This window comes from Alligator mississippiensis, chromosome 15, assembly GCF_030867095.1.
Source record: "Alligator mississippiensis isolate rAllMis1 chromosome 15, rAllMis1, whole genome shotgun sequence".
Taxonomy (NCBI): domain Eukaryota; kingdom Metazoa; phylum Chordata; order Crocodylia; family Alligatoridae; genus Alligator; species Alligator mississippiensis.
The window spans coordinates 15337806-15399764 of NC_081838.1; the positions used below are offsets into that span (position 1 = coordinate 15337806).

The following is a 61959-nucleotide window of genomic DNA, read 5'->3' on the forward strand; positions in this document are numbered from 1 at the left end:
GAAACGCCCACACACATAAAGGATGTCTCAGTGGCTCCAGGAAGTCCAAGGAAACATATAAAAGCACTTGCAGCTCAGAGCTCTTCTAATCACTCTCCGGCATTTCTCTTCCTGGCTGAACCAAGTAAGTCTTGTTTAAATCTCTATTACTCAACTTTGCAAAATGTTGCTGTAGAAGCTTCAAAACTGAGCTTTGCATTGATACTTTGAGACTTGTTCTGTTGTTGAACACAGACTGTTTTCATAGGAGATCATTTTAGCCATTTTCACCCCCAGGCATTGATGGGAGCAGGTTGTAGAAGTTAAGGGTTGGATTTCCAGATCTACCTGTGGGTTTAGGATTGTTAGGTCCTATTAAAATGAACTGGACATAGAGAATGCAAAATATTGAAAGCTTCCACATATGAACCAAAGCCTTCTCCTAAAAAAAACAACCTTATCTCAAATACAATTGGATATCATAAAGGAAAGCTATAGAGCTCATTTCTGAGCTGACTTGAGGAAAGCATCTTCATCTCCACGGGATGGGGAGGGCTTCAATTATTTCACATATAGAGATAAGGTGCATCAAAACTGACTTCTGCTTTTGGCTTATTAAAGGTGAGTTCACAGAGTGCCTATTCTCCACATTGCTTTTCAGCAACACTGAAACTCCTGGGACTTCCTCAGTTTTGGTTCGGGCTCTTTCTCGAAGTCCCCAAGTGACCCTGAACCAGTCACTGCCTGTCTGTGTCTTAGCAACTCCATTCTCTAGAAGCACATGCACCAGTACTTGTTCTCAGGAGAGGGGCTGCATGGGGCAGCAGAGTGGAAGCAGGTTCATCAGTATTAGGTGGCCTTGATACCCATTTTTTAAACGATCAAAGAAAGAGTGAGGTGAGGTTCAAAAGAAATGCCTGCAATGCCAAACTCTCTCTCTTCCACTCCATCTAGACTTCCATGCAGGACCCTTGCAGGCTCCTACTGCACTCTCTCTTGAGTATTGCATTTATCCTGTCTTTTCCAGGTGTAGCTGAATTGCAGAAAGATGTCCTTCAACCGCCAGCTGCTCAGCTCCCGCTGCTTCAACCCCTGTGAGGTGACCTGCCCTCAGCCATACGCCAATGCCTGGAACGAGCCCTGCGTCACATCCTGCGGCGACTCCAGAGCCGTGGTCTACCCACCCCCAGTGGTAGTCACCTTCCCAGGACCCATCCTCAGCTCCTGCCCCCAGGAGAGCTACGTGGGAACCTCGGAGCCGCTCCAGATCGGCAGCTCCTTTCTCTCCAGGGGCTCTGTTGGGTCCAGGAGCTCCTTAGGATGCCTGTACCCTTACTATTCCCAGCAATACAACTGTGGGTCCTGTTAAACCCCGCAGGAAAAATCACGGCACAGGGAACAGCACGGGAGTGGAAACCAAGACCACCATGAATGCATCGAGGGGCATGGCTTTCAGAAGATCTCAACACCAATGTTCCCACTGAAATCAGGGAGCTCTGAGCTCTCTGCACCTTGGAGAGTTTGGGGGCAGATATTGGCTAAAGTCCTTCCCAAAATGTTCTCTGCATGATTATGTCCTGTTACGGCCACTTCTTATTCCCATTAAAGGTTGTGCTGCATGGCAAACTCAGTCTCTTGGCCTTTCTCTTTCCTTTGGTGCTTGAAATACAAATCTGTCGTGAAATAACTGCCCTGGGAGAGGCTAGGTGCCAGGTCTGTGCACCACAAAAGGTATGAGGAGATTCTAAGCCCTTACGTAGTCAATAGTGTTGGCTCCAGATTTACGACCCAGATGCCTTGTTCTGGGGGCGGGGAGGACACATCCCACCCTCAGACCGACCACGGATGGGACCCACCCTGAGACCGGCCACCCACTGTCAGACTGATCACAACCTTTCCATTTGATAGTAGGTAAATGTATTGATACACAGTGATAACAAAAAAAACCCCAATACAAACAATCAAACACAATTCTATATATGTACCAAATGCTAGGGCTGTCATCAAAGTCAAAGTATAGTCAAAGGACAGGGAGGAAGAACCCGGGGGAAGCCCTTAGTTATTCTCAAGTGTCTGCTTTTGCATTCTCCTTCCCTCCTGATGACTTCTGATGACTCTTCATCTGTGGCTATCACTGGTTGGTCTCTGTGTTGTTGTCATATATCCATGTCATTTATCACATGCACACATATTGATTTGGTCTTTCCAGGCCTTCTCCTGATTTGGTCTGTTCTTCCAAAACCAGGACTCAGGCCCCCTGGTTCTGGGGCCTTGTTAGCTGGTGCCACCCTTATCTCATGTTTTGGAACGGCGTGGTACATGTCTCCTTCTTTCCCAGGCTATGTGTCCTTGTTGTGTTAGACATCCTGTCCGAACCTGTGTGACTGTGTGACCCAGACTCTTGGAAATCAATTAGCCCCTGCTGCCCATCCTGAACAATTCTTGTGTGTGTGTGTGTGTGCGCGCGCGCGTGCATGTGCGTGCGTGTGCTTGCGTATACAAAAACCTTTAAATACCATTTTATAAGACAACAAGTAGCAGCCTGAAGGCCTAGCACAACATTGTATTTTACTTAAGTGACCCATATTGCTATGATATGGTATAACAAATGACGCCCAAAATTTTAGCTGAAACATCTATTAAACTTATAGGGTGATAAGATTCTGGTTTATCTTTTAAACCTTTCTTGAAAATAGGTACACTGGTACTCCCTTTCCAAGAATCTGGGATTTGACGCAGCTCAGTTATACCATTTTTCCAAGACCAGAGTCTGCCATTTGATGTTGTCAATGTAAGCTTCCACTTGTATTCTATCTGGGCCTAGGGCTTTATTTTTTCTGTTGTACTTTGAGGAGATGTACTATTTGATCATTTGGTACCCAATACTTCATTGTATCAATAAGGGGTATATTACCCCCTAGATTACTATTTATTTGTTCCAAAGAAGAAGTAAACTGATTAGAATAATATTCTACCCAGCTGTCTGCAGTAATGTTATTTTCACTGTTATAACTATAATTGGCTGTTCCCTTTGATACAAGTAGCCCAAAGGTTTTACTATCTTTAGCAATAATTGCCTACCTCAATTTATCCCACTCCTGTTTGTATTCTTTTTTTCTTATTCTGGAGGAGCAGTTTATATGCTTTCCATAGCTTTCAGAAATCACTCCAAAAAGTTGTTCCAGTGTATCCAAGTTTCCTAAATTGCCTGGCTTTCCTATTTAATGATTTTTTTTTTTTTGTTCTACTCATTTTTTATCAAACCAGGAAGCACCTTGTTGTTTAAATGTCTGTATGGGATGGGAGGTTACAGGTACTGAGAGGAGTAAGTACAGATGGTCTTTAATTTGCTGACAATGCTGTAAAATTTCCTCTGGTATTTGGACTACTATTACCAAATTTCTTAAAATACTTAGATCTTCTGCATTAAGTTTATTGGTCACCTTTTCAGCTGGGTGGGTGTCCCATTTCAATTTGTTATTAACTAATGTAGGTGTTCTTCAATTGCTATTAAGGACTAGAGGGGTATCAAGCTCTTTCTTAAGGTTGAGGACTAAAGGGAGATGAAGAGAAATGTTATCTCAAAATCAGCTATATCCTCCCACATGGAGGGTTCAGTCAACATATCTTCAGTGGTGCTTGATCCTTTAACAGAGGTATAGGTTGAATTCTTTGACGTAATACTAGGGTAATGATCCATTAATTGATCCCTACATCGTTGAATGATGGAACATCAATCCCCCAAATCTCATTAATTAGCAAATAATCCTCATATTCCCATTTAAGCCCTCCTATTCTAGCATTAAAATCTCCAACTAATATCAATTTGTTCATAGGATATTCTAATTGTATAGATTCTGAATGCTCAATGAGCAAATCCCATTTATCACTAGCTTGTTCTCTTCCCAATGTTGGGAGCATAGAAATATTTGCATAATCCAAGAACCTGTCCAGGGAATAGTAAATCTAATCAACAGACAAATATCAAGGCAAGTGCCTAATTGTTTTCCAGTCCATCCTAGATTGTTTGCCAGCATTGTCAAAAGACCCAAACTGGGGCATCCTTTTTGCCTGCTTTGCCAGGGTGACTAAATCACGAATAGCCCTTTAGAAAAAAGGGTTCCTTACATGAAGTTTCTTGCAATGTTATAACATCGTGACTGGTTAAAAAGGCTTCAAAGTCACTATCACCTAATTTACTTAATAATCCTGCCACGTTCCCAGAAATAATTGAAAGGTTTTTTGTGGCTCTTTTGGTGGAGCTTTGCTTTCTGAGTCAGGATGATTTTACATCCACTGCTTCTGACTCAAGTGGGGCAAAAAACCCAGCACTGTCGTGGTCTAATGGAAGTGACCTGTCTGTAACATCTTGTTTGCTATTTACTGTTGGTATAGAAATTGCCAAGGGGAGGGCTTTCTGACCGCCCTCGTTATTTATAATGCATGGATTGGTTATTGTCTAAAGGGTTCATCGAATAGATTTCTCTACTAGTCTGTGTAATGCTTAAACTATCCTTGGCCTTTTGTTCTTATCCATCTCTCTATCTTTGCTATGGACTAGAGGTGTCTTTTTTGTAGGCTGAGCTAGATTACTATCTCCCATTTCACGTGGGTCCAGATACCTATACTCCTGCCAGTAATTGCTCCTATCCTTGTACTCAGTTTTCCAGGAGGGGTTGAGGTCTATGAATGCTGAACTCTGGGACCCATCTATAGTTATAAATTTTCCCTGATGTTTTGTATCCTGCTTTATTATAATCACTTCTAATTCCAACGGAAATGTCACATCCTCTTCTCTCCCTCTCAAATTCAAGTGAAGTAAATCTGGACAGGGCAAAGGGATATCTTGAGTTATCCAAAGTGACTTGCCGGAGGAGGATAAAGCTCTCAAGCCCTCATTTTCAGCAAGTCCCTTACCCAGACCTCCTAGTTCCGTTCCTAGGGACACGTCTAATTCCTCCAAACTGCAGGTAGGTTTTCTGTCGCCAGGTAGTGGGGAAACATTATCTCTTCTATTAAGCTCTTGGAAATGAATCGGGCCATCAACTCTTCAGAGCAAAACTTGTGTCACGTGTAAGTGGGAAGGCACAGAGAAAGCTTAGTTCAAACAATGCTTTTTATGCTGTTTTTCCATCCCTCCCCCAGAGCAGTGGGATTGGAAGGGACCTCAGGGAAAGATCACAGTCACTGGCCAGCTACACAGTCAATATGAGAGCAGTCCTTCCCCCCTCTTCCCCCTCCCTCTCCTTAGTTTCTCTTTAGCTACAAGCAAGCCCAGCTTCAAAACTCGAAACTTTTTTGAAACTTTTGACTGCCCTCATTTTGTTTCAAGGCTGTTTCAAAACTTTCTGTTTCAATATTGCTGTTTTGAGCTTGAAATGTGTCAAAACAGCCGGCAAAATTTCGCACAGCCCTAGTAATTACAAGGGGTCTCTTAATAACTAGTTCTTCAGGGTGGGTAAGAGGGGCCTGTACCACAAAGTGATCTGTTTTCCCTTCGCCTCCTTCCTGTCTTGCGAATCTAAATGTAGTTTGCTGGTCTGGGGATTGCTCTGGCCTTTCTAATTAATTTTAATTAAATCTTCCTGGAGAACTCTCAATTGAGCCAAGATGTTATTTTTTTCTTTAGGTGGCAAGCTTTCAAAGGAAGCCAGGAGATTTAATTCCTCATCTAAGTAGGAATGTTGATATCCTTCCCTTTCCTCCATTAGAAATCCACAAATGTGATTGAATTGGGTTCAGCTGATGGGCTGGAGGTTGACCTGTCTAATTGTATTACTATCTAATTGGGTCAACCCTCTAACTTTGGGAACCCACTTACTTTTCCTTATCTTTTCCAGTATGGTTGAACTGGGCTGCTGGTCTCTCTGATGACTCTGCCTGAAATAGGAGATTTTTTTTACGAAGAGGTAAGATTTCAGCAAAAACCCTTGTTGGGTGAACTGCCCAATTCTTTAGGGCCCTCTTTCTCCTCATTACCAGGGACACTTGTAAGAGGGAATGTAGTTTTATCATATATTTCTTAACTGGTGTATTACTATATAATTGCATACAAAAAACTAGAACTCTTGGTTCCAAAATGATACCTTGTATTAGACCAACTGGAAAATGGCAAGAACATTGTCCTTTTCTGCAAGCTTTTGGGATCAAAGCCCCTTCATCAGGTTCTGGGAAAAGTGTAGATGGTACAAGATGGTAGAAAGTCCCCATAGGTAGGAAATAAACTTTATTTTTGCACAGAGGGAGCTGAAGATGGAAGTCTGTCCCTCTGGGTCCATGAGAGTGTCTTTGTGAGCTGTGTTGTGTAGCATTGTGATGTGTTCATCAGGTAGAATTCCTCCCTGGAGGTGTCAGACGGCCGGCAGGGAGGCAAAAAAAAAACTTCCTTGTTGCTCTGCAATGAAGTTTAAAATCCAAAATCGACTAAAATTCATCATCTTCCATGTTTCAGGGGTGTACTTGGTAGCCATGTTGGTCTGAGACAAAAAGACATACAAAAAACTAGAACTCTTGCTTCCAAAATGATACCTTTATTATTATTATTACTTTTTGTATGTCTTTTTGTCCCAGACCAACACAGCTACCAAGTACACCTCTGAAACATGGAAGATGCCATATATAATTGTGTTACTTTTTTAATATCCTCCTTCCTATGTTTGTGGACAGTAATGTTCGCAAATGTTGGATGACCCTCCCAGGGGTATGCCAAAGGGGAATATAACCATTGGGTAGGGAAAATACTATTATAGCCATAGTATCTTTTATTAAAATGGCATTTCCTGTCCCACCTTGATAAATGGGGGTAGTCCGATCAGTATCTTTTGAGCCATCTCTATTCTCTCTAACCTCTGGCTGGTCTAGGTTTCTATTATCCCTAGCACTATGTTGCCCTCTAATAAAATTCCTTTTCTGAACAAAGAGTCGTTGTTCACTCAAGTTGTCTTTAGCCCCTCGTAACATTACTTCTACACCTCCTACTTTGGAATATAGCAATTCCATTTGAGAGAAGATCTGTCAAAATGTTTTAGCTGTCAAGAGGGCATAGTCTGCAAGTATAGAAAGGAAGACTGGTGTTTTCAGTTGTCTGTGAGTTAGAGTTGTTATCTATCCTGGATATGCCTTCCTGTAAAGGCTTATAGTTATGTAATAAGGAATCAAAATCAAGGACCATCTTGGCACCCGAATCTGAATGAGTAAAGGAGTTTGATGTTGATATATATGCTTGTGGACTATTCATATCTAAGGTCTGATTTTTTTTTATCAAATAAGGGCCACGTTGACTTGGTTTTATAGGTGGTGTTGCAGTAACTGGAGATGCACAGGGTCTTTTTGTTCTAGGAGCCATTTGAAAGGAAAAAAAAACAAAAACAAAAACAAACTATCCAAGTAATAACACTAAAATCCAATTAACAATAATAACAATAAGATATTTCAACTGACAATAATGAAATAATAAGAATAAGTAATAATAATATTAATAATATTAGTAATAATAACTATTAAAAATAAAATGTCATAAAAAATTAATAAGAAAGAAAAAAAGGGTAAATAAAGGAGAACTAGAAAATGTTACTAGAGGAGCAAGACATCAGTCCTTTCCATCAGTTGCCCACTCCACTCAAGCGGGTCACTCTTAGATAAAGTACATCAGTTACTCTAAGTAAACCTGACAGGGCCTCATGAACCAATCAGGGCAATCAGTCTATCCCGAGAAATTCTCGCGGAGGGTATTGGGTTGGCTTCAGCTCCTCCAGCTTAACTCCAGCTGGTCCTTTAAGGCTTGTTCCTTTGCCAACTTGCCTCAGCTGACTCCAGCTACTTTCTCTCCCCTTCTTTCAGGGCTACAGCCCTGTTTCCTGGGAGGATCATCAAATAACAAAAAAGAAAGAAAGCAAATGTAACCTTAACTGCCAGATTGTCGCAGTGCCAGCTTCTCCAGGTCACAACTCCCCTCAATGCATCTCCTGACCAGCTTTGCTTGAAATCGCCACATCTGCAGCAATTGTCCTGCAGAGCTTCAAGAGCAGAGCCCCTCCGAACTCTTGAGGACCCCCTCTGCCAGCTTCTCAGGGTCAGAGGCTCCCCTTTGGGCATCCTGGTGTTCCTGGCTCTCCCCAGCTGTCCAACGTTCACCTCTCCTCCTTTAGACTGTGAGTGTGGAGGACTTGCCAGCACTGGAAATCTTAAAAAAAGGGCTCATCATCCTTCTGAAAAGGTAAGTCCTAGCTCAGCTTGCAGCTGTTGGGCATGCACAAGGATTCCTGAGCGCAGTTGCACAAGATGAACCTACTGGCCTGTTCTGGTCCTCAAATTGCAAATGAAATGCTCACTCTTCAGAGGCAGCCAACAGTCCTCATGGTGCTGTAGCTTGGTTGTGCAGCCCTCTGGGGAGGAAGGGTGGCCGACCCATATTGCAGTAATGATACTCTTGCGTGGCAATGTGCAGCATTCATTAGCGCAGATCAGAGGGGTGGCTAGCCTGGGTTTCACTGGCATGACATTGCATTACAATATGAAGAATCAGGGGCTAAAGACTTCATGCTATCCTGCAAGCTGGGCAGGACCCCAGGACCCATCCTCACCCCATGTAGGCTCCCATGACTGGGACCTTGCTGGAGCCCCTGTACAGCGCTCAGCCTGCAGTGGAGTGGCTGGGCTGGGGGGGAGTGGGGGGGCGCTGCCAGTGTAGCTGTGGATATCTGGTGCTGGGATGGAGAGGTCAGGTGGCAATTTCCTTACAGATCTTTCTTCTCCACCACCCTAGTGCAATGTCAGCTGGCAGAGGTGACAGCGACAATGGGGCTGTACATCCCTATGCAAAGAATCATTCCCAAACTGTGAGACACATGTAAAAATCACTCCTGTAGTGAAGAACCTGCAGGCTGTTATAGGCCAAATAAGAGGCCAGATTCATGTCCTTAATGGTCCTGAGTAGGGCATTAGTTGTACAACATTCTGGTCCCTCTCAAAAGGGGATAATTTAATTTGGAGTGATTTTGAATTCAGAAGGGGAGGAGAAAGTGAAACAAGAAGTCTGGATTAGGATGCAGCACAATCTTTATTGGGAACAAGAAATGGAGCTCAGAGCACATACAGAAAATAAAGAATTTGCTTCCAAAGTTTGGAGAAGGGCCAAAATCACTTGCCCACCCCAAAATGGGCAGAATTTCACCATAGGGGTTCTTGTCCTAGTTGCAGCTGCAGACTTTGATGAGCAAATCCTGTTTTTAGCCCTTCATGAGATTATTTCAGATTTTTCCAGAGACTATGAAATTGGAGAAGAACAGTCTACAGAGAGGGACAAAGCAATGTTTCCAATACATTTCTGATGTGGTCGTTTTCAACAACTAGAAACCTACATTTCTTTCTGGAAAGACTGCACATAGGGCAGAATGACTGCACAGTGTCATACATCTAATGCAAATATGGAAACTATGCTGGGTCTCTTTGTTCAAAGGTGTTGAGCACTTACAGCTCTCCCTGGTTTCAGCTGGAACACTGATGCTTAGATCTTCTGAAAGTCATGCTCCTTGATGCATTCATGGTGGTCTTGGTTTCCACTCCCGTGCTGTTCCCTGTGCCGTGGGTTTTCCTGCTGGATTTAACAGGACCCGCAGTTGCCATAGCGGTACTTATTGTACCGCTGGGAATAGTAAGGGGACAGGCATCCTAAGGAGCTCCCGGACCCAACAGAGCCCCTGGAGACAAAGGAGCTGCCGATCTGGAGTGGCTCCGAGGTGCCCACATAGCTCTCCTGGGGGCAGGAGCTGAGGATGGGTCCTGGGAAGGTGACGACCACTGGGGGTGGGTAGACCACGGCTCTGGAGTCACCACAGGATGTGACGCAGGGCTCGTTCCAGGCATTGGCGTATGGCTGAGGGCAGGTCACCTCACAGGGGTTGAAGCAGTGGGAGCTGAGCAGCTGGCGGTTGAAGGACATCTTCCTGCAATGGAGTTGCACCTGAAATACCCAAGGTCAAGTGGCATTAATATAAGGATCAAAGAGACAGCAGAAAAGTACATCTGAAGCAGATATAGGATGATGTTTGAAATCTAGGATGTCTCAAGTCTAACAATGGGTCCCTGTGTCTAACGAGGGGTGTCTCAAGTCTAACAAGGGGAGCCTGTGTCTAAAAAGGTTTAGATCCACTCTTCTAAAGCCTGTCTTCACCAATGCTCACAACCAAACCCTGGCTTCCTGGCAACAGTACAGGGACTCACAAAGTATCTGAGAGTTTTAGCTCAATGAGAGAGATACTTTAGCAGATAAAAAATAACAGAGAAAAGTAAGACTTACTCAGTTCACGAAGGAGGAGAAGTCCAGAGAAGTGCACGGAGCAGTGCTGATGGTGAGCACTTTTATACAGTTCATTAGCCTGTTTGGATCACAGGGCATGTGGCCATTATTGGTTGCAAAATAATATTTCCCAGCCATGTCATACCTCCAGAGGTGCTTTGCATACTGGTTCCAGTTATCAGGCAATGTCTCAGTTCGGAATGGCATGACACACAGGGAGCAGCTTACAGGTGTCCTTGAAGCCTAAAGATCTGGACCAAATTAATCCCTGGTATCATTCCTCTGACTTCACTGGTGTTCAAAAAGAAATAGATATATAAATAAAGTAATGTGCATGTGTGTGTGTGTGTGTGTGTGTACATGCACATTAAAAAGGAACTAAAAAAGAGGGTGTGGATTTCCATTTTGACATACGAGGGCATGTCCAAGATAGATCACCTACTCAAAATAGTCAGGTTGATACTTGCACACCATTATCCTACAGCTGATGGATGGGGACATTCACTCATTCCTCTATGTTTTATTCAGGGCAATTCTAGGCAGCTGTGGTATGGAAAATGGGCAAGAAAATAGCAGAAAAGAGTAAAGAACATATTAGACATCACAGTTCAGCACAAGGAGCTCAGCTCCAGACAGCTTCTTGGAGACAACAGCTAGTTGGGTGGCTAAAGCATGGGACTGGACACAGGAAGCTCCTGTTCACTTTTGGCCCCTACCACAGCTTATCCTGGGACATCTCATGGGGGCAGCTTCTTACAAGAGCTCAGTACTGAATGGATCCTAGTTTATTGATAGATTTTGAAACCCCCTGCATCAGCCTCTCTTGTGTACAACACAGATAACAATTCTTTCTCCCACTGCTGGATACACCTTCATGTTTAGTTCAGGTTGGGCCCATAGGATAGAGTTGGTTTGTTGTTCTGCATCTCTACAGTGCCCAGACCACCAAGCACAGATGTAAGTCACACTATCAAGGTACTACAGGTACTCTAATGATTAATAATGCCACCAACAAAACAGTGCTCATGTTCCTTAGTCAATTCTTCCCTTGAATCAGCGAGTGATGTTACAGAAACACCTCAGCCCATGTCTCAATTATCCTTTTATAAGTCAGACTTAATCACTACCCATAATGATTACCTAGTTCACACGCATTTCGTAAAAAGTAATGGCAATGAAAACGGAAGCTACTTTTTACCTCTTAGAAGGAGAAGTTATAATCTTTACTGGGCTATAAAACTCAATAGCAAGATCCACGATCCTGAATGAGCTGACAAGCATTGGCTTGTAGAAGCGCTGAGTGCTGCCAAGTGGGGCTGTAGTCACTGGGAGCTGGGATTGTATTTGGCAAAGAGAGAACCAGGCCCTATAGGTCTTCCCCATGTTTTACTTCATTTCAGGTTGTCGATTCTGACTTCTGAAGGTTTCACAGCCCTGGGCACACGAGTCTGTCAAGCAATGCTTGGTTGGAACAGGAGCTGAATCATTGGCACCAGGGAGGCACCAAACTGGACCAGCAGCTCTGGCACCAGCAAAGCTGGGGTGAATCCCCATGAATCACTGACAACACATCACAGCAGCCTCAGAAATGCAAATGTTCTGCCCCAGCTAATTTTGCTGGGCAGGTCCAGAGGGGCCAAAGGGGAACACCCAACTGCACGAATACAGCAGTAACACTTGTCCAAGCTGTCATCTCGGGATGTTTCATTCTTCCAGGAAACACTTATAATTTCTGGCTTTAAGAAAAATATTTCATCAGGTGCGTGTGTGGCACCCTGTGAATGCCAGGAGAGATGTGGTGTAGGGGGATCCAGAGGAATTTGGAAAGAATTGCTAGGATACAATGAAGTGCACGTATAGACTTTTACCTGCAGGTATCTCCTCTGGGATATCCGCCTCTGGGGAAGGCAGTGATGGCACCGCTCCCCCCTGCAAGTCTTTCCTAGATCAGTAAGGCTGCGTAGCTTGATGGGTGAGCTGGAGGTGTGCTGAGGACACTGTTTTGGTCTGTGGACACTGCCTATTGCCATATATCTAGTGGCACCACTCAAGCTGGGATGCAGTGGGATACAGGAGATCATACCTCCAATCCCCATCAATTGATTTATTGCTTCTGACAGGCACTAATGGCAGCACCTAGGTGCCTACTTGGCAGATAACTGAGCTACAGATTTGAGTCACCACTAAATCTATAAATTGTGCAATAAATCAAGAAAAGAATTATCTATCTATCTATCTATCTATCTATCTATCTATCTATCTATCTATCTATCTATCTATCAGCCTTAATCTGCATGTTTGTCTGTCCATAACGCTTTATTCACGCTCTGACTGCTTGTCTTGGCAGCTAATCAGAGTACTCCAAGATCATTTGGACAGGAGGCAGTGGCAGCAGCGCGGCACCATGACAGCAGGACAAAGGGGACGGACCAGGGGGTGGCGGCAGCGATACAGGGTGCTGGCCAAGGGGGATGGAGGGGACAGCAGGGCAAGCTTTCCTCCAATCCCCCCGCTATTGGGATGCAGTGGTTGTGGTGCAGGGTGCTGGGTGGCAGTGCTCTGTCCCCGCCCATCATTTCAAAGAGGTGTGGGGCAAGTGGGCCCGGCCCCGGTCCCAAAGCGGTGGGTGGGGAGGGGGGTGCAGCATGTCCAGCCCCAAAGCAGTAGGGTTGGGAGGGGTGACCTGGACATGGGCCTCTATCCCTGCCTGCCCTCTATCCCCCGCTTCATTCTTGACAGGCAATTTGCTAGTATTTCAATATCTCTTTAGGAAAAAATAATAAAACTTCCCTGGTGACATTTTCTCCAACTGCAAGCTCTCGTGTCAACATGGGGAAAAAGGGAACATGATGGAAAGAACCACAGGAAGCATCAAGGGGCTCAGAAACTAATGCTTAGCAGCTGTCGCGCTCAGGAAACCTATGAAGCAGGAATAGGGACCCTAACTCTTTCTTCCTGAGAGATTTGGCAGCAAGTTTGTTCTTACCTGCAATAACGTGGGGTATAATACAGCAAGGATTTATAGTGGCACTGAACTCAAATGAGGTGAGGAAACTCACGTAACCACAAAGTGCAACACACCTGCGTACAACAAAGGGACACAAGTCTTTGGAGGAAGAGAGGCCTAGACTTCTCCTTAATGATGCAACTATTCTGTGTTGAATCAGTTTTTAAAATAATTAACCAATAATTCGACTCCTTGCTACTGTAACACTGATGAAGGCAGGGGAATGATACTGGGGATGAACTGGCCAGAACAGGTTTTGGTTGAAAGCCTCCCACTGACTTTGTCATATTCATGCCATATCTTTTGTGCCTGCAAATTGCCCAATAATCAAAACAGCATGCAAAACTCACCCCAGCTTGGGGAGTGACACATGCAGGACATTTTTTCTCATCTGATGAAACGCCCACACACATAAAGGATGTCTCAGTGGCTCCAGGAAGTCCAAGGAAACATATAAAAGCACTTGCAGCTCAGAGCTCTTCTAATCACTCTCCGGCATTTCTCTTCCTGGCTGAACCAAGTAAGTCTTGTTTAAATCTCTATTACTCAACTTTGCAAAATGTTGCTGTAGAAGCTTCAAAACTGAGCTTTGCATTGATACTTTGAGACTTGTTCTGTTGTTGAACACAGACTGTTTTCATAGGAGATCATTTTAGCCATTTTCACCCCCAGGCATTGATGGGAGCAGGTTGTAGAAGTTAAGGGTTGGATTTCCAGATCTACCTGTGGGTTTAGGATTGTTAGGTCCTATTAAAATGAACTGGACATAGAGAATGCAAAATATTGAAAGCTTCCACATATGAACCAAAGCCTTCTCCTAAAAAAAACAACCTTATCTCAAATACAATTGGATATCATAAAGGAAAGCTATAGAGCTCATTTCTGAGCTGACTTGAGGAAAGCATCTTCATCTCCACGGGATGGGGAGGGCTTCAATTATTTCACATATAGAGATAAGGTGCATCAAAACTGACTTCTGCTTTTGGCTTATTAAAGGTGAGTTCACAGAGTGCCTATTCTCCACATTGCTTTTCAGCAACACTGAAACTCCTGGGACTTCCTCAGTTTTGGTTCGGGCTCTTTCTCGAAGTCCCCAAGTGACCCTGAACCAGTCACTGCCTGTCTGTGTCTTAGCAACTCCATTCTCTAGAAGCACATGCACCAGTACTTGTTCTCAGGAGAGGGGCTGCATGGGGCAGCAGAGTGGAAGCAGGTTCATCAGTATTAGGTGGCCTTGATACCCATTTTTTAAACGATCAAAGAAAGAGTGAGGTGAGGTTCAAAAGAAATGCCTGCAATGCCAAACTCTCTCTCTTCCACTCCATCTAGACTTCCATGCAGGACCCTTGCAGGCTCCTACTGCACTCTCTCTTGAGTATTGCATTTATCCTGTCTTTTCCAGGTGTAGCTGAATTGCAGAAAGATGTCCTTCAACCGCCAGCTGCTCAGCTCCCGCTGCTTCAACCCCTGTGAGGTGACCTGCCCTCAGCCATACGCCAATGCCTGGAACGAGCCCTGCGTCACATCCTGCGGCGACTCCAGAGCCGTGGTCTACCCACCCCCAGTGGTAGTCACCTTCCCAGGACCCATCCTCAGCTCCTGCCCCCAGGAGAGCTACGTGGGAACCTCGGAGCCGCTCCAGATCGGCAGCTCCTTTCTCTCCAGGGGCTCTGTTGGGTCCAGGAGCTCCTTAGGATGCCTGTACCCTTACTATTCCCAGCAATACAACTGTGGGTCCTGTTAAACCCCGCAGGAAAAATCACGGCACAGGGAACAGCACGGGAGTGGAAACCAAGACCACCATGAATGCATCGAGGGGCATGGCTTTCAGAAGATCTCAACACCAATGTTCCCACTGAAATCAGGGAGCTCTGAGCTCTCTGCACCTTGGAGAGTTTGGGGGCAGATATTGGCTAAAGTCCTTCCCAAAATGTTCTCTGCATGATTATGTCCTGTTACGGCCACTTCTTATTCCCATTAAAGGTTGTGCTGCATGGCAAACTCAGTCTCTTGGCCTTTCTCTTTCCTTTGGTGCTTGAAATACAAATCTGTCGTGAAATAACTGCCCTGGGAGAGGCTAGGTGCCAGGTCTGTGCACCACAAAAGGTATGAGGAGATTCTAAGCCCTTACGTAGTCAATAGTGTTGGCTCCAGATTTACGACCCAGATGCCTTGTTCTGGGGGCGGGGAGGACACATCCCACCCTCAGACCGACCACGGATGGGACCCACCCTGAGACCGGCCACCCACTGTCAGACTGATCACAACCTTTCCATTTGATAGTAGGTAAATGTATTGATACACAGTGATAACAAAAAAAACCCCAATACAAACAATCAAACACAATTCTATATATGTACCAAATGCTAGGGCTGTCATCAAAGTCAAAGTATAGTCAAAGGACAGGGAGGAAGAACCCGGGGGAAGCCCTTAGTTATTCTCAAGTGTCTGCTTTTGCATTCTCCTTCCCTCCTGATGACTTCTGATGACTCTTCATCTGTGGCTATCACTGGTTGGTCTCTGTGTTGTTGTCATATATCCATGTCATTTATCACATGCACACATATTGATTTGGTCTTTCCAGGCCTTCTCCTGATTTGGTCTGTTCTTCCAAAACCAGGACTCAGGCCCCCTGGTTCTGGGGCCTTGTTAGCTGGTGCCACCCTTATCTCATGTTTTGGAACAGCGTGGTACATGTCTCCTTCTTTCCCAGGCTATGTGTCCTTGTTGTGTTAGACATCCTGTCCGAACCTGTGTGACTGTGTGACCCAGACTCTTGGAAATCAATTAGCCCCTGCTGCCCATCCTGAACAATTCTTGTGTGTGTGTGTGTGTGCGCGCGCGCGTGCATGTGCGTGCGTGTGCTTGCGTATACAAAAACCTTTAAATACCATTTTATAAGACAACAAGTAGCAGCCTGAAGGCCTAGCACAACATTGTATTTTACTTAAGTGACCCATATTGCTATGATATGGTATAACAAATGACGCCCAAAATTTTAGCTGAAACATCTATTAAACTTATAGGGTGATAAGATTCTGGTTTATCTTTTAAACCTTTCTTGAAAATAGGTACACTGGTACTCCCTTTCCAAGAATCTGGGATTTGACGCAGCTCAGTTATACCATTTTTCCAAGACCAGAGTCTGCCATTTGATGTTGTCAATGTAAGCTTCCACTTGTATTCTATCTGGGCCTAGGGCTTTATTTTTTCTGTTGTACTTTGAGGAGATGTACTATTTGATCATTTGGTACCCAATACTTCATTGTATCAATAAGGGGTATATTACCCCCTAGATTACTATTTATTTGTTCCAAAGAAGAAGTAAACTGATTAGAATAATATTCTACCCAGCTGTCTGCAGTAATGTTATTTTCACTGTTATAACTATAATTGGCTGTTCCCTTTGATACAAGTAGCCCAAAGGTTTTACTATCTTTAGCAATAATTGCCTACCTCAATTTATCCCACTCCTGTTTATATTCTTTTTTTCTTATTCTGGAGGAGCAGTTTATATGCTTTCCATAGCTTTCAGAAATCACTCCAAAAAGTTGTTCCAGTGTATCCAAGTTTCCTAAATTGCCTGGCTTTCCTATTTAATGATTTTTTTTTTTTTGTTCTACTCATTCTTTATCAAACCAGGAAGCACCTTGTTGTTTAAATGTCTGTATGGGATGGGAGGTTACAGGTACTGAGAGGAGTAAGTACAGATGGTCTTTAATTTGCTGACAATGCTGTAAAATTCCCTCTGGTATTTGGACTACTATTACCAAATTTCTTAAAATACTTAGATCTTCTGCATTAAGTTTATTGGTCACCTTTTCAGCTGGGTGGGTGTCCCATTTCAATTTGTTATTAACTAATGTAGGTGTTCTTCAATTGCTATTAAGGACTAGAGGGGTATCAAGCTCTTTCTTAAGGTTGAGGACTAAAGGGAGATGAAGAGAAATGTTATCTCAAAATCAGCTATATCCTCCCACATGGAGGGTTCAGTCAACATATCTTCAGTGGTGCTTGATCCTTTAACAGAGGTATAGGTTGAATTCTTTGACGTAATACTAGGGTAATGATCCATTAATTGATCCCTACATCGTTGAATGATGGAACATCAATCCCCCAAATCTCATTAATTAGCAAATAATCCTCATATTCCCATTTAAGCCCTCCTATTCTAGCATTAAAATCTCCAACTAATATCAATTTGTTCATAGGATATTCTAATTGTATAGATTCTGAATGCTCAATGAGCAAATCCCATTTATCACTAGCTTGTTCTCTTCCCAATGTTGGGAGCATAGAAATATTTGCATAATCCAAGAACCTGTCCAGGGAATAGTAAATCTAATCAACAGACAAATATCAAGGCAAGTGCCTAATTGTTTTCCAGTCCATCCTAGATTGTTTGCCAGCATTGTCAAAAGACCCAAACTGGGGCATCCTTTTTGCCTGCTTTGCCAGGGTGACTAAATCACGAATAGGCCTTTAGAAAAAAGGGTTCCTTACATGAAGTTTCTTGCAATGTTATAACATCGTGACTGGTTAAAAAGGCTTCAAAGTCACTATCACCTAATTTACTTAATAATCCTGCCACGTTCCCAGAAATAATTGAAAGGTTTTTTGTGGCTCTTTTGGTGGAGCTTTGCTTTCTGAGTCAGGATGATTTTACATCCACTGCTTCTGACTCAAGTGGGGCAAAAAACCCAGCACTGTCGTGGTCTAATGGAAGTGACCTGTCTGTAACATCTTGTTTGCTATTTACTGTTGGTATAGAAATTGCCAAGGGGAGGGCTTTCTGACCGCCCTCGTTATTTATAATACATGGATTGGTTATTGTCTAAAGGGTTCATCGAATAGATTTCTCTACTAGTCTGTGTAATGCTTAAACTATCCTTGGCCTTTTGTTCTTATCCATCTCTCTATCTTTGCTATGGACTAGAGGTGTCTTTTTTGTAGGCTGAGCTAGATTACTATCTCCCATTTCACGTGGGTCCAGATACCTATACTCCTGCCAGTAATTGCTCCTATCCTTGTACTCAGTTTTCCAGGAGGGGTTGAGGTCTATGAATGCTGAACTCTGGGACCCATCTATAGTTATAAATTGTCCCCGATGTTTTGTATCCTGCTTTATTATAATCACTTCTAATTCCAACGGAAATGTCACATCCTCTTCTCTCCCTCTCAAATTCAAGTGAAGTAAATCTGGACAGGGCAAAGGGATATCTTGAGTTATCCAAAGTGACTTGCCGGAGGAGGATAAAGCTCTCAAGCCCTCATTTTCAGCAAGTCCCTTACCCAGACCTCCTAGTTCCGTTCCTAGGGACACGTCTAATTCCTCCAAACTGCAGGTAGGTTTTCTGTCGCCAGGTAGTGGGGAAACATTATCTCTTCTATTAAGCTCTTGGAAATGAATCGGGCCATCAACTCTTCAGAGCAAAACTTGTGTCACTTGTAAGTGGGAAGGCACAGAGAAAGCTTAGTTCAAACAATGCTTTTTATGCTGTTTTTCCATCCCTCCCCCAGAGCAGTGGGATTGGAAGGGACCTCAGGGAAAGATCACAGTCACTGGCCAGCTACACAGTCAATATGAGAGCAGTCCTTCCCCCCTCTTCCCCCTCCCTCTCCTTAGTTTCTCTTTAGCTACAAGCAAGCCCAGCTTCAAAACTCGAAACTTTTTTGAAACTTTTGACTGCCCTCATTTTGTTTCAAGGCTGTTTCAAAACTTTCTGTTTCAATATTGCTGTTTTGAGCTTGAAATGAGTCAAAACAGCCGGCAAAATTTCGCACAGCCCTAGTAATTACAAGGGGTCTCTTAATAACTAGTTCTTCAGGGTGCATAAGAGGGGCCTGTACCACAAAGTGATCTGTTTTCCCTTCGCCTCCTTCCTGTCTTGTGAATCTAAATGTAGTTTGCTGGTCTGGGGATTGCTCTGGCCTTTCTAATTAATTTTAATTAAATCTTCCTGGAGAACTCTCAATTGAGCCAAGATGTTATTTTTTTCTTTAGGTGGCAAGCTTTCAAAGGAAGCCAGGAGATTTAATTCCTCATCTAAGTAGGAATGTTGATATCCTTCCCTTTCCTCCGTTAGAAATCCACAAATGTGATTGAATTGGGTTCAGCTGATGGGCTGGAGGTTGACCTGTCTAATTGTATTACTATCTAATTGGGTCAACCCTCTAACTTTGGGAACCCACTTACTTTTCCTTATCTTTTCCAGTATGGTTGAACTGGGCTGCTGGTCTCTCTGATGACTCTGCCTGAAATAGGAGATTTTTTTTACGAAGAGGTAAGATTTCAGCAAAAACCCTTGTTGGGTGAACTGCCCAATTCTTTAGGGCCCTCTTTCTCCTCATTACCAGGGACACTTGTAAGAGGGAATGTAGTTTTATCATATATTTCTTAACTGGTGTATTACTATATAATTGCATACAAAAAACTAGAACTCTTGGTTCCAAAATGATACCTTGTATTAGACCAACTGGAAAATGGCAAGAACATTGTCCTTTTCTGCAAGCTTTTGGGATGAAAGTCCCTTCATCAGGTTCTGGGAAAAGTGTAGATGGTACAAGATGGTAGAAAGTCCCCATAGGTAGGAAATAAACTTTATTTTTGCACAGAGGGAGCTGAAGATGGAAGTCTGTCCCTCTGGGTCCATGAGAGTGTCTTTGTGAGCTGTGTTGTGTAGCATTGTGATGTGTTCATCAGGTAGAATTCCTCCCTGGAGGTGTCAGATGGCCGGCAGGGAGGCAAAAAACAAAAACTTCCTTGTTGCTCTGCAATGAAGTTTAAAATCCAAAATCGGCTAAAATTCATCATCTTCCATGTTTCAGGGGTGTACTTGGTAGCCATGTTGGTCTGAGACAAAAAGACATCATGAACCAATCAGGGCAATCAGTCTATCCCGAGAAATTCTCGCGGAGGGTATTGGGTTGGCTTCAGCTCCTCCAGCTTAACTCCAGCTGGTCCTTTAAGGCTTGTTCCTTTGCCAACTTGCCTCAGCTGACTCCAGCTACTTTCTCTCCCCTTCTTTCAGGGCTACAGCCCTGTTTCCTGGGAGGATCATCAAATAACAAAAAAGAAAGAAAGCAAATGTAACCTTAACTGCCAGATTGTTGCAGTGCCAGCTTCTCCAGGTCACAACTCCCCTCAATGCATCTCCTGACCAGCTTTGCTTGAAATCGCCACATCTGCAGCAATTGTCCTGCAGAGCTTCAAGAGCAGAGCCCCTCCGAACTCTTGAGGACCCCCTCTGCCAGCTTCTCAGGGTCAGAGGCTCCCCTTTGGGCATCCTGGTGTTCCTGGCTCTCCTCGGCTGTCCAACGTTCACCTCTCCTCCTTTAGACTGTGAGTGTGGAGGACTTGCCAGCACTGGAAATCTTAAAAAAAGGGCTCATCATCCTTCTGAAAAGGTAAGTCCTAGCTCAGCTTGCAGCTGTTGGGCATGCACAAGGATTCCTGAGCGCAGTTGCACAAGATTAACCTACTGGCCTGTTCTGGTCCTCAAATTGCAAATGAAATGCTCACTCTTCAGAGGCAGCCAACAGTCCTCATGGTGCTGTAGCTTGGTTGTGCAGCCCTCTGGGGAGGAAGGGTGGCCGACCCATATTGCAGTAATGATACTCTTGCGTGGCAATGTGCAGCATTCATTAGCGCAGATCAGAGGGGTGGCTAGCCTGGGTTTCACTGGCATGACATTGCATTACAATATGAAGAATCAGGGGCTAAAGACTTCATGCTATCCTGCAAGCTGGGCAGGACCCCAGGACCCATCCTCACCCCATGTAGGCTCCCATGACTGGGACCTTGCTGGAGCCCCTGTACAGCGCTCAGCCTGCAGTGGAGTGGGTGGGCTGGGGGGGAGTGGGGGGGCGCTGCCAGTGTAGCTGTGGATATCTGGTGCTGGGATGGAGAGGTCAGGTGGCAATTTCCTTACAGATCTTTCTTCTCCACCACCCTAGTGCAATGTCAGCTGGCAGAGGTGACAGCGACAATGGGGCTGTACATCCCTATGCAAAGAATCATTCCCAAACCGTGAGACACATGTAAAAATCACTCCTGTAGTGAAGAACCTGCAGGCTGTTATAGGCCAAATAAGAGGCCAGATTCATGTCCTTAATGGTCCTGAGTAGGGCATTAGTTGCACAACATTCTGGTCCCTCTCAAAAGGGGATAATTTAATTTGGAGTGATTTTGAATTCAGAAGTGGAGGAGAAAGTGAAACAAGAAGTCTGGATTAGGATGCAGCACAATCTTTATTGGGAACAAGAAATGGAGCTCAGAGCACATACAGAAAATAAAGAATTTAATTCCAAAGTTTGGAGAAGGGCCAAAATCACTTGCCCACCCCAAAATGGGCAGAATTTCACCATAGGGGTTCTTGTCCTAGTTGCAGCTGCAGACTTTGATGAGCAAATCCTGTTTTTAACCCTTTATGAGATTATTTCAGATTTTTCCACTATGAAATTGGAGAAGAACAGTCTACAGAGAGGGACAAAGCAATGTTTCCAATACATTTCTGATGTGGTCGTTTTCAACAACTAGAAACCTACATTTCTTTCTGGAAAGACTGCACATAGGGCAGAATGACTGCACAGTGTCATACATCTAATGCAAATATGGAAACTATGCTGGGTCTCTTTGTTCAAAGGTGTTGAGCACTTACAGCTCTCCCTGGTTTCAGCTGGAACACTGATGCTTAGATCTTCTGAAAGTCATGCTCCTTGATGCATTCATGGTGGTCTTGGTTTCCACTCCCGTGCTGTTCCCTGTGCCGTGATTTTTCCTGCGGGGTTTAACAGGACCCACAGTTGTACCGCTGGGAATAGTAAGGGGACAGGCATCCTAAGGAGCTCCTGGACCCAACAGAGCCCCTGGAGACAAAGGAGCTGCCAATCTGGAGCGGCTCCGAGGTTCCCACGTAGCTCTCCTGGGGGCAGGAGCTGAGGATGGGTCCTGGGAAGGTGACGACCACTGGGGGTGGGTAGACCACGGCTCTGGAGTCGCCGCAGGACGTGACGCAGGGCTCGTTCCAGGCATTGGCGTATGGCTGAGGGCAGGTCACCTCACAGGGGTTGAAGCAGTGGGAGCTGAGCAGCTGGCGGTTGAAGGACATCTTCCTGCAATGGAGTTGCACCTGAAATACCCAAGGTCAAGTGGCATTAATATAAGGATCAAAGAGACAGCAGAAAAGTACATCTGAAGCAGATATAGGATGATGTTTGAAATCTAGGATGTCTCAAGTCTAACAATGGGTCCCTGTGTCTAACGAGGGGTGTCTCAAGTCTAACAAGGGGAGCCTGTGTCTAAAAAGGTTTAGATCCACTCTTCTAAAGCCTGTCTTCACCAATGCTCACAACCAAACCCTGGCTTCCTGGCAACAGTACAGGGACTCACAAAGTATCTGAGAGTTTTAGCTCAATGAGAGAGATACTTTAGCAGATAAAAAATAACGGAGAAAAGTAAGACTTACTCAGTTCACAAAGGAGGAGAAGTCCAGAGAAGTGCACGGAGCAGTGCTGATGGTGAGCACTTTTATACAGTTCATTAGCCTGTTTGGATCACAGGGCATGTGGCCCTTATTGGTTGCAAAATAATATTTCCCAGCCATGTCATACCTCCACAGGTGCTTTGCATACTGGTTCCAGTTATCAGGCAATGTCTCAGTTCGGAATGGCATGACACACAGGGAGCAGCTTACAGGTGTCCTTGAAGCCTAAAGATCTGGACCAAATTAATCCCTGGTATCATTCCTCTGACTTCACTGGTGTTCAAAAAGAAATAGATATATAAATAAAGTAATGTGCATGTGTGTGTGTGTGTGTGTGTGTGTGTGTGCACGCACATTAAAAAGGAACTAAAAAAGAGGGTGTGGATTTCCATTTTGACATACGAGGGCATGTCCAAGATAGATCACCTACTCAAAATAGTCAGGTTGATACTTGCACACCATTATCCTACAGCTGATGGATGGGGACATTCACTCATTCCTCTATGTTTTATCAGGGCAATTCTAGGCAGCTGTGGTATGGAAAATGGGCAAGAAAATAGCAGAAAAGAGTAAAGAACATATTAGACATCACAGTTCAGCACAAGGCGCTCAGCTCCAGACAGCTTCTTGGAGACAACAGCTAGTTGGGTGGCTAAAGCATGGGACTGGACACAGGAAGCTCCTGTTCACTTTTGGCCCCTACCACAGCTTATCCTGGGACATCTCATGGGGGCAGCTTCTTACAAGAGCTCAGTACTGAATGGATCCTAGTTTATTGATAGATTTTGAAACCCCCTGCATCAGCCTCTCTTGTGTACAACACAGATAACAATTCTTTCTCCCACTGCTGGATACACCTTCATGTTTAGTTCAGGTTGGGCCCATAGGATAGAGTTGGTTTGTTGTTCTGCATCTCTACAGTGCCCAGACCACCAAGCACAGATGTAAGTCACACTATCAAGGTACTACAGGTACTCTAATGATTAATAATGCCACCAACAAAACAGTGCTCATGTTCCTTAGTCAATTCTTCCCTTGAATCAGCGAGTGATGTTACAGAAACACCTCAGCCCATGTCTCAATTATCCTTTTATAAGTCAGACTTAATCACTACCCATAATGATTACCTAGTTCACACGCATTTCGTAAAAAGTAATGGCAATGAAAACGGAAGCTACTTTTTACCTCTTAGAAGGAGAAGTTATAATCTTTACTGGGCTATAAAACTCAATAGCAAGATCCACGATCCTGAATGAGCTGACAAGCATTGGCTTGTAGAAGCGCTGAGTGCTGCCAAGTGGGGCTGTAGTCACTGGGAGCTGGGATTGTATTTGGCAAAGAGAGAACCAGGCCCTATAGGTCTTCCCCATGTTTTACTTCATTTCAGGTTGTCGATTCTGACTTCTGAAGGTTTCACAGCCCTGGGCACACGAGTCTGTCAAGCAATGCTTGGTTGGAACAGGAGCTGAATCATTGGCACCAGGGAGGCACCAAACTGGACCAGCAGCTCTGGCACCAGCAAAGCTGGGGTGAATCCCCATGAATCACTGACAACACATCACAGCAGCCTCAGAAATGCAAATGTTCTGCCCCAGCTAATTTTGCTGGGCAGGTCCAGAGGGGCCAAAGGGGAACACCCAACTGCACGAATACAGCAGTAACACTTGTCCAAGCTGTCATCTCGGGATGTTTCATTCTTCCAGGAAACACTTATAATTTCTGGCTTTATGAAAAATATTTCATCAGGTGCGTGTGTGGCACCCTGTGAATGCCAGGAGAGATGTGGTGTAGGGGGATCCAGAGGAATTTGGAAAGAATTGCTAGGATACAATGAAGTGCACGTATAGACTTTTACCTCTGGGATATCCGCCTCTGGGGAAGGCAGTGATGGCACCGCTCCCCCCTGCAAGTCTTTCCTAGATCAGTAAGGCTGCGTAGCTTGATGGGTGAGCTGGAGGTGTGCTGAGGACACTGTTTTGGTCTGTGGACACTGCCTATTGCCATATATCTAGTGGCACCACTCAAGCTGGGATGCAGTGGGATACAGGAGATCATACCTCCAATCCCCATCAATTGATTTATTGCTTCTGACAGGCACTAATGGCAGCACCTAGGTGCCTACTTGGCAGATAACTGAGCTACAGATTTGAGTCACCACTAAATCTATAAATTGTGCAATAAATCAAGAAAAGAATTATCTATCTATCTATCTATCTATCTATCTATCTATCTATCTATCTATCTATCTATCAGCCTTAATCTGCATGTTTGTCTGTCCATAACGCTTTATTCACGCTCTGACTGCTTGTCTTGGCAGCTAATCAGAGTACTCCAAGATCATTTGGACAGGAGGCAGTGGCAGCAGCGCGGCACCATGACAGCAGGACAAAGGGGACGGACCAGGGGGTGGCGGCAGCGATACAGGGTGCTGGCCAAGGGGGATGGAGGGGACAGCAGGGCAAGCTTTCCTCCAATCCCCCCGCTATTGGGATGCAGTGGTTGTGGTGCAGGGTGCTGGGTGGCAGTGCTCTGTCCCCGCCCATCATTTCAAAGAGGTGTGGGGCAAGTGGGCCCGGCCCCGGTCCCAAAGCGGTGGGTGGGGAGGGGGGTGCAGCATGTCCAGCCCCAAAGCAGTAGGGTTGGGAGGGGTGACCTGGACATGGGCCTCTATCCCTGCCTGCCCTCTATCCCCCGCTTCATTCTTGACAGGCAATTTGCTAGTATTTCAATATCTCTTTAGGAAAAAATAATAAAACTTCCCTGGTGACATTTTCTCCAACTGCAAGCTCTCGTGTCAACATGGGGAAAAAGGGAACATGATGGAAAGAACCACAGGAAGCATCAAGGGGCTCAGAAACTAATGCTTAGCAGCTGTCGCGCTCAGGAAACCTATGAAGCAGGAATAGGGACCCTAACTCTTTCTTCCTGAGAGATTTGGCAGCAAGTTTGTTCTTACCTGCAATAACGTGGGGTATAATACAGCAAGGATTTATAGTGGCACTGAACTCAAATGAGGTGAGGAAACTCACGTAACCACAAAGTGCAACACACCTGCGTACAACAAAGGGACACAAGTCTTTGGAGGAAGAGAGGCCTAGACTTCTCCTTAATGATGCAACTATTCTGTGTTGAATCAGTTTTTAAAATAATTAACCAATAATTCGACTCCTTGCTACTGTAACACTGATGAAGGCAGGGGAATGATACTGGGGATGAACTGGCCAGAACAGGTTTTGGTTGAAAGCCTCCCACTGACTTTGTCATATTCATGCCATATCTTTTGTGCCTGCAAATTGCCCAATAATCAAAACAGCATGCAAAACTCACCCCAGCTTGGGGAGTGACACATGCAGGACATTTTTTCTCATCTGATGAAACGCCCACACACATAAAGGATGTCTCAGTGGCTCCAGGAAGTCCAAGGAAACATATAAAAGCACTTGTAGCTCAGAGCTCTTCTAATCACTCTCTGGCATTTCTCTTCCTGGCTGAACCAAGTAAGTCTTGTTTAAATCTCTATTACTCAACTTTGCAAAATGTTGCTGTAGAAGCTTCAAAACTGAGCTTTGCATTGATACTTTGAGACTTGTTCTGTTGTTGAACACAGACTGTTTTCATAGGAGATCATTTTAGCCATTTTCACCCCCAGGCATTGATGGCAGCAGGTTGTAGAAGTTAAGGGTTGGATTTCCAGATCTACCTGTGGGTTTAGGATTGTTAGGTCCTATTAAAATGAACTGGACATAGAGAATGCAAAATATTGAAAGCTTCCACATATGAACCAAAGCCTTCTCCTAAAAAAAACAACCTTATCTCAAATACAATTGGATATCATAAAGGAAAGCTATAGAGCTCATTTCTGAGCTGACTTGAGGAAAGCATCTTCATCTCCACGGGATGGGGAGGGCTTCAATTATTTCACATATAGAGATAAGGTGCATCAAAACTGACTTCTGCTTTTGGCTTATTAAAGGTGAGTTCACAGAGTGCCTATTCTCCACATTGCTTTTCAGCAACACTGAAACTCCTGGGACTTCCTCAGTTTTGGTTCGGGCTCTTTCTCGAAGTCCCCAAGTGACCCTGAACCAGTCACTGCCTGTCTGTGTCTTAGCAACTCCATTCTCTAGAAGCACATGCACCAGTACTTGTTCTCAGGAGAGGGGCTGCATGGGGCAGCAGAGTGGGAAGCAGGTTCATCACTATTAGGTGGCCTTGACATCCTTTTTTAAAGCGATCAAAGAAAGAGTGAGTGGAATTTGAAAAGAAATGCCTGCGATGGAAAACTGTCTCTTCCTGTCCATCTAGACTTCCATGCAGGACCCTTTGAGGCTCTCACTGCACCCTCTCTTGAGCATTACACTTACCTTGTCTTTTCTAGGTGCAGCTCCATTTCAGAAAGATGTCTTTCAACCGCCAGCTGCTCAGCTCCCGCTGCTACAACCCCTGTGAGGTGACCTGCCCTCAGCCATATGCCAATGCCTGGAACGAGCCCTGCGTCACGTCCTGCGGTGACTCCAGAGCCGTGGTCTACCCACCCCCAGTGGTCGTCACCTTCCCAGGACCCATCCTCAGCTCCTGCCCCCAGGAGAGCTACGTGGGCACCTCGGAGCCGCTCCAGATCGGCAGCTCCTTTGTCTCCAGGGGCTCTGTTGGGTCCGGGAGCTCCTTAGGATGCCTGTCCCCTTACTATTCCCAGCGGTACAATAAGTACCGCTATGGCAACTGCGGGTCCTGTTAAACCTAGCAGGAGAACCCATGGCGCAGGGAACTACACGGAGTGGAAATCAAGACCACCATGAATGCATCGAGGGGCACGGCTTTTGGAAGATCTGAGCATCAATGTTCCCGCTGAAATCAGGGCGCTCTGAGCTGTCTGCACCTCGGAGAGTTTTGGGGCAGATGTTGGCTAAAGCCCTTCCCAATACCTTCTCTGCATGATTATGTCCTGTTACGGCCACTTCTTATTCCCATTAAAGATTGTGCTGCATGGCAAACTCAGTCTCTTGGCCTTCTTTTCCCTTTGGTACTTGAAACCCTCATACTGCCTTGTCCCCTCTTTTGTCCGTGCACTATGAGTTCTCTCTATCAAGTAATCAGGAGCTCTTCTGTCCTAGCGCATTTCCAAGGGGTTTGGTGCTGGGAGCAGGTAGGGCTCAGGTTGTGGCTAGCATACTGTGGCAGAAAATGGCTCCAGTCTTGATTTCCTGTGTTGTAGCAGTCCATGCAATACCACCCGCAGTGTCCTGGGAGACTACAGTATCGTCCAAGTGGTGGACAAGTATAGGAAGCATGGCTGGTTATGTAAGACCACCTATCTCACCCTCAGCCACCTGAGGACCAGGATAGATGGTGCAGAGAAGGGAAGTTCTTGTAACAACTGGAAGCAGGAGCAGGGGGAGGAGAAATTAAATCCCCCAAGCTCCCCTCTCCATATTGCAGGCATCAGCCCCTGTTTGCAGATGCACCATTTAACGTACAGGGCAGCTGTAGGTTACTACACAGCTGGGGCATCTTTCTGAGATGGTGGTAAACCTCTGTGCTCAGACCAGGAATAAAATGAGGGCAGGGTCACATTAGGATGAAGGAAAAGATCCAGATATTCTGCTAATGAGAGCTGCTGAGGAGATTGGAGAGCTCAGTGGGTACCTGGGTATCAGTGCAAAAGGGAATTTGGATTTTGGCCCTTATGTCTCTGCTTCCATGTCCTCCTGGTTTCATTTCTCCATTCACCCCAAATCCCCCTCTAACTCTAATGTTCTTTATTCAGACCCCACCCGATCGCCCCATTTCTCTGGGTCCTCCCCTTGACACTCACTTCATCAACAAAGTTTTCATGGATGCCTTTCCTGCAGGTCACTGCTGTAGTTCGTGACTGTGCTGCCCCCAGCCCTTCCACTCTCCCTCCCTCCTGCTGTTGTTTGAGGTTAGCCTTTTTCCCTAGGGTTTCGTAAATCAGAAAAAAATATTTTTATCTACTAGCCAATGAAACCCCTAACTTCCTTCATTTTACTGTTCTGTTACACCTACATGAATTGGGCAACTTTTCCTGATTTGTAGAAGGAATAATGGCTACACAGATGATGACTCATTTCCCAAACAGCCTTGGGTATTTTAGTGAAACAGCTGGAAGGAGATCCCGGGCACGCCTAGTTCTCATTAGGGTTATTATCTGCAATTACTATTCCATAATTGCTTATCTTCCACAACGGAGACTGGCTTTCCGTTTTGCCAGACGCCGTGCAAACCTGAAATCAGACTGTCTGTGCCCTGAAGAACTGTGACACCAAATAAACAGGTCTGACCGATAGTGGGAGGAAGAGAAGCTTATAGGATTACGGGTACGCTACTGATACCCCAGCGCATAGCTGGTATCAACATCGCCTGCCTGAGCTTGGCAAGGCTTTGGGGACCAGCTTTGCAGATGACCTTTAGGACTCAGGAAGTATTTGTACACTTCCAATTCAATCCTTTAACCACAAAACTGCTCATTTTCTCCACATTCCTCTTCCTAGCTCATTTCTCTCTGCTGAATCAAATTTTTTTTTTTTGTATGCTTGTTTTTTTCCTCCATTTTCTTTTCCATACTCGAGTTTCTCAGAACTGTTCCTATAAAACCCATGGAAAGATGAAGATTCAGGAACAGGGATGGGTCACATGCACTGGCTCCAGTAAATAAATAGCGAGCATTTTGTTACGGACCTCTGGCGCTTCATGCTGGTTTAGAAAATTATAACACAGAGCAGGGCAGGGACAAGGTTGTTAACACATGTTTTCCTCGTTCAGAATTAATCAGAGCATGTCAGCTGCTTCTGTACATTGATGGTATCTGTTGATACATTAATCCTTTGGGAACTTTCAATTGCCTCCCTTGGGGCGGTACACTCACTCATTGCCTTTGATCCACAATAACATATGTGAACTGGGGCTGTGGATACCTGTTAATCAGCTGTATACTTATAAAGTAGGAGTTAGAATCGTAGAATCATGGAAGATTAGGGTTGGAAGGGACCTCGAGAGGTCATTTAGTCCAACCCCCTGCTCAAAGCAGGACTATCCCCAACTACATCATCCCAGACACAGCTTTATCTAGCCAAGTTTTGAAACCCCCCAAGGATGGGGCTTAATTAATTAATTAATTCATTAATGCATTGCATCAGAGCAATGATCATTTCTGCCCTGTGTCACTTTGATAGCATCCAGTTCCAGGTATTTCATGGGGAAAGTTTGGGCACACTAATGTGGTACATTTTTTAAATAAACTACCCTGAATTTCCTCCTCACCCCCCTGACTTAGACCTCAGGAAGGAGGATTTATATCTGACCTTTCCAAACTGGGGCTTTCATTTCTCTATATGAATTATATCGGAAATGACACTAGAGTTGCATTTAGGGACTTGCATCCAGATGCTGATTTCTCTCCTTTTAAATGATTAGTAGGTTCAGATTATCAACTAGTGTAAATTGCTGTGGCTTTGATAAATTCATTACCTTCCCTTGTTGCCTACACATCACATCCTGGGGCTCACTGCAACAGCAGGACTGGTTTGAAAGTCAGTGAGCATCCACCACCATGTGATGACAATCCAGAACTATATGACCCACCGTATGAGCATGAAGATATCCAAAATCACATTGCCTATTGCTTTCTCCAAAGAGGCAGAATTAAAGTTGGATGGCAGAATGGTGCAGGGGATGATAAATGTTAGATATTCCCTGATTTAACCTTTCTGCCAGGTGCTCAAGGCAATACCAAGGGCTAGACTCTGTGTCTCTTGCTGTCTTACTAGACAAATAACCCAATCTCCAGGTTGTGTCCCCACCTAGACCTGTGCACTTGCTTTTGCTCTGGGTAATATAATAAAAATCCCTCAATCACTTTTGGCAGATGGCAGCTTTTCTTTTCCAGCACTCAAATCCTTTGGGAACCAAGAATCCAGGAGTCTTTATTTGGGGCCAGAGAGAACATGCTTGGAAATAATGCAAAAGAGACTGGAATCGGCTCTTCCCAATCTCAGGCTACGTAGCAATGGCCCCAGCATTGCAGGGTATGGTATTAGCTGTCAGTGTTGGGTCAGCATGATTCTCTAATGATACAAGCATAGCCAAACCACTGCAATTTTCACCCTGTTTCATTCAGGGTCACCGACCAATTTAGGGTTGTACAGATGTGACAGATCACAACAGGTGATGTTCACTCCCGGGAGCCAGCTCCCTCTTTCCCTTTTCAAGTGGTTCAAAGTGCTTTGTCCATGCACTTATCACTCCCTCTTGCCCTGGAAATTGCATCCCCTGGTCCAGTCAACCTCAGTATGAGCAAGCTCATCCATGCACAGCAATATAGACTTAGTCTATGTTGTGCAACTCTATCGTGCTTCCTGCCTGATCTCAGATGAACACGGCTCACCACCGCTCTCTGCTCAAATTCTGACAAACAGCTCCACCAGGTGCTACTTCGTTGAGCAGCTCCTAGTTGCAAATCAGTGATTCAGCTTGGCTTTGGCAGATGAGTCAAGCTCATGCATGGTTAATGCACTGCTCTGCTGTTACTGCTGCTTATCTTCAGATTTTCCTCCCATGCCTTTCCCCCTACATAGGGCACAGGATATTCAGCCGGGGAAACTCAGAGCAAACAGAATCCTGTTTGTTGGAACAGAGCTCCTGATCCTAGGAAAGCGAGTCTTCTTCTCCAGACATGAGCCTCACACTAGCTATTTAGAGTTAATGTTTCCCACCCTCTACATTTGGAAGGGTCTAATAACAAGTCTGGGAAACTTAAACTGCATAATCAGGAAGGGTTTGGCAGCAGGTGTCTTTTACTGGTGCAAATCTGGTTCTTATATAATTTAAATCGTATAATTTAAATAGTAAATCCCAACTATGGGGATTGAGTAGGAAGATTAGTGCTGGCTGCCTGCCCACAAGGGAGTTTTGTCCAGAGTTTGTTAAAAAGTAAGGAAAGTGTATGGACTTCCCACTGAGGGAAAGAGCTAAGATGTAACCCATGCTAACCACATACATGTCCCAGACTGAACAGTCATCTTCCTACTCAATAGCATCACCACTGAAAAGTAGCTAACACAGGCCTCTTAGAGGGCCTCCATAGTGCTATCAACCCATAGAAGGCACCAGAGTCCCCTTTCATTAAAGGGCTTGAGTAGCACTTGGGTAAGGCACAACCCACATGCTTGGCCTTGGCCAAGGGAATTATTTCCCACAGAGAGGCTTGTCATTTAGCTGTTGCATAGAAGAGAAAACCAGAAGACTGATATTACATTGCAGCAGAATTTTTAATGCGAACAAGAAGTGGAGTCTACAGTTTTAGAGCACGGTAATACAAAAATAAAGAATATTTCCAGAGCTTCAAGGACTAAAGGCAACACATTTCTCACAAGATGTTCTGCTTTCTTTGTTGCAGTTCTTTGCAGAGTTTGACCATCGCATCCCTTCCCCGCCCCTTAACAAAGTACTTATTTAATCCCAGATGGTTTTTCAATAGGCCAAATCATAGCAGAGAAAGCAAGTACTAAGCAGCTTCTCCATTATACATGTTCTTCAGCAATGCTGGAAGCCACAAGCTAGTGGTACATATTCCTAGAAACACTGGAACAAAAGTGGACTTAGTCTCATAAACAGTAAAGCCCCGTTAAACTACACTGGCAACGCAGAGGGCAATGATTAGCATAGTTGAAATTCTGACCCATTGAATTTATAGCGGGAAAAGTATATAGCTGGAAAAAATAAGCAGAAGTTGTCATGGATCTAAACTGTGACATGCGAAATATATTTAAAGGTAGAGCTGGGCAAAATTTAGCTGAAAATTAATTTTGCTAAAATATACAGGGAATGCAAAACTGTTGCTTTGGGTTGAATTCAGCGAATCATTTTGGCTGTAAAACAAATGCTGAAGGGCTTTGATGTTTTTAAAGGAAGAATTTCATTTCAGAACCACCAAAACATTAGAGTGTTCATTATTTCTCTAATGAAGTTGCTTGACTTTTTGCTTTGATTTTGTTGGTTTTTTGTGTGTTTCTGGTGCTCCTATTTAAAAAGTGACCAAAATTAAAAGACTGAAAACACTTAAGCAAAATTTAGCAACCCTAAACTATCCAATATTTGCCCAGCTGTATGTTAGGGCCTGGTTTTTTTTCAGAGGTGCTTGGCATTTACTGCTCCTCTGACTTCAGTAGGAACAGGGGATGCTCAGCACTTCTAAAAGCCAGGCCCCACTGCTTGTTCATGAATCTGTGCCTTGTTTTCCGTTTCCTGATTATTCTCTGTGCCATGGATGTTCTTGCTGGGTTTAACATGGTCCACAGCTTCCATAGCGGTACTTACTGTACCGGCGGGAATAGTAAGGCGATGAATATCCACCACCATATGATGACAATCCAGAACCGTATGACCCACCGTATGAGCCATAACCACAGATAGGGCCCCCAAAACCACAGAAAGGGCCTTCATAACCCAGAGACCCTCCAGAACCAAGATAGCTTCCATAACCCAGAGATCCCCCTCCATAACCCAGAGATCCCCCTCCATAACCCAGAAACCCCCCTCCATAACCCAGAGACCCCCCTCCATAACCCAGAGATCCCCCTCCATAACCCAGAGACCCCCCTCCATAACCCAGATAGCCTCTAGAGCCCAGATTGCCTCTGTAACCAAATCCAGCACCAAAGGAGCTCCCAGAACCAAATGAGCCGCCATTAACTTCTGGTAAAGAGGTTCCCACGTAGCTCTCTTGAGGGCAGGAGGCAAGGATGGGTCCTGGAAAGGTGACAACAACTGGGGGTGGGTGGACCACGGCTCTGGAGTCACCGCAGGATTTCACACAGGGCTCGTTCCAGGCATCAGCATATGGCCGCGGGCACACCACATCACATGGGGGACGGGGCTGGTAACAGCACAGGGCCCCGGTTAAAGTCATCGTGCTGCAATGGAGATACAGCTAAAAAGAAACCAAAGGAAGAAGAGGAACCGTGAGAGCAGAGAAGTGCTGGAACATCCTCCAGTAGAAACAGCAGGGCAAAAACTGAACCCAGTTAAGGGTGAAACTCAGTCATTTTTTGTGAGCATTTAGTCCTATGTGCCTACATAATGCATAACTGGGAAGCTCAAAGCTAAGCATGACAGTAGGGCAATGTTCTCAGGGACGTTGATGGAGATATTGCTCTCTTCGGACAAACAGAAAGAACAATAATAGACTGCCCATTAAACACACCCCACCTTATTCCTCCTTTTCGTGTCTTGAAACATAGATAAAATTCTCCAGAGCACTTACATGGAAACTTAGCATTGTAGAAGTCTCTGCACTAACAAATATAGTGTAAAAATAGACAACTGTTGTCCTTGGTTCATACAAAGGGCAGCTGAAGCAGAGAAAGGCAGGCCCATACTCAGTCACTTCAGGAGCCAGTGGAAGAGCTTGGAATGAACCTTTCACTCGTGTTAGGTTTACTGGCTATACACTGAATTGCTGTATCACTAAGAACCCCTGAATAAGAACAGGTCCCCATTGCATTGGTTATATGACAAACCCAAATTGGGGCTTTGATCTAGACTCTGCCAAAAGTTTACAGCCTGGTTTAGTGGTGGTGCAATGTTAGCAATACCAATCCCTTCCTTAGAGTTTCTCCTGGTCAAAGAAATGCCTAGATTCCCTGCGGTTGGAATGGTTTCCAGTGACAGCTGCCAGGCTACACTGACTGAAACCAGCTGAAGATATGGGTCTAACAGTGGTATCATACGAATAAAGAACAGAAAAGCAGTGGTTTGTATGAAAGCCAATTTCCATCATTGCATGCATGAAATCTCCCAGCTGGTGCAAAGCAGCATTGAAGTCTTCTCTGTCCAAATCAGTTGAGGATTTGGACACTCTACATATTCTGAAAATAGCTTCAAAAAATAGTCTCCTGCATCAAAGCACTTTTAAGGTGAGACTCTTCAAAGCTAGCCAAGGAATTTGAACATCCTATGCCCAGTTAAGAATAACTCTTACATGACTTTGAAAGTCCAGATCTTAACTTTGAAAGCCTCCTACTGCAACGAACTCATTGCAGAAGGATTCTTAATAACGAGAACAGTATTTGTATAGGATGCGGAAAAAAACTCCCCCTAGAGTGACAGTTCAGCAGTTTTAAAGAGGAGTCAAATGGATCTTACCCAGTTCTCTAGAGAGGCGAAGTCAAAAGAAGAGAAGTAGTTGAAGAGCATTCAGTTGCTCGCTCTTTTATACAGTTCCCCAAACTGCCTGAGGGATTCAAGGCATCTTTGTAAATGATTATTTTATTTTGTTACAAAACAGACTTTGCTGCAAGTGCTATTCCTTCCATTGGTGTAATCCTTTTTTGCTCATTGTGATTGCTAGATAATTCTGAGCCCTGCAGACAACATATGCACGTATAACCCTGCACTTTCCTTTCATCTCAAGTCCATAGTAATAATTTGCATTGTTTGGGTGACTTTGGAGGAGTTGCAATGGGAATGAAACCACCTTCATCATCAGTTCTTTGAATAATTTGATTGAACAAAAGCTCATAGTCAGGTTTCATAGCACTAATTTTATTTTAGCGCTTTAAATGCAGACCTGTATCTAATGGGGGAAATGTGAAATCTACCCTGGTAACATCTATGCTGGTAGGAGGCTTTTTCATACTTCATATCCTCAGCCTGAACTATGCAGGGTGGGCTGGTGGAAACTTAGAAGTATCTTTCCAGTGATCTGAATTGGTTTCAGATCAGTGCAGCCTTCACTCCTGGCTAAGGACCAGGGATTTATGCACCACTTATATCTTTGAAGTGGAATGGAAGGGGTGCCCAGGCTGGCTCCTGCAGGATGGATGTCACCATATGATCATCACATATTGAGTTCTGAAGGGACCGTCAGTCCCATAAATCAAAGCTTTTGACCCAAAAACCATGGGCAACCACAGAACAGGAAATCTGCAGGCCAGATACTGTCAGTCTGCTTCTGGGCTATGGTTAAAGGTAGAAGTGGGCAAAATAGTGCAGTGTTTTATGAAGACTTAAAATCCTGAAGGCAGTGCCCTGTTGATAACCCACCAAAGATGGCTTTCTTGGGAAGTAGGACTAACTGAAGTCTCTATAAAGTAGAGTCTCCATGCCTTCTTGGATCTGTTCATCAGGTCCTGTATCCTTTCTCCACGATGGTCAGTACCCAATGCATCAGAGATATCAAGGTGGTAGATACTTAGCTACTATTATATTAGTGAAGCTCTAAGGGAAAAAAATACAAATGAATAGCTTGATACCCTCCAAGAGTTAGCATTTAATACCCCATGTAATAAATGAGTAGACTGAAGAAGAGAGAGGTTACTGATGTGCAAAAGATGTCTCCAGGCATGCATCAAAGCACAAGGTCACTCACATTTTCAAGCTTCCAGCCTTTTTTAGTGCCCAGCTTTGAGACACTGTAAAAGGTTTGCTGTAAGTCCTCCGTCTCCGCACTTTGAAGTGCATGTGACCAACGATCTGGAGCTAGGACTTCTGAGCCCAAAAATTCTCAAGTGGGACTGCTAGACTCTTTAGGTTTTTTTGAGTACCTTTACTTCAGTTCTCTAGGCGTCTTAGTGAAAGACATAGAAATCTCAAACTGGAGGCTTCAATATATCAGCAGTCATGTCTAAAGAGCAAGTTCAGTAGAAAGAAAAAGGCAGTAGAAAGAAAAGATTATCATCAACAGGTGCTGAAAAATATATTTTGTGAAATACAAGGTTAAATCAGCTGCTGGCTTAATTAGAGCAGGGCAATGGAGCCACATGGACTTACACAATTTCGTGATATGTCCCATAACTTTTAAAAATCCATTTTTTGAAAAAAATGCATATTGACTTTTTAAAGAAAATAAAAGAATCCTGAACCCCCAGGGGGTAAATGGTGAGCTTAGGAAAATGTCACATCCAACTTTATCATACATGCTCTTAAATTGTAACCATTACTCACTAATAGTTGTTTTGCTCCCACAAAGTATTATTAATATTATTATAGTATAGCACTTTGCATGTGTAACATAGTAATCATGATAGAAACCTTTGAAGGCCTTTGTTCTGAGGAAGCCTCATAACATCCCAGATGAGTGATATTGCCCAAGGCAGCCTTCCAAATATACAGCATAATTTAAGAATCACTTATGCCATTAAGATTTAAATCTAAATTAAATTAGCAGAAAATAAGTATGCAAACAAATAAAGAGAGGAATGCATGGAGTCATTGCAGCAAATAATTCTGAGTCTGCTCAGCTCAGCATAAGGTATCATCTGTCATGACAGGCAGATCCCAATGCCCGGATGCAGAGAGAAACATGCCATCCAGCCAGGCCAGGTCTGCACAGGCAGCTTGCAACTATCATCAAAACTGACTCTGGGCAGCCTGTTCCAGTGATCAGAGCCCCAGTGAGTTCCTGAGAAGGAGGAAAGGACAATATAGGCCCTGACTATATGGAGGGATTAGAGAAGAATAACAAGTGTGAAGCCTTCTCTTGGAGACAATCCAGCGGAGGGCAACAAAAATGGTTATGGGGCTGGGTACATGACTTCTGAGGAGAGGTTGGGGGAACTGGGATTTGATAGCAGCCTTCAACTACCTGAAGGGGGACTCCAAAGAGGATGGAACTGAGCTGTTTTTAGTGGTGGCAGATGACAGAACAAGGTGCAATGGTCTCAAGTTGCAGCAAGGGAAGTTGTGGTTACATATTAGAAAAGACTTCCTCACTAGGAGGGTAATAAAGCACTGGGACAGGTTACCCAGAGAGGTTCTGGAGTGTCCATGCTTGGATGTTTTTAAGATCCAGGTAGAGAAAGCCTTGGCTGGGATTTTGGGGTTTCATAGATTCATAGATTCATAGATGTTAGGGTCGGAAGGGACCTCAATAGATCATCAAGTCCGACCCCCTGCATAAGCAGGAAAGAGTGCTGGGTCTAGATGACCCCAGCTAGATACTCGTCTAACCTCCTCTTGAAGACCCCCAGGGTAGGGGAGAGCACCACCTCCCTTGGGAGCCCGTTCCAGACCTTGGCCACTCGAACTGTGAAGAAGTTCTTCCTAATGTCCAGTCTAAATCTGCTCTCTGCTAGCTTGTGGCCATTGTTTCTTGTAACCCCCGGGGGCACCTTGGTGAATAAATCCTCACCAATTCCCTTCTGTGTCCCCGTGATGAACTTATAGGCAGCCACAAGGTCGCCTCTCAACCTTCTCTTGTGGAGGCTGAAAAGGTCCAGTTTCTCTAGTCTCTCCTCGTAGGGCTTGGTCTGCAGGCCCTTGACCATATGAGTTGCCCTTCGCTGTACCCTCTCCAGGTTATCCGCATCCTTCTTGAAGTGCGGCGCCCAGAATTGCATGCAGTACTCCAACTGCGGTCTGACCAACGCCCGATAGAGGGGAAGTATCACCTCCCTGGACCTATTTGTCATGCATCTGCTGATGCACGATAAAGTGCCATTGGCTTTTCTGATGGATGGGTTGGTCTTGCTTTGTGCAGGGGGTTGGACTAGATGTGACCTCCTGAGGTCCCTTCCCACCCTCAATTTCTGTGATTCTATGACTAGAAAAGAGGTCACATTTAGATTTGGCTTAGCTAATTCAGGTAGAAGGCGGGGTAGATTTGCACCTTATAGACTAACCAAAGTGTGTGTCTTTGTGTATGCATATACATACCTACAAACATAGCACAAGGTTTTGCGAGCTGAAGCTCACTTCAGCAGACGCTGACTACTTGACTTCAGACTAACATGGCTAACTAGGTCTCTTAGCTCACCTTGGCTCAGTCTGAACAAAAATCCACTACTTATAACAAATGCAAGGCTTTGCGTTCTTCCAGAACAGACACAGGAAGAAGAAAAGTGCTGGTAGCACAATTAGAATGTCAGTCAAAGGAAATTAATTATTTAATTTAGAAAACCTTTTAGATGTTTCTGGACGATGATGCTTTCTATGACACCTTTGAGCGCCAGGCTGTCCAGAAACATATGCTTCCCTTATGCCAGCCCAATAGGCCATTGGGACTCAAGTAAACCTTTGACATTTAAAAAAAAAAAATTTTTTTTTTCTAAGAGCAGCATTCATATGCCCTGAACAGTTATCTTTTTTAAAAAGCGTAAGACCTACTTAATAATTGAAAGAAGGTAATTACTTCTAAACCACAAGGAAATAATATTTAGGGCAGGAAAACATAGTCAAGTTCAAAGCCTTTTAATTATTTCTTGTAGCTTAGAGATTTTGTAACTACAGCCCTCTAGGAAAAAAAAAAAAAACAATTTTCACTTTAGCTTGAGGACTAAAATATATGTAACATTGTCAAAATTCACCTGTGTATAGGATGTTTGCACAGCGCTAATAGGAACCAAAGTGGCCTGAGTCTCCTCTTATTTCAAGACAATAACAGCTTTTGAATACTGTAAATTCCTGGAGTTGGCCCTCTGTTCAGAGATATAGCACCTACTCCAAAGTGATGTGTTTCATAGGACTGTAGGAAAATAGGGATAGAAGGGGCTTCATGATGTCACCTAGTCCAGGCACACATTCAAGTCAAGATCATCCCTGACTAAGCTATTCTTCCTCCGTTGCAGCTATGGAGTTTGACAACCCAGTTGCATATTCAACCTGTGGTGGGACAAAAAGGGGTGCTACTATGCTGAGCCACTGCCTCACCGTGCCCAACTAAAACCCGCCTTGGGTGTCTCCCCTGGGGTACCGACGTCTGACCATCCCCCTTCCTGGAGCACACCTGCAAGCCTAGGGTAATCACTGCCACCACCCGGGCCTTGGTCCCTGGTACATAGACCCTGCAGACCTTGGGGGTGCTCAGCCCACCGTGGTATTTTGGGGTGCTTCTTTTAGTCTGAAGCATTCACAAGTTCTGTACTGGAGGAAAGAAAAAAGTCATGCCCCGCTTAGCTAGCTCAGGGGAGGGAGCTAATAAAGGCTAGTCTCTCCCTCTTAAGCATCCACAGTGAGGCATGCTGTAGCAGGTAGCTTTATTGGTTATGGAGGGGGAAGATGAGGAAGGGGTACATGACACAGGAGTATTGAAAGTAAAACAACATGAGCAAAACAGAATGGGCTTGTTGGCCTTTTGTAACACGTGGCTAAAGTTACATGACCCTAAATTACTGGCTAAATTTCAAGTAAGTTAGCCACACGATCATCCAGAGACTGATGCAACTCCGGAAGCTTTTTGCTTGTTTCAGTATCCCAAAATGACTGACCTCCCCCAAGATGGAGTGACCCCTTTTATAACCTTTTTAACCTCATCACTAAGTTCCAACCAAAAATAGGGACTATATGATGCAGACCAATCCTTTTAAAAGTCATCAGCATCCTCAGGTGAAGGGATCAGGCTCACACAGGTTGTTCGGTGGGAAACTCAGAACAAAGGAAGAGTGAGCTCCCCTCTCCATATGCAATTATTACAACCCAGTCACTTAGCTTGGCCAGGTGGATCCAGCAGCCAGAGTCTGAAGACAGAGGGGGGCTGTGCAGACTCAGAGCAGGGAGGCAGATGAAAAGGGTTTGTTTGTTTGTTTGTTTGTTTGTTTCACACAACCATTTTAAGTTGTTTTACCCCTGCCTAGGAAATGAACTGCTCAGCAGCACAGAAGTGGAAAGGGATCTCGGAGTCCTAGTGGACTCCAAGATGAACATGAGTCGGCAGTGTGACGAAGCCATCAGAAAAGCTAATGGCACTTTATCGTGCATCAGCAGATGCATGACAAACGGAGCCAAGGAGGTGATACTTCCCCTCTATCGGGCGCTGGTCAGACCGCAGTTGGAGTACTGCGTGCAATTCTGGGCGCCGCACTTCAAGAGGGATGCGGATAACCTGGAGAGGGTCCAGAGAAGGGCCACTCATATGGTTAAGGGCTTGCAGGCCAAGCCCTATGAGGAGAGACTGGGGCACCTGGACCTCTTCAGCCTCCGCAAGAGAAGGTTGAGAGGCGACCTTGTGGCTGCCTATAAGTTCATCATGGGGGCACAGAAGGGAATTGGTGAGTATTTATTCACCAAGGCGCCCCCAGGGGTTACAAGAAATAATGGCTGCAAGCTAGCAGACAGCAGATTTAGACTGGACATTAGGAAGAACTTCTTCACAGTTCGAGTGACCAAGGTCTGGAACGGGCTCCCAAGGGAGGTGGTGCTCTCCCCTACCCTGGGGGTCTTCAAGAGGAGGTTAGATAGGCATCTGGCTGGGGGTCCTCTGAACCCAGCACACTTTCCTGCCTATGCAGGGGGTTGGACTCGATGATCTATTGAGGTTCCTTCCGACCCTAACATCTATGAATCTATATGTGGGGGGAATATCTGTGGTTTAATGCTAACAGTCTTGGCCAGGATGAATCCGTGCATGAGTCCCTAGAACGAAATGAGCTGCTGATCACAGGAGTCCTAAGGATCCCCTTCCATATTGCTGGGGGAAAGAAGCATTGTTTGGTGTGGGGAATTTTGCAAACAGTGGTGGGGAAAGATCACCACCTTCACGTTGTGGCAGGGCCTCATGGATGACTTGTTGTCACATTAGCAGAAGCTGTTGGTTGCAACGCTAAATTTGATCATTACTCAGCTGTCCATAAGAAAGTGGAGATAAACCTGAACTACACAACAGAGATCTGCAGGTCAATCAGTGAAATGCATGTTTCAGAGTTCAGAATGATTTTTTCATGACAATTTCTAGGCCAAGCCTAGACTTGACCCAAGCTGACTTGGGAAGACGGCAGCAGAGCTCAGATTGGGACTCAAATACCCCGTGAATTACTTATCATTTGATTTCCAGTAGCTTCTAGATGCCCTAACTGAGGTTGGGGATTGAGTGAAGCTAAATATTGTACAAAGAAAGTGTATGGGTTGTTTCCTTTCTTGAACAGATTTCAGTATGAACAGAAAATTACAGTGCGCAGAACTGTGGGGCTACTATAAATATTAATACCAATAAATATTAATATTAATAATGATGTTAGTTGCTAACCATTGATAACTATAAGAAGAAGAAGAATTATTACCAGTCAATGTCAGCAATGTTATTAACTAATAGTAGTTTTTATACTACTAATATTATCTTTGTTGACATTTAGTCTCCGCTTTCTAACCGCATCCGTTCATCGTCGTAGCGCAACATTTTGGTTTTTACAAGCCAGAAACATTTGTCCGTACAAAATACTAAAGAGGAGGTATCTGCTCAACTGGTTTAAATGATCATACTTCCACTGAGTTTGATGGAGCTTTGTCAGCTGACTCTATCTGAAGACATACATCGAAGCTTGCAAGTTATAACCCTGTGAGCATCAGATCAGTGGGCCATCTAAACCAGAATCGCATCTCTCATTGTGCCTAGCATGAGATATTTTAGAGGAAATATAAAAGCCATGAAGTGGGATAAGCTGTCCAAATGGTGAATTTTAGCCAGATGACTTTTAACTTAGAAGCTACCTGTGGCCTGATAAAAGAACAAGTCAGCTGAAGCTCTAACTAAATACTTAAATATTGCTATCCACTAGCAAAGTAGCGACTCTACTACTGAATCTACCCTGCCTTCTCATTGCGAAGAATATCGAAGTGCTGCTGCAGCATTCAATCCCCAGTAAAGTTTGGTACTAAAATGATATTTAAAGAGACTGGAGTCAAATCATGGGCTTGATTCCAAGGAGAATATGTTAAAAAAAAAGGGAGTTGCAAAAACCCTGTCTTATAACTATGTTGATCTGAAATGCTTTTGATTGCTTTATTCAAGGAAGTCTCAGAACACCTTCCTCCTAATTTGGGGATAATTTATGTTGTAAAAGCCACAGATTAATTGAATAAATGAGCAGTAATAATGTAAAATTAACAAAGAAAGGAAATTAATATGGTCTTTGTGGGAAAGTTTGGCTTTAGCTGCTGAAGTGTGAGGCATCCTTTGGGCTGACTGGGGGATGGCAAGGTGAAAATAGCTATTCAGAGAGAAATATCATCCAGGACATGTAGATCTAGACATACAGCACATTTTCTCACATACAACACACACCTTTTCTAGGCTAAAAAAAAAAAAAAGCTGCAGCAAATTGCGGTGCGCATTATATGTGAGAAATACAGTAAGGGCAGTCTGTGCACCCCAGCTGCTGCTACTCTGTTTCCTACTGCAAAGAAAGATTTTTTTCCCCTCTTTATTTTGCCTTTCAAAACCAAGGTGCGTAGTTTAGTTTGGAATGTGTTGTATGTAAGAAAATGCAGTCTCCTGCTCCAAGTCTCTATCTCAGCTACAAAGGAGCTCCACAATTCTGGGAGCTATATACCCCTCTATCCTTATTCCCAGCCCCATCAGCTAAATAAATGTGGCCCCTTTCGAAGACAAGACCTGCTCTAAAACTGTCAAGCTTCATAAAAGCATGCATTCGGTGTCACCCAGAATGAAATGCCCCTTCAGCACATGGTTGTGCCCAAATCCAAGCCATTTTACACTAGCTGAGTACTTGACCTGACAATTTTAAAAATTGCAGACAAAGGCAATGCTGCTTTTTAATTAACATGGAGTAGCCTCGAATTCCAAGACTGGGAGACCTGTTTAGAGGAACAACATGGATACCATATTTTAAGGTGAAACTATTACTCAGTGTTGGGGTGTGGTACTGCAGGAACAGAGTTATTAACAGTGTAATCACACAGCAGGTTTTGTTGTGTTGTTTTTTTTTTCCTTTTGCATGTGCAACACAGTCACAAGTGTTTGTGAAACCCTTTGAAGTTTTCTGTTCCGGGAAAGCCTTGAAACTTCCCACGTAAGTGCTATAGCCCTGGGGATCACAGCAATGACACATGGAAATCTGGAGATAAAGTATGGCACAAAGACAACAAGTTTATTAAACAATAAGGATGCAAACAAAGGAAGGCAGGATAAACAATTTTTGTGGGAAAAAGTTTTGAAGCTACTCAGCTGAAGTCTGAGATGCTCATTGTCCTGAGCTTTTTCCAAAGCCAAAATCATAGGATCATACAAAATGAGGGTTGGAAGGGACCTCAGGAGGTCATTTTAGTCCAACCCCCTGCTCAAAGCAGGACCAGCCCCAACTATATCGACCCAGTAGGGCTTTAAAAACCTCCAAGAAGGGAGATGCTACAACCTCTCTAGATAACCCATTCTAGTGCTTCACCACCCTCCTAGTGAGAAAGTTTTTTTTTCCTAATATCCAACCTAAACCTCCCTTGCTGCAACTTGAGACCATTGCTCCTTGTTCTGTCATGGTTCTGTCAAAATGGGTCCATTGCTCACACTCATCTGGTTATATGGAGTTTCCTTCCCATAGAGAGCATTGAAATTAGGCATCAATCTATATGAACCTGCACTTATGTGGTGTCTTCAGCTGAATGGATTGTCATGTGTGTAGGGTGCAGGCAGGATGGAATAAATGATTTATACACATTGGTGTATCTGCACCCTGGGGTCCTGTACTAGAGTTAACAACTGCACATGGAAAATCACAGTTAGTAATTTAAGGGAAAATCCAAGAGACTTTAACCAAAAATCACACTTGTCAATTAACGTTTTGCTCTGGGCAGGTTGCTGAAAACCTTTAACATGCACATTTCTGCCAGCAGTCTCCATTCCGCTTGCACTGACTTGCTGCACAGCAGTTTTCTTTAAGACCTGGCTAGCAGACATTGCCTTTTTTACTGTTCACAGCCCTTTCCCAAAGCACAGACATGGTTCAGATTTATTCGGAGCAAGTCCTCTGTCCTACAACACAGAAACATTCCAGGAGGAAAATATATAATGGAGAGGTGGAGGCAACTTATATAGCTCAAGTGCAACTGACCTTTCAGAGTGTGTTCAGATTTATTTTGAAACCAAGCACCTTAAGGGGTCCATTTCCTGAACTAATTAACAAAAATGTAAATGAATGAAGGAGGGAGAAAGATGCAACCCCTGTAGTCAAGGGTGGTGGAAGCTGCCCAAGCAGAGCCTGACTCCCTCTTTCTCCAAGGTCATTGTATCTACCCACTGGGCATGTCTACATGTGCATTTACTGTGCAGTAAACTACTGCATAGTAAGTGGTTTTTAGACTGGTGTCTACACATGAAGCCATTAAAACACAGTAATGCTGTGTGTGGACTGACTTGAGACTAAAGTTAGTCCCAAGTTAGTCCATACACACAGATTTAATGCCCAGTAAGGCATCTAGACATGTGTTACTGTGCAGTAACCAATCAGGAGTAAATCTGACAACTGCATGATGCAGGTATAAAATGTATGCCCAAATTAGCATAAATCACCATAATTACTATGCAGTACAGGCATGCATGTGTAGATGTGTGCCCATACTGTGCAGTAATTTTTAGTTACTGTGCAGTAACCTAAATTACTGCGCAGTAAATGTGCATGTGTAGACGCCACCAGTTAGTCATACCACATGGTTAATCCAGACTCTTCACCCAAATTGAGAGGATTAGAATCACCCCTGGGATCGATTCAGGTTTGTTTTCCCCAGTGAAACTCTGGGTCTCGGAGACAAAGTCTTCCAGCCATGGGAGATCTATGTCCCTCCCTTGTCATCATCCTGGCCTGAACATTTCATGAATGTGGCATCACCCTCCCTGTGAAGACTGTTGCAAAATTATAAGGAAGTGAACTGAGGAAACTTGAGTAGAACCTTAGCATGGCTCCACAGAAAAGAAATGCAAGGCCATGTCCATATTTAGGTGCCTAGCACCTAGATAGTTGTACAAACTCACATGGATTAGGTAGCTAAAGAGATCTGCCCTTTTGTGTTAAGGCAATATTTCTACCACAACAACTTCTGTTCATGAGGTGTATACTTCTTCCATCTCCCAAGGATTTGAGAGCCAACAGTGTGCCCTACAGCCCTGTCTCCCAGGAATGGGGAACATAGGAGGAGAAAGTCAGTGGTTCTTTGCTCCTCTTCCAGGTCAGGGAAAGGGATGGATGGCAAATGAAAGACACAATATATGGCACTGAGTGCATACATCCAAGCTGGGTTGTGATTGGGGCAGCCATCCTGGAAAGCCCTACGAACACCAGGCCACATAAAGGTGTCTATGATTGAGAGATCCAAATCACGCATCATGTTTGAAAAGCTCAGCCTGAATTCCTCCAAACCATATTCCTTCCCCACATGCTATCCTTCCTCTCTCTTTTGACAATCAAGGTGCACTCAAAAAAGTCAGAGGAGATCATTAAACATCAAGGCAGGCAACAGGCCCCTTGCTAAATACATATTCAGACATGCCACAAAGGAGAGAGTTCATCCTTTTGCAACAGCAAATGTAGTAGAAGAAGTCACAGAGGGCAGAGCTGGAATGTAGGGCCTGATTCAAAGAAGAATTAGACAAACTTGTAGAGGACAAGTCCATTCGGAGTTCTTACCTGGATCACCGATGCATCTTTGGAGATCCCAAACCAAGGACAGTTGATTCTAGAGAAGGTACAACAAGGGATGGGTCACACCAGAAATGACTTATTCATATGTTCTCCTTCTAAAGCATCTGCTACTGTTGGAGATAGCATAGTGGACTAACTGGCATTTCTTATGTTATGTTCTCAGCAGGTAACAGTTCACGTAGCATCGGTGAAGTTGATGGAACTGTGCCAACTTAGACCAGTAAACAATAAAAATTATGAAAAGAAATGTATAGCTACTTACCAGCAAAACACCTCCCACCCTCCAAATCCAAAGCTATGGATCTTGACTTCATTAGAATAATGACATAGATTTCATAAATTGTTTTGGGTTGGAAGGGAACTCAGTAGATCATTGAGACCAACCCCCCCACCCTGGCCAGGAAAGAGTGCTGGGGTCAGATGACCCCAGCCAGGTGTTTTTCCAGTTTTCTTTTAAAGACCCCCAAGGCAGGGGAGAGCACCTCCTCACTTGGAAAATCATCCCAGATTCTGGTAACCCTTACCGTGAAGAAGTTCTTCCTGATGTCCAACCTAAATCTGCTCTCTGTTAGTTTGTGGCTGTTGTTTCTAGATACTCCAAGGAGCCCCCTAGTAAACAGAGTATCTCCTATCCCTTCTGTTATGAAGGCTGAAGAGATCCAGGTCCCTCAATCTTTCCTCGTAGGACCTTACCTGCAGGCCCTTAACCATAGGAGAGGCCCTCCTCTGGACCCTCTCAAGGTTACCCACATCCCTCTTGAAGCGTAGCTCTCAAAACTGGATGCAGTACTCCAGCTGCTACCTTACCAATGCCGCGTAGAGGGAAGTATCACCTCCTTGGACCTGCTTGTGATGCACCTGTAAATGGATGACAGAGTGCAGTTAGATCTATTGACCACTTTGTCATATTGACGACTCATGTTCATCTTTGAGTCAACTATGACTCTGAGATCCCTTTCTGCTGCTGTGCTGCAGAGAGGATCCTCCCCCAGCCTGTAAGTGTGTTGGTAATTCCTTCTCCCTAGGTGCAGCACTTCACACTTATCTTTGTTAAACTGCATCCTATTTTATTCTGTCCATTTCTCCAGCCTGTGCAAAACCACCTAAATCAGTTCCCTGCCCTCCAGTGTTTTTACTTTGCCCCATAATTTGGTGTCATCCATGAATTTGGACCATGTGCTCTCCATGCCCTCGTCCAAGTCACTGATGAAGATATTGAACAGCACTGTCAATGGACCGAGCTTTGAGGGAACCTGCTGCCCACATCTTTCCAAGTCGATACCGATCCATCCACCACCACTCTCTGGGTGCAACCCATTAGTCAATTGACCACCCACCTGACTGTGAAATCATCTAAGTCACGCCCACTTAGGGTTTTTTTAGTGAGAATGGGATGTGACACCGTATCAAAGGCTTTTTTAAAATCCAAGTATATGACATCCACCTCGACTCCTGCGCCTAAGCAGTTTGCAGTTTCTGGTCATAAAAAAGAAATGAGGTTTGTCAGGCAGGAGCTACCTGCTAAGAAGCCATGCTGTTTGTCCTGAAGCATTATTTTTTTCCTGATGGAGTCCCACAAATATAATCCTTAATACATTTTTCAAAAGTTTTCCCAAGGATAGACCAGTCTGTAGTTACCCGGATCCTCCAGCCTCCACTTTTTGAAAATAGGGACCACACTGGTCCTTTTGCAGTCCTTTGGGACTTGTCCTGAGCACCATCAGTGCTCAGTCCTGCCAGTGGTTCTGCAATGACACTGCCTAATTCTTTCAGCACACTGGGATGAAGATCATCTGGACAAGAAAAGCCCTGATGTGTATAATTTCAAGTGACACTAGTTACTCAACAGCTGGGCGTCAAGTTCCCGTAACACGGTGTTTAAACTATAATAGTACAATGCTTTGCACATGTAACACATTAATTAAGTGTTTCTGAAGCGCTTTGAAATCCCTTGATTTGAGGAGTGCTTAGTACTTCCCAGGTAAGTAGGATAGCCCAAGGGATCCCAACAGTGAGGCATCATAATCTAAGGATAATTGCTGGTGCCAAGACAGCAACTTTAGTAAATGAGCAAAGAGCAATAATGGGGAGGGGGTGGGATGGGAAATAGCAGAATAATGAATTTAAGATTGACCCAGAAGAAGGCTTAGGTTTAGTGTTGCAACACCTCTCAGGTGGCTTGCTGATTGCTGGGATCCTTTACCCCTTGGTAGGGACCCACACTCCCTATAGTGTGAGGAAAGTTATTCACCTAAGAATGTGATTCATAGGACCCAAATGGTGAGCAGGGTGGTGTCTACATCCCCTGAAACCATCATCAGAATCCAACCCTACAACCCCAGAAACCATCCCTTGGCATAAATAACACCAGCGGTTCCCACCTTCCACGAGCCTTCTGGACTTCTTACAGGTGTAGGGAGACCCTAAACTAGGTCTTGATGTATGGTAGGAGCTGTGGAATTGCTTTCTTTATCCCCCTTTCTTCTCCTGCTCTCCTCTTTGCTGTTTTTATCCCATAGCTAAAGTCCTTTGAGCTCACCTGTCTGCTACCTTCCTCCCTCCTTTCTCTCTCTCTTCCCACAAGTCAGTCTAGCTCCATACATGGAGGTCCTCAGGAAAAGACAACTTCTCTTGTGCTTGTGCAAAGCTGGGTTGCAAACCTGCAAAGATGTTGGTGAGCCATTTTCAACAGTTAAGGTGTCTTGTTAAAGGCTGAGAGCAAAGAATATATGTGAATTTTTGCAGGTAAAAATTCTGGGAGTATGAAATGAGCCAAAGGTTCTTCTTAAAGGAAGGGGGACTTGGGCAGAAAACTATTAAAAATCCTCCCAGAGTTTTAGCAAGAGTGCAGCACTCATGAACCTTTCATTTATTTATTTGAAAGGAAATAAAACATGCATGCAAAAGTTACTGGAGAATCAGTATTTTCTGACAAATATTATTTACATCTGGGAAATATTTTCACGTTGAAAAATCATTGATTTTTGCTTTGTTTGATCAACAGCTAGAAGAGGCCATGCCTTACTTGTCTTGTATGTTGAACTGAGTCATCTGGGAAATACTAACAGTGCTATAGCTAGGAGGATCCAGGAAACTAACAGGTCAGGGTGCCTAGAAGGATTCCTTAGGACAAGGATAGAAGGGCGATAAGCTTGAAGTCTCTGCAGGCAGATCATCATTAAGTGAAAAGATTGAGTTTAGGGCTTCCTTTTAGCAAAAGCAAGATTGGCATTGTTAGTCTCTTAACTACTGCTCTCAGCATACTTAGGAAGGACACAGCCCTGTAACTCTGAATTACTGATAGAAGCAGAATCCAGATTGCCGGGGAAGGAAGTCGTATATTTTAGACCTCTTCGACTTTTACCTTCACATGAAAATTTTGCATCTGCCTCTTCCAGCTTTCCTGTTTGATACTTCTTTCTGCTCATCACTGCATGAAGCCTCCCCCTGAGGTCCAGAAAGGAGGTCTGATATATTCCCACTCTTAGGTTTGGAAGGCAGCTCTTGTTGACATACTGTGGGCAAGCTCCAGTGACGACTAATGTTGGTACTGCCCATCAATTTTTGCCTATGTATCAAGCAAGTTATCAGAACCAGCAAATTTGGAAATGTGGCCATTTGGAGGAGTGTATGTCAGGAACCCCCAGACCAAATGACCCTAAACACAATGCATTAATTCCCCCCTTCTTAGCTGCTGCTGTAATTCTCAGGTCAGTTTAATGCATGTAGGAATTTAAAGCTGGTTTACAACAGCTTCTTGCCCATCAGTGTTAGGAGGGGAATCTTTACAAAAACAAGGTGAAGGTTTTTTCCAATGAAAATTGAATAATGTCAAACTCTAACCATATGAATCCTGACTTTTTTTAGGAAAGGACACATGGGAAGCATTGGCAAGCATTTTTCTTAAACAGACACTAATGCTGAATATTAGGGTTGGCCAACTCTGATATTTCACTAGTAATCCTATGGTAAGAACAGTGTTTTGCAGGCCCAATACCCTAACGAGTATTAGTGAAGTGCTTCTCTGTTCTACGTTCTGAGGAAGTCTTGGAACAACCCTGAGGGTGCTTATTGCCAGAATAATGCCTTACATCCTTACAACATGAAGACCAGGAATTAATTAAATAAATGCCAGAGTGTAAACCTATAAAGGAAGGAAATGTCTACACCTTTTATGGTGCTTGGGAACTGTTTGACATCAGCAGGATCCAACCTTTGTCCTGACTATGGACAAAGCCAAAGTCATTATGACGGCCCAGCAATGCCTTCTGGCCCAATGAGGCATGTTCTTGCAGCTTGCACCAAGCAATGCTTGTCCCTTGGAGAATGAGTTAGAGTTGCCACAGGGCAGTGCCAGATTATCACATGCTGAGGCCCTAAACTACATCCAGTTTAAGAGGCTCCGTATGATAAAAATAATGCACAAAATCCACAAAAATGGATTTTCATGAAATTTTAAAATGAATTATTTCTGTGCAAATGTATGAACTCAATATGAATAATAACTGTCGATCCATATATATGTATATTTTTGTCATAATAAACTGAAAATGTCCGGGTTGTTTTTTTTTTTTCTTATTTAGAGGCCCCTCATATTGCGAGCCTCTAAGATGTAGCTTAAGTAGCTTAAACCTAGATCCGGCAGTGCTGCAGGGACTGAATTCATGGACTTTCCATGGGTGAATCCTTCAGCCCAAATACATATTAGCCTTTCATCTTAGGAGACACCCTTCCTTGTTGACCATCCCACCCCAAGCACAGCATCAGTTTGGCCCCTTCATAAAGGCCATGTCCACTGCACTGGAATACATGGAAACTCAAATGTCATTCCAACTTGCACCCACCAATGAAGAAAAAAAATCAAGAAGAGAGAGAGAATCAACACCAAAACAATAATATGCACCAGGCATGCATGTGTCAGTGCAATGTCCCATGATTAAAAACCAACTGTAGCCCTGCACCCTGGGTAGACCAGCTTCCTGGGTGGGAGAGAGGATTTCACTGCAACATAAGTGAACATAAGCCTTTGTTTCTACCTTAGAAGGGGATTAAGTCCCTCCAAGGGCTCCCTACTGCTGAAGGTTTGCAGTAGGTAGACTTCACAGTGCTTTAGCCAGTGTGGCCAGTACAAGCAAAGTGTTATCAGAAAACTGGTTACATATCAGAGTGGAAGCTATCAAAGAGGTTCTTCCTAGCCCATGGAAAACTGTTGGAGGAGAGCTCAGCTCTGGACATCACTGATTTTAATTAGACATGAGTTGAATTGTATACTGGGGAGGTTTGTGGTGGAATTAAGGGAATGGAGATATGAATACATACCCTGGTTTAATTTATATCATAAGGTGCACCAGAATCAGAGATAGGTGGATGTGCAGCTGCCTGCAGCAGGCAGCTATTACTGTGACTTGCCACTGGATGGCAGGGGAGCAGGTAATTTAACATATGCCTTTCATCAATGGCTACCTCAGGATGGGCACAGCCAGACAGATGTTAAATAAGCTGGAGTTGTATGTCTTAGTCTTCCAGAGCTAATTCTCCACTGGATTGAGGAATTTAGTTTGCTTTAGGGGCTTGTGGCATCTGTCCGCACTTTTACACTAGTGTGAGCGTGTTGGCTGTCTGTGCCTGGCGTTCTGGACCTCTGCAAACCAAACAAGGCTATTAGAAAGGGAGAAACTCTCATGTACTGCTCAGATCTCCTTATTTTCTTGAATGTGCAAATAAGAGGAAGGTTGCTTCTTTTTCATGCTTCTTCTGATTTTTTGTCTTTTTCCCAAATACGAAAGTACTAATAGATCATTGCTCCCCTGTACCCATGAGTGCCAGCAACTGGGGAGGAGTTACACACAAAAGGGATAGGAAGAGTTTGAGTTGAATTTCCCAGAGCCAGACATAGGAGAATGAATCTGGGATGGGCTGTCATTTTCTTCCTTTTTTAGAACAAAGGATTCCTAGAAACAACGCCACCAGCCCCCTTTCTCCCCACTTGGTGCAATTTATTTGGAGGAGGGTAATATTTTCAAGTTGATTCATGCCAAGTTTGGGGTGTTTTTTAAATTTCTCTCTCTCTGACTTATACTTTCTCTCCTCCATTCTCTCTCTGGCTTTGCAATCACATGATGTTGCAACCACACCTCTCCAGGGAGGCCAATTCAGCACATTACACATTCATCATTACTGAAGCGTGTGCAACAGAGGTGAAATACGTCCTGTGCAGGGGTTTGCACAATAGTATTGGACATTTCATGGGCTGGCTTATCCTCTTGCTTCATACCAGGAGGCACAGCTAATGCTTAGGCCTAATGACTTCACAAAGTGAATGTCATCAGGAGTGGATTGTGAGGAAGGAATGAAGGAAGAAGGACAACCAGAAGACCGGTGTTATGATGCAGCAGAATTTTAATGCAGAGGATAGTAGTATAAACATTTACTGAAAGGACCAAGGCAGAGCAGAAATAATGTTCTTCCCAGCTGCCAAGAAGAGAGAAAAGCAATCAGCTGCTCCAGCAGGAGGGTTTCACACAGGATGTTCCTCTATGCTTCTGCTGTTGGCTTTGCTAATCAAGCCCCATTTTAAACCTTTCAAATGGGACTTGTCTCAGCCTGATCACTCAGGGGAAAGAAAGAAATAGAGTGAAAGTTTAAGGCTGCCAGCCATTCAGAGAAATAGTAAAAAAAGCTAAGCTAACACATAAGATGAGGAAAAAAAACATACATTGGCCTGATTTTCAGAGGTGTTGCCATTATTGTCTTCAGAGTCAAGAGTGCTTGGCACCTCTGAAAGTCATGCTACCAGCTCAGCCATTAATCCATATCTTCCAATTCATTTAGGGGTCATTCTTGCCTGAGTTTTCCTGCTGGACTTAAGATGACTTATACTTTTTAAAGCCAGACCTGTTGCACGGGTGTATCCATTGGGTGGAAAAAGTATATGAGTAATTTGGGAGGTATTGTGGCTTGGGTCTTGGAATGATGCATGGGGGACATATCTCATGACATGGCACTGAGCTCCTAGTAACTTCTGGTGCTGAGGGGATCATGGCAGGGGACTCAGCCAGTGTCGCATCATCTGATGACTCAGCCAGTGTCACCGTAGATGCCACTACAGTTTCCTGAGGGCAAGTGGTAAGAATTGGTCCCGGGAAAGTCACGACCACCGGTGGTGGGTAGATGATCACTCTCGTGTCTTCACACGCTATGACACATGGCTCATTGGAGGTGATGACCTGTGGTTCTGGGCACTTTGCCTCACATCGGGTGGAGCAGGAGTCATTGCATGGGTTTTTGGAGCAAGACATTCTCTCTGTGTATGAGATAAACCTGAAGCACAGAAAAGGGAGTGAATATAAGGCAAAAGAGCGAGTGGAATAAGCAGGTGAAAGTATACCTGTTTCTACCTATTTCTTTTTGGGCCTGTTACATGAGCTAGGTAGAACATTTGTCTTTCTTGGAGATCACCACCACTTTGAGCCATCTCCATGCTTGTTCCTTCACCTCCTTGCCCTTCCATCTCTGGTTCTTGACCATATCCCCTGCCCTTTCTTTTAACTCTGAGGAAAATTATAGAAGCTTCTCTTTCCACAGTCCTACACAACCATTAATTCTTGCTACACCCATGTAAAATAGGTGGTTATTATCCTTGTTTTTTTAGCAGGCATAAGTGAAGTGAGTCAATACAGCTTGTGACCAGAACTCAGGCACTCCTAGTATTTATCATATGAATTCTAGTAGTTCTTGTTTGGGTTATTGTTCATCATTTAAATTTCAGTAACTCCTGAATGCCTCAATAGAAACTGGAGCACTTTTGTGCCAAGCATGGGAAAAAAACCACAGAATAAATGACAGGTTTCACCCTGAAGAATGTATAAGCTCATTAGACAAGAAGGATAAAGAATGGAAGGAAGGATTACTGCTCCGGCTGAACTACTGTACAAAGTGATTAAAGGCTCAGTGTTTGATACGACTGAGTGTATTGGACAGAAAACGGTGGCAGGTGCAGGAGAAGATTTTGAAATGGTCACAACATTTTATTGCAAAACAACCTTCTTTTTCATCTAAAAAATTGCCTAAATGAAAAGAAAAAAAGGGTTAAACAAAATAGTTAAATAACTCCATAAACTAAATAACACATTTTTCTTTGGGGCAAACAAAACCTTTCAGGTTGACTAAAAATGATATATATATATATATATTATTTCACTATAAAAGGAAAAAACAATAAACTCTTTTTTTGGTTGAGTCTGAGCCAATTCTTTTTTTCTGATTATTTCTTTGGCCACTGAACCAATCAATTCACTATTTGCCCATCTCTGAAGCAAATCCTGGAAACAAGATCATCCATTATCTTCATATTTCTCACCACATAGCCGGTTTACTATGCCACATTATTGTCTCGTATTCTTTTCCTACTTTTAGGTCCCAAGATAGCTTTCAAAAAAACCACAGAAACTTGTAAGCTGCATGCTGCTTAAAAACATTGATGGAAATAACCACTGATGTAAAATATTTATATTATGCCAAACACCTGGCATTTCTAAACCTGTTTAGAAAATACAGCATAAAATACTTCCCTTGCTCTCTTGTTAAAAGTCAACATACATATAAAAAGTGTTTCTCTTCAGCTTCTTAAAGCTTCCAGGTCAACAAGATTTGCTAACGACTAAGCAGAAAACAGGACTTTGTAAAACAAAACGAGTCTCCAAAGGCCATCGAGTCTCCATAGCATTCATCACCCAATTCACTTCTCTTCTATGAAGTTAGGTTGGCTAAGACCAGAATTCGGATTGCCATTGTGCATCAGAGCAGTGATCCATCAAGTCCAGCATTCATTCGCTGACCCAGTCCAATGCTAGCTACTTTGCACAAAAGTATAAAAATCCTGATGTGGTTGGTTCCTTTAAAAGTTACTGCTGGGGGATATTTCTCCATAACACTCCTAAAGAAGAGGCAGGCTTTGACCTGAAAAATTGTGTGTGCATTTGTGTGTCTGAGTGTGTGTGTGCATGCATGTATATGTGTGCATGTGCACATGTGCACACCCATGCCAGCATAATCATACATAAATGCAGGCATACATATACACCATCTTCTATGAACATATTTAAATATTTTGTTCCAACCAACCAGCAAGCCAGCCCTTTTTTTCGTAATATTTTTGGGTGAAAACTGGTTGGAAATCTCAGGCTGTATTTTAGGATGTGCTAGTGTGAAGCTGGTGCAAGGATGCCCATATTCATTCCCCAGATAAAATTAATGAAATCAATTGGTCCTTAACCCTGTGTGGTTTTTAGAACCCCAGCTATAGTTTTTAAAGCCCGACTCCATCAGTGCCTGGAAATTAATATTTGGTGGGGAGGAAGGACAAAGTCCCCCCTTTTGTGGCAATAAACCTGCGGATATTGCTAAATTTGCAGAATTTATAAAGAATTTGAGTCTGATCAGACTTACCTAATTCACCAAAGAGACGTCAAGAGAATTGTCAGGATGATCACTGGGTCCTGAACGCTTTTATATGCTCTCTTAGACCACCAGGCGGATGCCGCAAAATGAGGTCCCATTAGCGAATGAAGCCCTACTTGTTACCAAACACAATATGCTATCATGTAACTCCTCTAATTACCGTAATTGTTTTGCTTACAATTTGTGGCTCTTATTTTATTCTCAGCACTGCGTTATGTGATGTGCATTCCACCCCGCAGGGTTCCTCTCATTTTAAAGCCTAATGGGTCAAATTCCTTCTTTGGGGGGGGAGGGGGATTGCACATGTTATTGGTGGAGTTATCATGGGAATGAGTCTAACTTGATTCATTTTTGTGTCTCTGTTAAACAGCTTGTCAACCTGAAGGCATCTTGGAGACGTATCAGTCTCTCAATCTACTGTCGCCCACAAGATTCCCTTTGAGTACTTTAAACCCCAGCAGGTATCTACTTGGAGGCAAGATGAAGTTCATTCTCACAGCTCCTTGGAGGGTGGGGAAGATTTTTTTCTGCCTCTTTAGGATCTGCATCCGGGCCTAACTTCAAGTCCATTGAGGTCCATCAACGTCTTTTCCAGGCATTCAGTGAGGACCTTGGGTTGCTACTTCTCTTCTGAAGAAAGGGTCATCAAGGGGCCAAAGCAACATTTAAGGCTTGCATTAATCTTCCAGACTTTATATGGGAATCCCAAACCCTTGCTAGGTGACATTCACCTCTGAAGACACCTGCAGACATATGATCCAGGTGGGGATGGTCCTGCTTTGAGCAGGGGCTTGGACTAGATGTGACCTCCTGAGTTCCCTTCCAACCATCATTTTCTCTGATTTTCTATGATATGACCAACACTTCAGGTTCAGAGACTTAAGGTAAGTCTATACTGCAGTCACTGCAACTTAGGCAGCCTGAGCTGGCTTAAACTAGCCCACCTCAGGGTAGAAGTATTACAGAGCTCAATGATGCCAAACGCCTGGGCGTCTCTGCAGTTTCTCAGGTGGGTTTTACAACCTACTCCAAACTCCACGATGCTGTGGCTGTGTCAGTTCCAGCCCCCAGGCAAGCTAGTTTAGGCTAGGCCAGCCAGTGCAAACATAGAGCAATTCTCATAATAGAAAAGAAGAAGGCTGCCCATGGAAGCTTTGCTCCTCAGTTGGGGTGAGAAGTGGTCAAGAGGAAAGAGTGAACTAATCTTGAAACTCCAGCTCTGTTCTTGATGCCATAAAAGATTTATATTTCTGTGGGACCAAACACATGACCAAGGCCAGGAAGAATGACAACAGCCCTGAGGTTCCCAGGATATACGTCATTACGTGATTCGGGAAGCACCATTGGTGGCATGACACGACAAAGTGATGCTCTTGCTTAACACAGAGGCGTTTCACTCCAGTAACCTATTATTAAAAAAAAAAGGATAACAACATGAAACTTTGCATAGATCAAACACTAATAGGTATGCCTGGGATCACCCCAGGCAGGAACAGATACAGAGATCGTTCCGAGGAAACGATTTCACAACCCACCACAAAGGCACCGCGCGTCCTGGAGACAGTTTGCAGCACAGAGATTGCTGTGCTCACCAGCAAACAAATAACAGCATTGGAAAGTGTGAAGGAGTGACATTATTGCAGAAACAGTTCAGCTGGCATGAATGACAGCCTTTGCCCCAACTGGCAGGCTCCAAGAACAGATTAGTGATTTACTGACCAGCCCAGATACCTAGTTTGCACCAAGCTACAACCATGCAGAGAGAGTTTGATGGACTATTGAGAGGCACTCTGGGTTGTATGTCAGATTTTTCATCCTGCGCTATATATAAAACCCACAATTCAGAAAGAATTGTGGACAAATTGGATAGAGTCCAGCAGAGGGCAACAAAAATGGTTTGGGATCTGGGGGACATGACTTGTGAGGAGAGGCGGAGGGAACTGGGCTGATTTAGTCTAGAAAAGAGGAGACCGAGGGGGGATTGAATAGCAGTCTTTAAGTACCCGAAGGGTGGTTTGAAAGAGGATGGAGCTGGACTGTTCTCAGTGGGGGCAGATGACAGAACAAGGAGCAATGGTCTCAATTGCAGCAAGGGAGGTTTAGGCTGGATAATGGGAGGAATTTTCTCACTAGAAGGGTGGAGAACCACTGGAACAGGCTGGAGGAGTGGGGTTGTTGGGGGGCTGGCAGGGGTCCTCCCATGGTCCCCTTCCCCACCCCTAGTACTGACCAGCTCGGAGTCTGGGTGCAGCTCCCTGCTGCAGCCATCAGGGACTGTCCGAATCATCAAAGCTCTCTGAATGTTTTCTGAAGATTCACAGAGCTTTGAATCAATTCAGATCTTTTTATTGGTCCCCTGATTCAATTCTGGTTTGGAGATTCAAGCACCGAATCGGGCCAAATCTCCTGCAAATCAGATCACCACCTGAAGCTTCGCACAGCCCTAGTTATCACCGTGTTGGTCTAAGGACATAGGCAAACAACGTTCTTTGGGTAAATGTGATATATTTTGGTACATATGCTATATTTTGGGTAAATGTTAGGCCTGTGCAAAGCAGCCAGTGTTCGCTTCAGATTCAGCCGATTCAGGGCATAGTAATTCAATTTGGTGATTCAAATCACTGTCCTGATTCAATTCGGCTGACTCTGATTCAGAAATTTGGGGGCTGCCAAATTTCTGAATCTCTGAATCAGCCAGGCCACGCCCATGCCCTGCCTCTCTCCCAGCCAGGCAATGGCTGCCCCAGCTCCAGGCACTTGTTGAAAAAAAAGCCCTGGCTCAGCAAGTGCTGCCAGGCGTGGGGCAATTCCTACTGCCCCCCCACTGCCCCATGTTGAATGGAGGGCTCTGCAAAAATTGCCCAACCCCCACCCTTGCTGCCTCAGCCCCTCCACAGGTGACCTGCCCAGGCCAGCTCGGTGCTTTAAGGGGAGAAAAAAAAAAACTGAAACCTTCCCAACTCAATGCTCTTGCCAGCGGGGGCAACTTCTGCTACCCCCCACTACTCCAGACCACATGGGGGGCTCTGCATGAACCCCCCCCCCCGAAACCCCAAGGCCACTGCAGGAGTGGTGAGTCCTAGGACTTTTTTTCTTTTTCCTTAAAGGCCAGAGCTGGCTTGGGTTGGGGCACATGTGCAGGAGCTGGGGGAGCGAGGGAGAGGGTCAGGGGGCTCGTTCAGATACCCCCATGCAGTGTGGGGAAGTGGGGGGGGGCAGCAGGAAATACCCTGCCTGGCAACACCTGATGAGCACCGGGGCTTTTCTTTAAAGTACCTAGCTGGGGCAGGGGGAGCAGCTGGGGAGGGCTGGAGGAGTAGGGGGGGTCGGAGGGCTGGCATGGGTCCCCCCATGGTCTCCCTCCCCCTCTCCCACCCCTAATACTTAGAGTTCGAAGTTGGCTGCAGCCACTGGGGACTGCTCGAATCATTAAAGCTCTCCGAATCTTTTCTGAAGGTTTGGAGAGCTTTGAATCAATTCAAACCGTTAAATTGGTCCCCTGATTTGATTCAGATTCGGCCACTGAATCGGGCCGAATCTCCTCTGAATCGAATCACCACCCGAAGCTTCACACAACCCCAGGAAATGTGATATATATTTTTGAGTAGTTGTGATAAATACAAGATATCACCCAAAGAACCTTGTCTGTCTTAATCATCTATATGTATTCTGCAGGGGCTATTTTGCTAGGGGAAAAAGCTTACACTAAGATGAATACAGCACTTAATTTTCTGAGTTAGTCTCAGGCTATACTTGGGAGGAGTGGCTTTCATATATATTGTCTACCTCTTTTAACTTCCTAGCTTTCAGAGGAAGAAAGGAAGCCTTTTTCTTCTAGAAGATCATGATTGTAATTGGGGCTGCAGAAGTCTGTACAAATAAAGTCTCACTCCTCAGCCTTATATAATTATGGCTGGGTGTAGACAAAAAGGCTTAACTGTAATCATAGGAGGAGTTTAATGAGGTTCAAAGGGATGACTCATATGATTACCAAAAATAAAAAGAAAAAGAAAAAAAACATGTATGAGACTTGACCTAGCTGAAACCTGAGAATTAATTTTGGCTGCAGATGAAACAAGCCAAGACTTCATGGATTATTTTTAGCCAGTGGGTCTGTGTCATTTTACGGATTAATTGAATGATGCTTTTAGATTATCCCGCAGAGAGTAAAACATATTATTATTAAAATTAAACAACGATCTTAAATGATAAAGGATCCTGAGAGGCAATTATTTCCCAGCCTCAAATAAGAAGCTATTTAGAGTGAAAAAAAAAAATCCTAATTAAAAGCAATTTATCTACTTTATATATATTCTGTCCTTTTATTGCTTTGTAATTACAAATGGTGTAACTGCAGTCTTCCGCCACTGAGAATAACTGTTCAGTACAGTGTATAATTAAGCACATGTAGCAAGGCTGATATTTTTTCCTGTACTGGATTCCCCAGAACGTTACTGTCTACTTAACAGGTCTGATATTCTGCAAACTGACTACAAACCACACGTACTATTACATAGCTTTGAAAACCCCTGTCTTATATGTGAAAGTCTCCATCCACCAATGCCTAAAACTACAGGTTTCCCTCACCAACCGTGGGAGTTAGGTTCCTGGAAGTTCCCATGGTTGGCAAAATTGCAATTGGTAAAACCATTGACTTATTGGAAAAATGCTGTTAGGGACTTCAATGGGACCCTCTGCTCAAAGCAGGACCATCCCCAAGTAGATCATCCCAACCAAAGCTTTGTCAAGCTGGGACTTAAAAACTTCCAAGGATGGAGACTCCACAAACTCTCTGGATAACCCACCCCATATGATATCATATAATGTTTCCCTGGGATATTTCTTTTCTATCAGGGCCTTCGGATTTCTCATTTTTCTTTTGGTGGGCAGTGAAAACATAATGCATTTTGAAATTTGGATCATTTACACCTTAAGATTTCCTAGACTTACCAGTTGAAATTTGAGGAAGCGGGGGCCGATAACCTTAAAATCGATTGGTGATTCAGCTACCTCCAAGCCAGCAGCATATTTCTTCATGTCAATAAGTAGTCTTTAGCAAACCCAGAGACCAATCAAAGCTGTGGTTGCTTGGAAGGGCATGATTTCCTTGACTTATCAGTTGAAGTTGAGGAAATGAGGACCAATATTTTCAAAACTGATTGGTGATTTCTTGTAACCAAATTCAAAGGCTTTAAGTATGTCCAGATGGCACAAGTGTCTTGAGCAAGAGACCCCGCATTGGTAGACATTATTATATACTCATTGTTTCATAAGACTTCCACATTTTGTAATATAGCTTTTGATGGTGCATGAGCTCTGTTCTAATTATTAATTCCAAGGGCATGTCTACACTGCTACCTGAAGCTGGCATGGAGCTTATACACTGTACTTTACAGCAAAACAAGCTAGCTAAGGTAAGTCAAGAAGCTTGACTGGGCAGCATGGAGAATAACCCATATTGCTAAGGATGCATGGCAATCTGAACAAATACATGGACAATCATCATCAGTTATCCCTCACAGTTGAGAATGATTGTCTTCCGTGACTGTCTTCAATCACCTGCACTGCAGTCTATTCAGGTTTTGCTTGTGTTTGTGCCAAAGGAGGAGGGTAACCAGCTTCAGGGGATATTTATTCAGCTACACCCAAGCCAGTAGCATGGTCCCTTCATGTCAAAGAGGAGTCTTAAGCACACCCAGAGACCAACCAAAGCTGTGGTTGCTTGTGAGGGACATGAAAGCCATGGTACATGTCCAGGCAAACCACCAACCACCAGTAAACCCAGCCTAGTACCATCCTACCACCTCCTGAAGGGCAGTGTGAGATGAAGGAGGCGACTGCCTCAGCTGAGTCTTCCTATGAAGAGCCCTTACTGGTTCAGCCAGATGCTGTATCATGTCTCCATCTAAAAGGCCTAGACCCTAACCAATGGATGCTGATTTTGGGTGCCACACCTACTGGAGACCCATCGGAGGCATCTTCCTAGGGCCCACCAAAACAGAGAGGCCTGCATACCCGCTCTCTGAAAAACACAGTCCTATCAAGGGTCTCAGTTGGGGAGCCCAAATGACCCCCCTTCGTACAAATAGTCAATTGAGAGAATTATGTCTTAGGTGGTTAGACCAGGCAATGTCGAGCCTTGGCTTTGCCCTGCCTCAGGTCAAGCCCCTCAGTTCTTGTCCTGGTTACACTCGTGTCACTCCCGGGTAGCTGTTTTGGCCCCAGCATCTCTCATGTGAACTTTCACGATGTCATCTCAGCATTTAGCCGTGCATCTCTCTCACTTCACACTTACTTCTGCAACCTGCCCTTGCTCTTTCCCAGCACTGAGCACACATTGTGCAGCCTGTAATT

The 61959-nt window shown here is 44.2% G+C and overlaps 3 protein-coding genes and 3 long non-coding RNA genes across 6 annotated transcripts in view; 3 read left to right on the forward strand and 3 right to left on the reverse strand.

The window, feature by feature from the left end:
- LOC132245673 (uncharacterized) overlaps positions 1-1605 on the forward strand; it is a 1674-nt gene extending 69 nt beyond the window's left edge. The window contains exons 1-2 of the long non-coding RNA XR_009457375.1: positions 1-124; positions 1007-1605. The exon at positions 1-124 is cut by the window's left edge and continues 69 nt beyond it. This is a non-coding gene — a long non-coding RNA (uncharacterized LOC132245673). The remainder of the gene's footprint in view (positions 125-1006) is intronic.
- Positions 1606-9244: 7639 nt separating this feature from the next.
- LOC132245799 (feather keratin 4-like) lies at positions 9245-9934 on the reverse strand. The gene has a single exon (XM_059718735.1). The coding sequence runs from the start codon at positions 9917-9919 to the stop codon at positions 9581-9583; it is 339 nt and encodes a 112-aa protein (XP_059574718.1). The 5' UTR covers positions 9920-9934; the 3' UTR covers positions 9245-9580.
- A 3676-nt stretch (positions 9935-13610) lies between these two features.
- Positions 13611-15284, forward strand: LOC132245675 (uncharacterized). The gene is made up of 2 exons (XR_009457377.1): positions 13611-13803; positions 14686-15284. It is a non-coding gene; the product is annotated as an uncharacterized LOC132245675 (long non-coding RNA).
- A 10942-nt stretch (positions 15285-26226) lies between these two features.
- Positions 26227-27762, forward strand: LOC132245691 (feather keratin 4-like). The gene is made up of 2 exons (XM_059718365.1): positions 26227-26265; positions 27147-27762. Exon 2 carries the CDS (start codon positions 27168-27170, stop codon positions 27504-27506), a length of 339 nt encoding a protein of 112 aa, XP_059574348.1. The 5' UTR covers positions 26227-26265; positions 27147-27167; the 3' UTR covers positions 27507-27762.
- Positions 27763-32036: 4274 nt separating this feature from the next.
- LOC132245768 (scale keratin-like) lies at positions 32037-35013 on the reverse strand. Its single transcript, XM_059718633.1, has 2 exons — positions 34931-35013; positions 32037-33716 (listed from the first exon to the last, which is right to left on the reverse strand). The coding sequence occupies exons 1-2, from the start codon at positions 34979-34981 to the stop codon at positions 33069-33071; spliced, it is 699 nt and encodes a 232-aa protein (XP_059574616.1). The 5' UTR covers positions 34982-35013; the 3' UTR covers positions 32037-33068.
- Positions 35014-52527: 17514 nt separating this feature from the next.
- LOC132245652 (uncharacterized) lies at positions 52528-55824 on the reverse strand. Its single transcript, XR_009457353.1, has 2 exons — positions 55594-55824; positions 52528-53466 (listed from the first exon to the last, which is right to left on the reverse strand). It is a non-coding gene; the product is annotated as an uncharacterized LOC132245652 (long non-coding RNA).
- Between the last annotated feature and the right edge of the window lie 6135 nt (positions 55825-61959).

What these genes read in the sequence shown, in the direction of transcription:
- LOC132245799 (XM_059718735.1), bottom strand. Translation starts at nt 9,919, where the DNA reads ATGTCCTTCAACCGCCAGCTGCTCAGCTCCCACTGCTTCAACCCCTGT.
- LOC132245691 (XM_059718365.1), top strand. Translation starts at nt 27,168, where the DNA reads ATGTCTTTCAACCGCCAGCTGCTCAGCTCCCGCTGCTACAACCCCTGT.
- LOC132245768 (XM_059718633.1), bottom strand. Translation starts at nt 34,981, where the DNA reads ATGCTCTTCAACTACTTCTCTTCTTTTGACTTCGCCTCTCTAGAGAAC. An exon ending in TCGCCTCTCTAGAGAACTGG is followed by an intron (nt 33,717 to 34,930) that starts GTAAGATCCATT and finishes GTTTCTTTTTAG; the next exon opens with CTGTATCTCCATTGCAGCAC.